The sequence below is a fragment of the Mauremys mutica genome, chromosome 18, assembly GCF_020497125.1.
Source record: "Mauremys mutica isolate MM-2020 ecotype Southern chromosome 18, ASM2049712v1, whole genome shotgun sequence".
NCBI classification, from domain to species: domain Eukaryota; kingdom Metazoa; phylum Chordata; order Testudines; family Geoemydidae; genus Mauremys; species Mauremys mutica.
In genome coordinates this window covers 12,295,996-12,365,329 of record NC_059089.1, presented here as the reverse complement: position 1 = coordinate 12,365,329, position 69,334 = coordinate 12,295,996, and the positions used below count along the sequence as shown (strand labels likewise).

The 69,334-nt window shown below is 44.2% G+C and overlaps 1 protein-coding gene across 1 annotated transcript; it reads left to right on the top strand.

Annotated features, from left to right (window-relative positions):
* Nucleotides 1-25,099: 25,099 nt before the first annotated feature.
* TNFSF8 (TNF superfamily member 8) lies at nt 25,100-46,500 on the top strand. The gene is made up of 4 exons (XM_044993047.1): nt 25,100-25,549; nt 33,498-33,543; nt 44,658-44,729; nt 45,266-46,500. The coding sequence occupies exons 1-4, from the start codon at nt 25,355-25,357 to the stop codon at nt 45,700-45,702; spliced, it is 750 nt and encodes a 249-aa protein (XP_044848982.1). The 5' UTR covers nt 25,100-25,354; the 3' UTR covers nt 45,703-46,500.
* The last annotated feature ends 22,834 nt before the right edge of the window (nt 46,501-69,334 follow it).

Sequence of the window (69,334 nt, the reverse complement as noted above, 5' to 3'; positions counted from 1 at the left end):
GCCCAATCCTCTAATTTGTCTAGGTCCCTCTGTATCCTATCCCTACCCTCCAGCATATCAACCACTCCTCCCAGTTTAGTGTCATCTGCAAACTTGCTAAGGGTGCAGTCCACACCATCCTCCAGATCGTTAATGAAGATATTGAATAAAACCGGCCCCAGCACCGACCCTTGGGGCACTCCACTTGATACCGGCTGCCAACTAGACATGGAACCATTGATCACTACCCGTTGAGCCTGACCATCTAGCCAGTTTTCTATCCACCTTACCGTCCATTCATCCAGCCCAGACTTCTTTAACTTGCTGGCAAGAATACTGTGGGAGACTGTATCAAAAGCTTTGCTAAAGTCCAGAAATAGTACATCCACTGCTTTCCCCTCATCCACAGAGCCGGTTATCTCGTCATAGAAGGCAATTAGGTTAGTCAGGCATGACTTGCCCTTGGTGAATCCATGCTGACTGTTCCTGATCACCTTCCCCTCCTTTAAGTGGTTCAGGATTGATTCCTTGAGGACCTGTTCCATGATTTTTCCAGGGACTGAGGTGAGACTGACTGGCCTGTAGTTCCCTGGATCTTCCTTCTTCCCTTTTTTAAAGATGGGCACTACATTAGCTTTTCTCCAGTCATCCGGGACCTCCCCCGATCGCCATGATTTTTCAAAGATAATGGCCAATGGCTCTGCAATCTCATCGGCCAACTCCTTTAGCACCCTCGGATGCAGCGCATCCGGCCCCATGGACTTGTGCTCGTCCAGCTTTCCTAAATAGCCCCGAACTACTTCTTTCCCCACAGAGAGCTGGTCACCTCCTACCCATACCGTGCTGCAGAGTGCAGCTGTCTGGGAGCTGACCTTGTCTGTGAAGACAGAGGCAAAAAAAGCATTGAGTACACTAGCTTTCTCCACATCCTCTGTCACTAGGTTCCCTCCCTCATTCAGCAAGGGGCCCACACTTTCCTTGACTTTCTTCCTGTTGCTAACATACCTAAAGAAACCCTTACTCATTCTGATGTTATCTGATTAAAACATGGCCATGTAGATCATTGTTGCAACCACTGTGATATATTTGCAACAAATCTTGTACATGTGGCATGTAAGATGTCTCTGAAAAGTTATGATTTGCTGAATATGTTTATGCTATTTGCATGCATGTATCATTTTTGTATTTGAAGTCATGAGTATTGGCTCTATATCTGCATTTCAAATGTTTGCTCCTGGGGTAACGCCCACAAGGTAGTTACCCAGCACATCTTGAAGGGTCTAGTCGAAGTAAGTGGCTCATCAAGTGACACTTAACTCACAATGGATCATGGGAGACGCCCATCTACATTGAATGGACTTTCCTGTGGACATTCCATATGAAGTATAGGTAATGGCCCGGCGGTGATGGGAGGTGGGGAAGCCCAGGGTGCCCGTAGGAGGCAGGGTTAATGCGGGGAGGTAACCAAAATACAAGTTCACCCAGGGCATCATTTTCACTAAGGCCGGCCCTGTTCCCTGGTGAGTCTCTCGTCCATGGTTATTGATCTGCATTGTGCATGTTAGTACAATTCTTACAGCTATATATCCTAGGTGTTTGTACAGCCATCCATCACCATATGATCTGACAAAATCCCTCCATGTAAAATCAATAGCAATAATGAAGTCCTTAGTCTCCTTCATGGAGTCTCTGGGTCTTCTCAGTTAAAAGAAAGCTCAGGCTGGAATCGAGAGAGACCCAAACTAGGACCCTCATGGGATCTTCATCCTGTCCAAACTGAAAAGAGCATATCTGGGCCTTTCACAGTTGGAAGCCACTACAGCCTAAATTTTGAAAAGTGGCCACTGGTTTGGGGTGCTTAGTTTTTGGGTGGTCAATGTAAGATGTCAGTTTTCAGAGGTGCTGAGCAGCTCCATTGACTTCATATGGAGTTGCAGGTGCTCAGCTCTTTTGAAAATCAGTCCAAATCTGTCTCAGGATGGGCTCCCAAAACCTGAGGAACCCAAAACTATTATTCAGTTTTGAAAAATCTGGCCAGTGTTCACATCTTACAGATTCAACTTCTCCTTTAACTTACATTGGTCCCATTTTGGTATCACTTAATTAATGTCAATGGGGCTAGTCCTGATTCCTAGTGTACCAAGAGAGAGGAGAAATGAGCTCTCTGTATAAGCCGTGAGATTTCTTTTGTATCTTTTTCTCCTCTCCAGAAACACTGTGGATACACCACAGGGTCATAGACGATACTGTCCTGTTGGTATTTCCCTGTCGACCAGAAATGAGGCAGACCAGAAAATGCACAACAGAGCCTGCCCTGGTGAGAGTCCCAGCCCCTTTTTGCAGACTCAGGGGTGATCCTTTTCTCAGGAAGAAAGTCCACTCCTCAGAACAATGAGATTGAAGATACAGTTGGAGGATGTCCAATAGTGAGGCTTCAGAGGAAGGTAAAAAAACCTCCTAGCTAACTGTGTAGTGCTGCGGATCGGGGGAGAGGGGATATGAACAGAGAAGCCTCTCTGCCTTGGCAGGCAGAGGGGCAGGATGATCTAACGTCTCTGATTCTCTCCAGCCCCAGTCCCACCCCATCCCCTGGTGATCAGCTTATAAAAGAGGCTTAACCCTACATTTTACTTGCATAGCTCCATATATACTGCTCATAGATTTATTCAGGGCTAAAAAAATCCACAGGCACAGTATTTCACTTACTGAGGCAGCGAATCTTTGAGTCGCTCTTGGTTTACGTGGTCTAGGAAAGAATATGAGGGAGGGATTGCTGAGCTTTCACTACAGCCTTCATAGCATTGCTTATCATAATCAGGTCCCCTTAAATCTTCGCCTTTCCAGATTAAAATAATCCCAGTCTTTACAATCTCTTCTCTTACAGAAATCCCATTTATAACACTTTCCACTGGAACATCTCAAAGGCATTTACAAACAGTAGTAAATTAAGCCTCATGAGATAGGTAAGCTATGCATCCATATTTTATCAATGTAAGAACTGAAGCGCGGAGAGGTTAAATGATGTGCCAAGTCCACACCGCAAATCAGTGTCAGAGCCAGGAATCTAGCCTGCCTCTCTTGACTGCCAGCCCTGCTAACCGTGAAACTGCCTTTAAGATTTCATCCCTCTGTTCGGGCTCTTTTCAATTACTGCTTTGTCCTGCTTGAGACCAAAATGAACTCTGCACTCCAGTCTCCCATTGATCTCATATAACGTTGCTGTAATAATTTCCATACTATTTTCTGTCCCCTTTAAAAAATAATCTATCTAATGTTTTTTAAAAATAAAACAGCCAGCCCCAGGGGAACATATGACACCACTGTCCTCCCCCCTTTTCTTTTATCACTATCTCGTACAGAATGTGTTGGCTGTGGGAGGACCTCTGAGAGGAATTTGCCACAAGTGCTAGTAAAAACTAACCACATTTTTCCTGCAGCTTCATAACCTCCTCGGTACATTGAAATCATTCAGTATAGCATGTTCGGCACATCCACGAATTACCTCCAAGCAGCTTCAGGGGCACTGGAGAGAGGCCAGGAGACTATTCTGCCCTCTTTCCCCCTCTCTAACCTTTCACAACACCTACCTGTTTATTAGGTCTTCATTGTACTTCAGTACATATGTGGGTTTATGTAACATTGAAAAACAACCCACTGCCCACTGATTCTCAGGAAATCTTACCAAACCACAGTTGAAATATGTTAGCTCTTGTGCAATGTGTTCTGACGCTGCTGGCCTAAGCGAGCAGTGGTGGAACTAGAGCAGGCCAGAATAAGAACTGACCTGAAACGTTGCCCAACCCTCCAAAGGAACTGAACATAAACCTTGGCTTAGCTCTGAAAAACTCAACGGATTGTGTTTTTCTTCACGTTGGAGGTGGAACTCTCAAAACGAGGCAAGAGGAGCTCGATGTTTCACGTACTACATGGTGGGTATAACGCGAGAGGACTCCGTGTGCCCAAAGGTGAACTGATGGAATCGTTCCATTCCAAGAAGCACAGCCAGTAACGCCTTTCCACTCGGCACATATCTTTCTGTGTGTCACGGATGTATTAGCAAGTGGTATGGGCTGCTGGCTTTGCAGCTGTGTTCCTTCTGACTCTTTCTGAGGCATCACACTGCAGCTCTAGCTGCTTTTCAGGGTTTTGTGGTACTTTAGGCCTGGTGCCTCATTTCTGAGTCTCTTAATCTTTCAAATGCCTGTTCTTAGGTCTATGACCATTCCCACGCTGTGTCATTGTGTGTTAACTGTTCAAGGGTTCCCAGGCTTCTGATAGGTAGGTACAGTAACAGGAAAAGTTAGTCGGCCGTCTTTATGAATTGCTAGACTCCCTTCACATCCTTTGGTCCGGGACTGGCCAGACTCCCTCGGAAGTCACCAGATGTCCAGTATAGGTGTATCCTTGTCGATAGCTTGCATTTGCCTAATGGCCTCAGAACGGTTTTATTGTTTGTCACAGCATTTGGACATAGTTGTCCGGTCTTGTATCGCTGCTTATCAGGGTTACAGGGATAGTATTGCGTTGGGTGACCGTATTTCCCTATGCTGAATACGGGACACCTGGTAAAATGACTCATGTTCAAGCGAGTTCAACGGCAATCAGTCATGCAAACGTTCAAATTAACATCAAGCCCCTGTTAAAAAGAAAGACTGCATCATTGGATTCTTTTTATTTACCTTCTTATCTTTAAGGCTTTAGGGTTCACATGGGGAGGGATGACACATACACCCCTACTCCCCCCGCCACACACACATACACGGGGAGGGGTGAGAGACAGACACTCCCAGACACCTCTCTCACACAGGGAGAGTGACTGACTGACCCAACCCTTCCTGCCCGGTGCTCCCTGCCTGTCTGGGTCCCCTGGACGGACCCGCCTCTCCTGGTATCTGGCATCACATCTTCCCGAGGCAACACGTGGGAGGGAGGGGGCAGGGTCACTTGCCTCTCCCCAGATTTCTGCCACAGTTCACTTCAGAATGTGGCCAGCAGAGCCTTTTGGCTCTATGCGAGAGGGAAGGGACACAAGGAAGAAGGAGGAGGGGAAGGAATGACCTGGCCGGTGTCTTTGCAGAGCTCATCTCTTCCCATCCCCCACCCCCACCACTCCTGTGTGGCTGGAAGCAGCTTGTCCCTTCCTCCAGCAGAGTGTCGAAAGGCAGCTAACACCTCCAGGCTGCTGCTGGCCACCAACATAACCCAGCTGCCTCCTGTCGCCAGACTACCGCATAGGCAGAACGGGAGGAAGCCCTAAAGATGCATTGTGCACCAGGGCCCAGGGACCTGACGCCAGGCCAGGGGTGGGCAAACTACGGCCCGCGGGCTGGATCTGGCCCATTAGGGCTTTGAATCTGGCCCGCGGGACTGCCCCCTCTGTGGTGCCGCGGGCCCCACGCCACTCTGAGAAGTGGCCCATGGGCAGGGGGCAGAGGGCTCTGTGCATTGCCCTGGCCTCCAGGCACCATCCCCTGCAGCTCCCACTGGCTGGGGTTGGGGCCGGCCCCGTGCACTCTATCTTCGCTCCGCCACCAGCCTGGCACACTCACCCCCATCGTCGCTGGTGGGGAAGTGACTGGAGAGCAGGGATTCGGCCAGTTGCAGGACCTGCCAGTACTGATGGGAAGGGAGATGGAAAATACGGGACAATTTGCCTGTGTTTAAGAAAAAGTTGGGACATCTGCAGGATGGCTTAAATACGGGACTGTCTCTTTAAAAACAGGAATCCCACAAACAATCCTGCCTCTAACTAGGGAATCTTTTCTGTCTCCAAAATTACATGTGGATGTCAGATTTCTCAGCTCTGGAATGTAATGTATCTACCACTACTTCTTAGTTCTGAGGTAGAGAAACAGAGTCTCTCTCTACACATTCTTTCTGTCTAGGGTCACAGACCTCGTCAAACACTTTAATCAGCAACTGTTCCAACGTTTCAGGCATTACTCCTGGCAACAGTGTCTCACTGATGTATCATCCTTTTCCTCCCAACGAGATAGTAAAAAACCGTTACTTATGTTTTCTCACCTTTATCCCCCACCGTCAGCTCTGGATGCTGACTTCGTTCTTGTTTGCACTGCTTCCATGTTTGGGCGAGGGTTTTTTGCCTGGAAATCCTGCATTCCCAATGGCTTGAGTGCCTCCATGATACCTGTTTGCTCTGTACCTAGGTGCTTCCTTATTTGCCTGTTACTCAAAGTCTCTTCCTTGCTGTGGGTCTCAGTAGCACAACCATGTTTCATGTACCAAATGCTGGGTAATAACATGAGAGGACTCCACCTTTGTAAAACTGAAGTGGCTCTTTATTAATAGAACTATTTACAGGGGTGCTGCAACGGCAGCTCGCATTCCAACCATGTGCACACCGCATGATTGCCTGGTGCTTCCTCCAAACTCTTCCCTCCTGCAATCTGTGCTCCGTGCTCCATGCAGGTTGCTACACTTAGGGCTGGTCTACACTACAGCTGTAAGTTGACCTAAGTTATGTCAACTTCAGTTACGTAACTTCCAGTCCAGCAGATACTGGAAATCCCATGTAATGTTCTACATCAGAGATCGTCAGCCTTTGGCGTGTGGCCTGTCAGGGAAATCCTCTGATGGGCCGGGACGGTTTGTTTACCTGCAGCATCTGCAGGTTCAGCCGATCACAGTTCCTGCTGGCTGTGGTTCACCATTCCAGGCCAATGGGGGCTGCGGGAAATGGCGGCCAGCACATCCCTCAGCCTGCACTGCTTCCCGCAGCCCCCATTGGCCGGGAATGGTGAACTGCGGCCAGCAGGAGCTGTGATTGCCTGAACCTGCAAATGCTGCAGGTAAACAAACTGTCCCAGCCCGCCAGCGGATTTCCCTGACGGGCCACGGGCCAAAGGTTGCTGATTCCTTTTCTACATGCTCTCAATATTCTCAAAGCAGTGTCTAGTGAAAGGTTGAGGTAGCATTGCATATGTTTAAAAACATTTCACTGTCTGATGAATTTCAAAGCCTTGAAACTAGATGACTCACTGGATATCCCTCAGGAACCAAGTGGGTTTGCGTCTTTATATCTTCATAATCACCACAACATCTGTGGATATTCATAATCACCATATGTCAGACAGACAATAGCTAGTCAAACTTTCTCTCAGCCATTCTATTTTACCTGGAGGAGCTGCCTTTAATGGTGAGAGAGTATTTCTGTATCAACAGCCCATTCATTCCTCAGCCTCTGCTGAGGCTGCCAACAATGTGACCAATTAGGGTATTTCTATGCTGCAATTAAAAACCTGCAATTGGCCTGTGCCAGTTGACTCAGGCTCACTGGGCTTGGGCTAAGGGGCTGTTTAATTGCAGGGTAGATGTTCAGGCTTGGGCTGGAGCCTGGGTTGTAGGACCCTGTGAGGTGAGAGGGTCCCAGAACTGGATTGCCAATCCTCAAGGATTGTCCTGGAGTCTCCAGATATTAAAGCTTAATCTTTAATTAAAGATGATATCATATGATGAAAGCTCCAGGAATACATCCAACTAAAATTGGCAACGCTAGCCCAACCATCTCCACTGCAGTTAAATAGCCCCTTAGCCCAAGCCCACATCAGTGGGCATGGGCCAGCTATTGATGTCTAATTGCAGTGTAGACAGACCCTTACTGGCAATGAGGCCTTTTGTGGTGTAGCCATTTTGTTGTGAGAGAACTGGATTTGGCATAACTCTCAGCCATCTTTCGACTTAGCCCTCATAAACTGGAAACGAGGACACAGCATAGGAATAATTTGGCCTTGCTTCGGCAGACAGAACAAAAACAGCTGCAAACCGCAGTTTTACTGACTGGGATAGAGAAAGGTAAAGGACAGATTCATGAGAAAGGAGGAATTGTGGATAATTGACTTGATTTTGGTTGTCTGTGGCTGTAAGTGTGACACCCTGGCACCCCAATATTCACCACTGTCATGTAATTAGGATATGTTTTGTACAAGTATGCCCTGTGAGGTATCAATCTAAATGTATTGATCTGCTGGACATACAATCCAACGAGATATTAATGTGCTATCATCATATGTGAAATTATGAAGTTTGGCTAGGTATATGTTACTGAAACATGTTGTGAGGTTGAAAACACCCACAAGCAGCCTTTCCAGTACAACCGTAAAAAGGCCAAACAATGTTAATGGATTATTGAGGAAGTGCACACAAGCACAAAGATTACCCCAGGAACTGTGTACAATAGAAACCTGTTAGATAGCACTACACAGTGGTAAGTGTTTGACCCAGATCACAGCACAGGAGCTTTCCAGCAAGTGGGGAGAAGATATAAAAGGGGGAAAATGACATCCTGGGGGGACCTCACTCTCCCTACAACAACACACCTGGAAACACCTGAGGAACAAAGACTGAACCAGGGGGAGGGGGGGGGGGAAATTGATGGTCCCAGGCTAAAAGGGATTTCTAGCCTGTGTAAAACCTGAGAAACCCAAGCTGCAAAGTCAAGGCAGCTTGTGCCTTAAGAATCTGACAGCCTGTTTATCACTCAGGGTGAGAATTGACTAATTCATATCCTAGCTATCTAATATGTTCAGATCAGTTTGCGGTTTTATTTACTAGGTAATTTGCTTTGATCAGTTTGCTATCACTTATAATCACTTAAAATCTATCCTTTTGTAGTTAATAAACGTATTTTATGTTTTAATCCAAACCAGTGTGCATTTGACTAAGGTGTCTGGGGAAAATCTCCGTTTGGTTACCACAAGTGTGCATGGTCCTCTTCACACTGAGGGAAAGGCAGACTGGGTGTTAAACCATATCCTGGCCAGATTTGACCAGGGCAGGACAGTACTGCTCTGGGGTCCTTATCTGGGAGACTGGCGGTTAGGGAGCCTGCATGTGACCACAGCTGGGTGTGTCCCTACCCACGTGAATGCTGGTGAAAGTGCAAGTTTGGAGGGCTTTGCAACTTGTCATAGCAGCACTGTGTGAGAGGGAGCCCAGGCTGGTGGGTCAGAGGGCTCAGTGGTACCCCAGTGCCAGGTGGCATCTCGGGGAGAACCCATCATAGTAAGGTTGTGGGGTTTTTTTTGCTGAAGCTGCTTTGCTGATAAGGAGAATAATGAATTGTTATTGGCTGTTGTTATGGAAATTGTTAACCTATTAGGGGCTATTATGAATTATCTGCTTTGTTGGGAGAAAATCTAAAAAGAGTTTAGTTAAAAAATATGCTTTGGAACAGTCAGAGGAAGTGTCTCTTTGGGCAAGGATCTGACACCAAAACTCCCCAGCAGCTGAACGGAAGGAGGGCCCAGGGAAGGCTGGCTGCTTATTCCTTGAAACCATCTTAGACTTTGGTAAATATAAAGGTTTAGGATGCTCTGAACCTGCTGTTATAGCATGTGTGTGTGTCCATGTGTGCAGACGGGTGCTTGAGACCGAAATAAAGAGTAGTTTTAAAGGTAAAAGCACTCTTGTTTGTATCAGTCATTTTATCAGATGGAGGAGCTGTGTCCCCATTGATTTATTCTTGCAACTCCTGGAGACAAACGGTTAAGTTACCACTGCTTTGGAGTTTGAAAACTCTGGGCAACAATTTGTCCACTAGAAACTGGGCTGAGGCACCCCCTACTGAATAGACTCTTGTGCTGGTACATCAGCATGTGCTCCTGTAATCTCACCAAAGATTTGATCCAGCCAGGTACTGCAAATCCCCAGCCCCATTCAATGGTTCGACCCTGCACCTTTGATGATAGTGGACTGTGAATGAGACCACGGTGCAAGCTGAGGATTCTCAGCACTTGGCATCTCATTCTTTGTGCACAGAGGTAGACGACTATCAAAACTTGTTCCACTGGAGGCGTGTAGAAAGCCTGCAATGTGGGTTACTACAGTCTAGAACATCTCTTTCATGGCCATAGTGTTCATTTTTGGCACCTACTTCTCCTCCCTTTGATTTAAATTACAGGTGTATTGCCCTAGCATTTATTACTCGGATGCATCTAAACTAGGGCTGTCAAGCGATTAAAAAAATTAATTGCGATTAATCGTGCAAATAAAAAAATGAATCTTGGTTAATCACACTGTTAAACAATACTAGAATACCATTTATTTAAATTGTTTTGAATATTTCCTGTATTTTCACTTATATTGATTTCAATTACAGCACAGAATACAACGTGTACAGTGCTCACTTTATATTATTATTGTTATTACAAATATTTGTAATAAAAACAAAAGAAATAGTATTTTTCAATTCACCTAATACAATTACTGTAGTGCAATCTCTTGATCATGAAAGTGCAACTTACAAATGTAGAATTATGTACAGAAAAATAACTGCACTCAAAAATAAAACAATGTAACATTTTAGAGCCTACAAGTCCACTCAGTCCTATTTCCTGTTCAGCCAATCGCTCAGACAAGTTTGTTTACATGAGTTAATGCTGCCCGCTTCTTTTTTACAATGTCACTTGAATGTAAGAACAGGCATTCTCATGGCACTGTTGTAGCCGGCGTCACGAGATATTTATGTGCCAGATGCACTAAAGATTCAGATGTCCCTTCATGCTTCAACCACCATTCTAGAGGACATGTGTCCATGCTGATGATAGGCTCTTCACGATAACAATCCAAAGCAGAGCAGACCGATGCATGTTCATTTTCATGATCTGAGTCAGATGCCACCAGCAGAAGGTTGGTTTTCTTTTTTGGTGGTTCAGGTTCTGTAATTTCTGCATTGGAGTGTTGCTCTTCTAACTCTTCTGAAAGCATTTTCCACACCTCCTCCTTCTCAGGTTTTGGAAGGCACTTCAGATTCTTAAATCTTGGGTTGAGTGCTGTAGTTATCTTTAGACATCTCACATTGATACCTTCTTTGTGTTTTGTCAAATCTGCCATAAAAGTGTTAGTAAAATGAGCAATAATGTGCTGGGTCAGCATCCAAGACTGACATAACATGAAGTATATGGCAGAATGTGGGTAAAACAGAGCAAGAGACATGCAATTCTCCCCCAAGGAGTCCAGTCACAAATTTAATTAGTGCATTTTTTTTTAATGAGCATCAGCAGCATGAAGGGGCATTCAAATGTTCAGCATATCTGGCATGTAAATACTTTGCAACGCTGGCTACAAAAGTGCCATGCAAACACCCATTCTCACTTTCAGGTGACATTGTAAATAATAAGCAGACAGCAGTATCTCCTGTAAATGTAAACAAACTTGTTCGTCTGAGTAATTGGTTGACCAAGAAGTAGGACTGAGTGGACTTGTAGGCTCTAAAGTTTTATGTTGTTTTATTTTTAGTTCAATTATGTAACAAACAAAAAAATCTACATTTATAAGTTACACTTTCATGATTAACAGATTGCACGACAATATTTGTATAAGGTGAAATTAAAAATACTATTTCTTTTGTTTATCATTTTACAGCACAAATATTTGTAATAAAAAATAATATAAAGTGAGCACTGTACACTTTGTATTCTGTGTTGTAATTGAAATCAATATATTTGAAAATGTAGAAAAACAGCCACAAACATTTAATAAATTTCAATTGGCATTCTATTGTTTAACAGTGCGATTAAATGTGTGATTAATATTTTTAACTGCGATTAATTTTTTTGAGTTAACCATGTAAGTTAACTGCAATTAATCGACAGCCCTAATCTAAACCTATTAGATATTGATTTTCATGATGCATTAATGAGTTGATTTAAGGCTATTTACTGCCAGATTTATTTATTCATTTTCCTCTTGGTTTGTTGTATCTGCCGCAGGTCACAGTGCTCTGAATCAGGACAAAGATTTAGAATGGAAAAGAACATAAGTCATAGCAATCTCCCAGGGCCTAATGGGCCTTCTCCCCTTCATAGAGAAGAACCAGTTGTCCCAAATGTTGCTTCTGTTTAGGACAATGGTTCTTGAAAGATTTATTTCCATAGACCACTTAATGTGAGAGATGAGTTCATGCAGAATTTCCCTCCCCAACCTGATGGTGTGTCCCCCACACCCCTTATCTCTTATTACAGTCACTCACTTCCCTTCTAGCCCTGACCACCTTTATACCAAACCCCATCTTGCACTTCCTGTCCCAGCCTCCTACTCCCCACCTCCTCTCAGCCTTCCTCAAGTACTTTAATTCAGTTCTCTTTACACAGAATTGAAACTTTCATAAACCACCTCCACCCCTTTCATTTACCTATCTCAAAACATAGCAGAGATCCCGGGGGAGTGTCAGTAGGAGACATTTTTCCATAATTCAGAATGAAAATATTGTTGAGGTTTTGAGCCACTGATGGCCAGAGATTTTACATAGCGCTGGGCGGGAGCCAGATTTTCAGTATCACAAGATTTTTTTTTCCCCATTCAGAAATGGAACAAAATAAAAGAAATCAAATTTTCCCATAAAACAAAATTTTAAAAATAGGTCTATTGAAACATTTAATTTTGGCAAAATCAAAGCTGCCTTTCATTTCAATTTTTTTTCTATTTATGTTCTATTTATGTTTATATATATATATATAAAATGGAAGGAATTTCTAAATGACAAGTTGTTTAAAAATGAAACCATTCCATTCCAAAAATGTTGCAATGGAACATTTTGACCTTAGCAAAATGCTTCCCTTCCCCCCCCCCCACACCCCCGGAAGATAAAATTCCCATAACATGTTTTGCTTTTGACAAATTAGCATTTTCTGGTGAAAAAATGTTCCATCAGAAAAATTTCCAGCATTGGACTGGGACTCAGGAATCCTTGATTCTGTCCCAGGATCTACTATGGATCTTCTGCATGACTTTGGGCAAGTCACTTCTCTGGGGCCTATGTTTCCCCTTCCACCTTTTGTCTTTGTTAACGGGAAGGAAGAATCGGGAAGGCAAACGCTGCATCTGGAAGATCAAAAACATCTGGCAACTCAAAAACATCTCCCTCAAGAAAAAAACTGAATGTGTACAAAGCAATTGTTACTACCATCACAACATATAGCAGTGAGACATGGCAACTTACCAAGAAAGATATGGAAAAGCTGGATGCATTTCAGCACAAATGTCTGAGAAGAATATTGGGAATAAACTAGAGAGATAGAAAAAACGAATGAAGAAGTCAGAAAAATGACTGGACAGGGTACCCTCTCACAAATAATCTACAAAAGAAGGCATCAGTGGCTGGGACATGTGCTGAGAATGGAAAAAGAACGATTAACAAATACCGCCCTTGAATGGAAGCCAGCAAACGCAAGATGAAAGAGAGGAAGTCCGCGAATAACATGGAAACCATTGGTTCTGGATGACATCAAGCACCTCAACATGAAATGGGGAGATTTGGAGAGAAGGTCAGTTGACAGGCCAGGATGGCAAATGTGGGTAGCCCAATGTGCAGCAAAGCGTTGGATGGACTGATGTCAAAGGGAACTGTCTCTTACTATGTGTTTTTACAGCATGTAGCACAATGGGGCTTGAGTCTCAGTTGAAGCCACCAGGTGCTGCTGCGATGATAATAACGTGTAAATGCATTGTTATAGAGGTCTGAACGAGGCGCCCAGGCAGCATGCTGATTATCTATCATCTATTCTATAATACTGCTTTTACAAATTATGTGTAGATAGATAGACACCTGGCTAGCTGACTGATACTGACAAGACTGAGGTGTAATTGGGAGTAGTTTACATTGCCTAGATTTTTTTTTTTAAAAAGACATTGTGTTAGCAAACCAAGATCACCACTTTGACAACTCTTGTTATATGTTGTATCCCTTTGCCCTGTCCTCTGCCTGTTTGTCTGCTGTTAGATTATGAGCACTTTGGGGTTGGGCCTGTCCTTTCTTTTCTGCGTGGCAAATGCCTTGAGACGCGCATACATTACAGTAAACAAACACTAATCACACCTACGGACTTGGTGGCAGTTCAGCTGTGCTGTGCTTCCTTTAGCATTTAGTTCTTCAGGGACAGGGACTGTTTTAGTACGTGATTGTACAGTGCCTTGCACATCAGAACCCTGGGGGCCATTTTTCATGTTGACTAATAATAACTCATTTGCAAGCTCTTTAATCCCCACTACCACGCATTTGTACCCCCCAAAAACCCCGGAGGAAATAACATGAGGTAAAAAGTTGCTCCTATTTATAGCCAGAAAAGGAGGAGTCCCAGCAGTACATCAGATAGATGTTTATCTACTGCCACAGAAATGTTGAGTCGATTTTTTAAATTACAAACTTGAAGTTTCCTTTGCTTATGTCAGAGCTTTTTTCGTTTGCTTTCACAACCTACACCACCACCTCCTCTTTCTCATTGTCTTCATCCCACTCCTCTTCCTTATTCCTTAGCTTGTCTGGTTGATTTTAAAGATATGAATTTTCAGATCCATAGAGCCCAAATGAAGTTAGAGAAGCACCATCTGCCCTGACAGACCCAGGAGTGACTTCCTGTGGAAATTTCTGTCAGTGATTACACGGCTGCGTACAAACCCAGTAGGCAGTTGGGAATGAAAATCTATCACACCTTCATGGGGAGAGCTGGTTTCTATTCCTGGCTGTGACCTTGGCCAAGTTACTTTGCCTCAGTTGCCCCATCTGTAAAATGGAGATAATAATGCTTCCTTTGTGAAGTGCTAATGTTATTTATATTACAGTAGTATCTAGTGGCCCGAGTGGACATTGAGACCCCATTGTGCTAGGTCCTGTACAAATACATAGTAAACCGACAGTCCCTGCGCCCAGAGAGTTTTCAGTGTACAATGATAGACAAATGATGGAGTAAAGAATATATTTTTCTCTCTCCTATGCAGATGGAGAAACCAAGACTCAGACAGGTTAAGTGACATGGTTAAAGTCACACAAGAAGTCTATGGCAGAATACCCAGATCTCCTGACTTTCAGTCCTGTGGGTAACCACCTATCTTCTCACTAGAGATAAACAGACAAACAAACCAAAACAGGAAGTGAGTAGGATGTGTCCTCCAACTAGCTAATTAAATTACATTGGCCACAGGGCCAGGGTTAGGTTTGTGTGTGTGACCCATATTTTCAATTCTGTTGGTCTTTCCTTTAGCATATCTTTAACTTGCAATTTACAGGGTTTCTAGCATTCGTGTTCTCTGGGGAAATGTTCTGTTCTTCCCCTCTCAGAAATTACAGTGGCAAGATGTGATACAATAATTTGAGGTCTGGAAAGCACACTTCACAGTGGGAGAGTTAAGGAACTTAATCTATTTTGCTGATCAAAGAGAAATTGAAGAGGCAATTTCACCACAGTCTATAGGAACCTACCTAGGGAGAAGGGATCTGACATTAAGGGACACTTTGATCGATCAAGGAAGGACTTAACAAGATCCAATGGCTGGAAGCTGAAATTAGAAAAATATAAATTGAAAATTTGATGAAGTTTCTTAACAGTGAGGGCAGTTAATCAGGGGGCAGCTTTTCAAGGGTATGTGGTAAGTGCATCATCACTTGAAGTCTTTTAAATGAAGACTAGATCAATTTCTAAAAGATATCCTCCAGTTCCGTCACAGGTTCATGGGTTCATTAGTACTTAATGGGGTGATTCCTATAGAATTCCATGAGAACCGCTGCTGTTCATTGGCAGGCAACATTGGCTCCATTTCAATATCTGAGACCTTGTCTTCATAAATACTGTCACTGCCAAAAGGCATGTATTCACTTCCGTGCCCATTTATCTTACACTCACAATTACATAGTAATTTTGGCCAAACCGTCTACACTTAAAAAAATCCTTTTCTATCCACCAGCCGTATAGATACAGTCAACTTTTACGTTAATGGTTCTCATTAATGATGGATCCCTCTTTCCCACCTTGTGCTCAATCCCCAACTGCGCCATGGGTTATCTGGGGCCGAAGTGGCCCTTGGCCAGGCGTGCTGGAACAGTTTTTATAGGGCGGGTGCTGAAGGCGGAAACCATGTATTTGGGATGTTATTCTTCAAGCCAGGGGGTGCAGTAGCACCCCCAGTTCTAGCACCTATGCCTTTGGCATAACCGAGAGCAGTTACAAAGCTACTTGCTTTCCCCCACCCCTCCATGTCCTGAGCTGCGCCCTGCATCAAGGGGGCAGAGGATTTAGAGCTGGCTACGTCACCTTAACACCGCTCGTGGATTCCCCGGTGAATCCTTCATTTCCTTCCGCTGCTGAGGCTGTGCAAAGCAGCCAGAGCTGAGCCCCAGGATTGAGCCTATTGTGTGATGTTCATCCCTGGCCTAAGGGCCCATTCGAGACCTATCAGGCACGCTATTCCCATTTAGCATGTGTTTGTGAGGCGTAAACGGTGCCTAGTGCTAGCTGGATGCATTCGTACTGGCCCTCCGGCAGAAGGATGAATTCTCACCCATTGCGTTACAAGAAGACAAAAGTGTATTTATAGCATTTCAACTTGCTTTGGCACCTGTACTTCATGTGTTCTATTTCAGGAGCTATGCAATTATCATAGCGAAACCCCAAACTAGGTAAAATGTATGGTTTGGTCTGGAAACCATGAGCAATTCTGTGGTTTTTGCTTTGGGTTTGTACTGAAACTAGGCAAAAGTAGGTAGTTTTGGTTGAGTTTTGCTCAGAGGTGTTTGAATTCATTCATACCTGAAACCGAGAGCAAACTTCAGGGGGCATGAACCCATGCAATCTAAAGAACAAAAAAGGGTTCGTCTGAAACCGCAGGCCAGGTTTGCAAATTGAATTTCACACCACTGTGAGCCATGCTGCTGGTTGCTGAGCCTCTGAGCCCCTCTCCTCTAAACTCTGCACCCATTTCTGACTTCCTGCGCCCTTTTGATCTGAGCTCTTCGTGGACTGCTGTGGCCTTCTGTTGTGAACGTGGTGTTTGAGGCTGTGCTCCCGTTGTAAAAGTAGCCCCTTCTGTTGTGCTGCTGAGTGTAGACTCTTGCAGCATGCCTTCTGCTTTTTTCCAAGCCGCTGGACATTCCCATTTTAGCCGGCATGCCTCAAAGATAGTGAAAGACTTTGGAGAAAATAGGGTACTAAGTAACCCTGCTAGAAACACCTTGGCTGTCTGGAGCAGATGTGACTGCGGGGAGGAGACTCTCGATGGTGTTCCCCTTGACTTGACTCTGCATTCTCCTTGTGCCTTTGCCTCCAACTTTGCTGGGAACAGTGATTTTCCCCATCAGAAGTGTCCTCACCCCTCTTCTCTGCCCAAGGAAGGAAGAGCTGATGCAAATCCTGAGACATTGGTCTAAAGGTGTCTAATTTAGAGCAGAATTTGGGAAAAGAAATCCCAGAATCCTCAAAACATTGAAATCGACATTATTAAGGCGCCTAAGGTTTCATTAACTCAGGAAAAGGCTAAAGTAGAAAATATCTGAAGATCAATGGAAAAGTGAAAGTCTTTGTACCCTGTGCTGGGCATCAAAGAAAGAAACAAAAAATTAGTCTCGTTAGAGTTGGTATGGCAACACCCATTTTTTCATGTCCTCTGTGTATATCTATCTGCCTACTGGATTTTCCACTGCATGCATTCGATGAAGTGGGTTTTAGCCCACGAAAGCTTATGCCCAAATAAATGTGTTAGTCTCTAAGGTGCCACAAATACTCCTCGTTCCTTTCACAGAATTAAAAATAACTCATGGAAGGTTAGATTTAGTATGATTCATGTTGGATAGCTGCTTCTGGTGGATAAAGTATATGGCATCGATAAAAGCTCTGGGTGTTTCTAGAGCAGCAGTTCAAGTGAAAAATCGTGGTGAGTCAATTCAAGGTAGTGTATTGTCTGTCTTTTACCCATGCGGGCACATAGGGCTTGTCTACACTGCAAAGTTGTTGACAAAACTTTTGTCTTTCACGGGTACTTTAAAAAGCCCCCCCGCAAAAGACAAAAGTTTTGCCGACGCAAGTGGCAGTGTGAACTCGGCTTTGTCGCTCTCCTGCTAACAAAGCTAATGTCACTAGTGGGGGCTGGAAATATTTTGTCAGAAAAAGTGCCAACAAAGTACTGAAAAAGAGCATTTACACATGCTGACTTTTAGTGACAAGGCTGTGTGGATACAGCCTTGTTGCTAAAAGCTGCATGGTGGAGACAAGCCCCAAGAAAGAACACGTCCAAGACAAGAATTTTTTTTTTAATCTCAAACACAAGGTTCATGTGCATGGAAGGTGAGATTGCTCAATGCTGGCTTACCTCTGCTCCCTTTGGTTGTGATTTTTCAAAGATGCCTATGTGACGTAAGGACCCAAGTCTCATTGACCTGTAATGGAACTTGTGCACCTAAGTCACATAGTTGCTTTTGAAACTAGTTGCTTGTATTAAAGTGAATCCAAGTTTTATTACTGACTGAGTTAGGCCAGCGCTGAACATCTTTGCAAACCCAGCGCGGAATTGCTTGTGTGGCATTATAGACTGGACATATAGGAATCTGAGTAGCCCCACACAGGAGCTCAGGCAATGGAGTTCAGTGCTGCCAACCAGTAGATTAACCCGGCTGACTTGTCGGTATCTCCCAGTGGCTAATTTAGGTGCCTCCCACCTCTGCTTGGTGGCTTCTGTGAACACCATTCATAGGCACCTAACTCTCCCCATGCATTGCATAGAGAGCCTGGGCTGTGAATTCCACTGGATGGCAGAGTGCTTAAAAGCTGGGCACTGCGGCATTGTAGCACCGACGTCCCTTTGTGAATCTAACCTTTAGGCCCTTTGTGCCTCAGTTCCCCAACTGTACAATGGGGATAATAGCAGTGCCCAGCCTCTCAGGGGTGTTGTGAGGATTAAAAATTGAGAGTTGCTCAGCACCCACAGTAACAGGGCCTCGATAAGTAACTTAGCTCACGATCCAGGTTTTGCAGGGTCTTTTCTTCCCCGGCTGACAGTGATGCAAGAAATAAAACAAAACAAAACAACAAAAACGTCACAATCTAAAATGAAATGTCTCCTCCCTCCAAAAACTTTGATTGATTTCGATCGTTTTCTGAGGGTAAAACCATTCCTGCTTGCCAGATTTGCACACAGGGATTTGTCCTGTGTCCTTTCTCCTCCCTTGAGGCATAGTTTGCCTTTCACGTTAGATGTGACTTTGTCTTTTCCCTGTCTTGTATTATTTCCCAATTAAGTTTAATATATTAATCCCACAGTCAGCAGATTGAGTATTTGGTTTCCCTTCTTATAAGATATTCAGAGCTTTATTACCAGTCTGTGCTGGAATGTAATTTTTTCCTGTGACCCTTTATTATAATGTGGATGCTTTACTGCATCCAGAGCCCAATTCATGTCTGCAGTAACTCTGTTGCTTTGGTAAGATTAAAACAGGGCTAATTTTGGCCCTCTGTATGTTTCATTATTTGCTTTTTATGTTTACAATCTCCAATCCGATTACATTTCTCTAACAAGTCTTTTAACAGCATTTTTAACCCAATTTGCTTGTATGTGGAACACAGAAAAGGCCATACTAGAGCAGACTAATGAGTCCTCTAGCCCAGTATGCTGCCTTCTGCAGTGACCAATACTGGATATTTCATAGGAAGGTTCACGGAAACATAATATGATGGAATAAACTACCCAGAGGGATGTTCCTTCCTGACTCCAGGCCATTAGGCATTAACTGAAATCTGACAGTTTGAATCCCTCATCAGTATTAAGCTATCTCACTTAACTCTGATTTACCTGCCACGTCCGCAGGTTCAGCCGATCGTGGCTCCCACTGGCCACGGTTCGCCATTCCAGGCCAATGGGGGCTGTGGGAAGTGGCGGCCAGTACATCCCTCGGCCCGTGCTGCTTCCCACAGCCCCCATATGCCTGGGACGGCGAACCGCAGCCAGCGGGAGCTGTGATCAGCCGAACCTGCGGACGCAGCAGGTAAACAAACCAGCCCAGCCTGCCAGGGGGCTTATTCTGGCGAGCCGTGTGCCAAAGGTTGCCTATTGCTGGTCTATATAATCCCTTTTCATATCCAGCTAAGCTCTATCTGTAAATGTTATGGCAATGAGTTACACAGGTTAATAATGTATTGTGCAAAACACATGGTTTCTTTCTTCCTCTCCTCCTTCTTATTCTTATTCTTCAAATTGTATTGAGCACTTTCTGTTATGAAAGTGAAGGGGTAAACAAAGGTTATCCCATTCTTTCTTTCTTTGGTGATTGATTTATTTGCCTCAAGTCATATTTTGTCATGCATGTGACTTGCTTCAGTCAAACACAAGTTATTGGCATACTATAAGGATAACAGGATGAAATGCTAGGGGCTGTATTATACAGGAGATCACACTAGATGATCTAATGGTCTTTAAAATCTGTGGTTGTGTCTTGCACTGTGAGCCCAAGATCTTTCTCTGTAAGTGGTTTGAGCATTGGTCTGCTAAACCCAGGGTTGTGAGTTCAATCCCTGAGGGGGCCATTTGGGGCAAAAATCTGTCTGGGGATTGGTCCTCCTTTGAGCAGGGGGTTGCACTAGATGACCTCCTGAGGTCCCTTCCAGCCCTGATATTCTATGAGGATTCTAATCATTGACCAAGCAAATATTCCTTTAATCAGCAAGTTCTGGGACTGCATAATACCCCTGATTTCAATGCAAGCTCGCCTCGTGTCAAGATCATGCTCTCTGTGGGGCACTTCCAAAGCCCAGTGTGGTCAATGGGAACTTTCTCCATTCACTTCAATGGGTTTGGGATGAGGGCCTTTTTTTTGTTTGTGCATTTGATTATTCCTCCCGATCAGCTGAGTCAATTTATTGTTGCCTGTATTTGACCCTCGTTCAGTGACTTGAAACCATTCCACTGACCTTCCCAGGCCAAGCTTTGCCGAAGTGTCCTGAGAGCTTGGGTGACTCCAATCTTGGGTACCCAGCTGTGGAGACCCTGAAGAGGCCATTTGCAGAAAGCGTTCAGCAGCTGCCCTCTGAAAATTAGCCTTCTTTCAGGTGTCTCAGATTAGGCACTCAGAAATTGAAACGCCCCAAATCACTACTAGACGTCTGAAAAATCTGGTCTTGGGCTCATGCTGTATGTTAATCTTAACCTTCCCTTTTCTCTCAGCTTCATAGTTTCCCTCTCACCCTCTCCTTTCCATCCTCCAGGTCACTGATGAGACTATCAAATGGTATCGGACCCAGAAAAGAAAATTTCCATCTTTATTAAATCTTACCTAATGTGTCCTGCTGTGAGATACCAAAGACTGTCAAACAGCCCAGACGCGTCCCCTCTTTGGAGAGGATGCTATGCAGACAGAACTACTACAGTCCATGGCAGACAATAACTCCAACTGAGGGAATGCATTACCTGAAAAATCGATGTGAGTTATTGCACTATCATCACCATTCCGTTTGTATTGGCTTATTATTGCATTTTATTATCTGCCTTAATGCCACTAGTTTCAATAGGTACTGTACTTTGAGAACGATGGATGATGCACATCACCTACTGTTATAAAAAGATTTTTGTTCCCTACAGGCAATTTACAGCTAATTCGATATACCTGCTCTGCTATTGCCTTGAAAGGCTGACTGATGTGTTGCCTTTGAACAAGAGAGCTGGCTGCACAGCAAGAATAAACACTGTGCAGTTTCCCGGGGAGAGAATCCCGCACAAATTGCTGATTTAACCTCTATTTTTTTCTCCCTGTCTTATGTCTAGTTTGGTTCAGTAATTTTGATTGTTTTTTTCCTCCCATCTATCCCAAAGGAGGAAGTCTTGGAAGGGAGCTCCATTGCACTCTCTGAAAAAGAATAGTGTATTGTAACAGCCCCAAATATTGTCGTACCAGTAATAGGTGTGTAACACACACAATATTATTAACGTTATTGATTTGCCCCAGTCACCAGCCAGGATCAGAACCACATGATACATGGGCCAGTTTCCAATTATGTCAACGGTTATTGTTACAGTAACACTTACATTCCTATGTCCCACTGATTTTTCAACTTTGTCTCAGTTGGAATAATTGACTTTCAGTGGGACTTAGGCTCCTAAGTCACTTAGTCAGATCCTTAAAGGTATTTAGGTGTCAAACTTCCATTGATTTCCATGAGCTTTAGGTGCCACAATACCTTGGAGGATCTGGGCCTTAGGTATTTTTAAACTTGTATTCAGTGTTTCCTAGCCTTTTCCATAAGGACACACCCATTTCTGTACTGGAAACTCGCAGCTCTGGGACTCCTCTCCCATCAAGCTGGATCAACCTGCTGCCATTTGTCAATCTGGGAAGGGTAGGGTGGATGCAACCTATTCAGCTCCCAGGGCTGAAAACCTAAGTTTTAAAGCAGCAGTGCAGAATATGGTAGTATCCGTTGAGTGATGCATCAGAGCACTCATGGTGGAAAGGTCCCTCGCAACGGCATCCGTGTCCCAGAAAGTTCTGAATGCATCAGTCAACCCACCCAGGCCCTGAGCTAGAATATAATGTAGGCCAAAGAGAGATGTGAAGAAATGATTCACTGTGGGAATTTTAAAAGGTGTGACTCATCTTGAGCATACATATTTTCAATAACCTCAGTTTTCTGATTCTGCATTTCCGGTTTCCAATGCTTTACCAGTGTAATCGTAAGGACGTGTGGGACAGAGGTGCAGCTGAGTCTAAAATGATGGGCACTGCTTGTTGGAGGGGGCTGTCTGAGTGGTTCAATGTAGAGATGAGTCAGAGGCCCCCTCTACTAATACCAAATATTTGCGGTGTAAGACCTTTTATTCATTTTTCATCTACATTCCAGGCACCATCCTGACTCATCAAATGTATGTTATGGTTCATGACAAAAATCTGCCTAGAGATAAGTTAGTTGTTCATAAACTATGGGCCAGATTCTGGCAGGAGAGCTACAAGGGCATAAATGCAAAAGAAGAGGAAGATTTTGACAGCACCTGGACCTCTTTCAGAGAGAGGGTACGTGCCTCATGAGAGGTACTGAGGAGCCTCAGTTCACAGTGACTTTTACATAAGCCATGTTGGCTAGCTTGAGTCCATTCAAGTTTGATATTTTTCCTTTCCACTTGAAACTAGTGCAGTGAAGTTAAGTTGGGGCTAGAGTTTTTTTTGCTGTTTCCCTGTCAGAGGAGTCACTTGTGTACTCTGCAAAGAAATAATTAGCATTGCTGGTTTTGTGGTTCACTTGTTTTCTCCCTTCTTGTCCTTTCACACAAAGGCAGAGAAAAGATCTGTGCTGCAGTGTGCCACATTCCGTGTATCAAAGAGTCAACGCAAAGACCTGGCTACACTCTGCTTTTAAGGCTCTACAGCCGCAGTGTGGGAGAATACGCTCATATGAAGCTCCTTGAAGCCGTCTGCAGCACGCTGGCCTGCAGCTCTGCATTCCAGCCCGTCACTAGATAACCAGGGAGATGATAGGGGAAGGACTCCAGGACTGATGACAGAATCCACGGAGTGATGGAACATCACCATGGAGATGTGTTTGAAAAAGTTTTAGTTGTACCCAGGCCAGTGTTTATGGGACACATAAGCCTGTTTTCAACTGTAATGAAACCGCTCCCAGCTCTCTACACAGAGCATTTGCCACTCACACCACAGGCTCACCTTGATTTGATTGGCTAATGAGGTGCAGTGTCTACTACTCAGTTATGGGGGAATTTATGAAGCGTCTGTTCACCCTACAATGGAGACCATTAGAAAGTTGCTAATGGCTCTAAGATAAATGTCTATCAGACAGTATTTGGTCCGGCCATGAGGGCAGGGGACTGGACTTGAACCTCTCAAGGTCCCTTCCAGTCCTAGAGTCTATGAATCTATGAATAACCACACAGCTTAAGTTACCTCTGTAATGCAAGACATTTCCTACAGTCCATATGGGGATGTAGGCAGGGCTCTGCAGACACTTCAGACAAATGGAGAGTGCTGCCTAACACAGGTATGTACTTTTCATATGAAAGGGGAAGCTGTGTTTGTGCCGATGTTTACATTGTTGTGTTTGCTGTCTTTAAGTAACAGTCTGCACTCATGAGTGACACTTCTACAAGCAGTGGCCTGGGGTTGAATGGGTACCAGGAAAAGGAACGTTCATAGAGGAAGCTGTTTCTCTTTTATTTTATTGAACAACTGCTGAGAACATCTTGGAGACGGAACGGCTTGGCCAAATAATGCAGTTGTTTAATGCCAATGTAAGGAGTGGTTGAAAAGCCAATGTTCACCTTAGCGCAGAAAACGGTGGAGAAACAATTAAATGAGCATTGTGCTTCTTTACACCAGGGCTGAATTTGACCTAAGATGTCCAGCCATTTTCCCCACCAAACTTCATTAATCTATCTACTTATACAAGCGTCACCAGCATCGGATCTGCGTGCCCGCCTATTACAATGATTATATGTACTACAGTACAGCTGTTTTACTCTTACTCACGTTTATTACAGTGGTGCCTAAGGGCCAACCAAGACTGGGGCTTCATTGTGCCAGGTCCTGTACACAGTAATAGCAAGTCTCAGTGCAAACACCGTGTAGTCTAAATAGACAGGCTAGCAAAAACGCATTATTGTCCCCATTTTATAGCTGTATAACTGAGGCACAGATGGACTGTGTGGTGTGCCACAGCTCACTGGAATCAAAACTGGTTTTGCTGAAACACAGTCTACTTCATTCACCACGAAACTACCCTTCTTTTCTAGGCAGCCATCTTCCACCCTGAGCTATTTCTTTGGATTCCATCATGAAAGGAGTCCATCCAACAGTCCCTCCACGCTTCTGTCAGGCCATTGCAAGGTCTTTTCAGCTCTGAATCTGCTGTGCCACCATGCTGCAAATGCCACACTGCTATTTTTAGCATGCTAGCTCAGGCAGAGCCAGTGTGAGTGTCTCTCCAGGCTGGGAGGCCCGCTTCCAACTGCAGTGTAGACATGCCCAAAGTGATTGAGGAGCCGGGATCTCACTGATTTTAATGGGGCTTGTGTTCCTAAGTCATGTAGGCACTTATAAGAATCCCTCCCAATGTTTCCAATGTCAGGACTGATGTTCACCAAGCTCGTGTTGGCTCAATCACACCGGGACCCAGATTTCCAGAAGAGAAAAGGAGATCACAGTCCTACATGGCTTGACTAAGAACGAGAAGGAACTACACTGTGAAACAGGAAGATACCAGCCCGGGTGATTTACTGTACTGAACTGTCCCTGTAGTTGAGTAGGAAGTGAAACAGCATTTGCCTTGCACTCAGTTTCACAGAAAGAGGGTGGAAGGGGAGGGGGGACCAACCTTGGTTACCATTCACCTTCTGACATCAGAAACCTCCGGTGCAGCATGAGAGGCTGCCTTCACGAAATCCCTGAACAAGAACATGAAGCTCCTTCCCCTCTTCACGGCTGCATCCTGCCTCACGCCCCCAGGTCCCTTTTTCTTCGTACGACAAATGATGAAGCTTTTTTTCCAGATCACATGAGCCCAGGATGAAGGGGGAAAATCCTGCTAGGAGTGGAGATGGGCTGCGAATGAGAATCTGATCAAGGGGAGATACGGAGTGATACACCGAGGGCTATATAAGAATGTGCTCCTCACCAGAGAAAACATTTTTCCAGGTGAATGATTCTCATGAAGCAGCCATGACCATGACTGAAGCCGGTGTTTCAAGGAGGCTCAGTGCCGGTAACAAAACATACTTCTATTTCACCACAGCTTCCCTCACGGTGTGTCTCGTCTTTGCTCTAGCAACCATCATGGTCTTAATCGTTCAGAGGAAGGTAAGTCACTGCCAGCTTTTCTCCTTCAATCTCTTTTTTCCTCCTGCTCTCTAAAAGGGGTTCTTGCAACTGGAGATTCAGTCACCACCCCACAAAAAATGTAGATTAGGAAGATAAAGGCAAAACAGACGAAGAGAGAGAGAGCAACGTTATAAGGAAATTATTTATGTTCTCTAAGTAAAATACTAGTTTCTTGTGCACAATATCTTCCACACAAGAGAAACAGAAAACCTCATGCTCCAGGACATAATCCATCAGGAGTGCCTAGAATGAGGTTTTTACTGTGTGGTTCTCATACTTTCCTCTAATCTATCTGGTTCTGGCCACCATCAGAGGCAGGACACTGGGCTCGGTGGACCTGTGGTCTGATCCACCATAGCAGTTCTTATAGTACTGTGATGCTTTGCCAAAGTTCTTTATTGATTGATGTGATGGAAGGAACCACTGTCTATGACACCATGTATTTGCAAGTAATGGTAGTTTGCGAAGTGTGTGGGGTGGGGAGAAGCAATGCTTCAAAAGCATTGCATGGTACATTCCTGCACGCATTCAGATTTCAAGCTCATTAACGGACGGAGAGAGACATAAGGGGACGTAAGGGAGGGAGGAAGACAGATGTTTTCAGATTGGCTTTGAAAAACAATGGAGAGGACGCTGAGGTAGAGGGATGCAGAGAAGCCGTTCTAAACTAGCACAAGCTGCAGAGGATAAGGCTCTTGAACCTAGTGTCAAGTTTGGCGGAAGGAACAAGAAAGCAGGTCAGTGCTAAATGCAGATAAGGAGCAAGAAAAATGAGGAACTCTGAGGTAGGTTGTCGACAAGCCTGTGGAGTATTTGAAAATAAAAGAGGACAGCTCTGAGCTGGATCTTGGAATGAATGGGGAGCCAATGGTGTATTTCAGGATGGGGCGATGGGGTTATATTTCTCTGTACAGCTGGACATAGTGAATAAAATCTTGAAGCTATTGAAATCAGCGAGAGTTTTGCCATTGTCTTCAGTGGAGCCAGGCTTTCACGCAGTGGGGTTACAAATCTTATTATAAATCCAAGTTCTGAAGATGCCCCACTGCACCTGTTAGAAGGGAAGCTACAGTAAGTAGCTAAAGACCCAGATTTATGGGAGAAAGTTGGACTGAAAAATGCTACCCATCATGTTCTTGTCTCTTGAGTTACTAAATTGAGCGTGTGTGGAACGATCTGGAATTTACCTAAAAATGAAACCTCAGGGTCTGTTACATCAGTGTACATAAGAAGTCACCTAATTGAAATCAAGGTTGTTACACTATGTAAAACCAGTGTAAGTGTGGTCAGAATGAGACTCCGGTATTTTAACATAATAATCAACTAATGGGACACTAAGGAAACACCTAAAATCATGGATTAGTTAATTAGCTGCAGAGATCCCAAATGGCAGAGGAATGATAATGAAGGATTCAGGTTGTTCATTTTGGAAACAGAGCTTGCAAAAGGAGAAAGCAGCAAGCTGATAGCTCAGGCGTGATGCAGAGAATCATGATGCAATTTTGTTCTGCATGGGGGAATTAGGGAGTAAGGAATGTGTCTCCTGGTCTTGCTTTCAAGACACTGAAGAACTCACATGCCTAAATCATCTCCCTGTGGTCCCTTTACTCTCCCTCAATGGGGAAGTGACTAACCTTCAAGCCCAAATGATGAACTGTGCCACCCCATGAGCAGTTCCTCAGTGGGATGCGTTTCTCATTTGGAACATGCTTCCTCCCTCGTGCTCACGCTCAGTGTAAGATGGGGCAGGAACTCCTCTGAGAACTAAGTTTGTTGCTGTTGAGTTAGGCGATCCTCTAGTCTAGGTGCTTTCTTTAATGCACCCCCACAATGCAAGTGTTTTTCGGAAGTTCTCATCATTGGACCCACATGGCTCACAGGGCTCAGTCCTGTGACACACTGCACCCAACCGTGCTGCTGGATCAGACCCATGGGCTGTTTTGATTTTCTCTAAAGTCTTTTTCAGCTGGATTGATGGGTGATTGCCAAAGGCACACAGGGCAGTTAGGTAGCCAATGCCTGTTGACAGTCAATGGAAGTTGGCTGCCTATCCCTCATTTATGCTGTTGAAAATCTCCCTCTTAACAAATTTCCACTAAAAAATTAAGACTTAAGGCTCTTACATAAGGTGAAATTCAATAAAAAAGCACAGGAGCTCTGCAGACCTGAAAGCAAGATGCCCTGAACATTGATTATACAACATGGAAGATCACAATAAACAAACACCCATAAATCCAATCATCTCTCTGGAGCCAATACAAATATCGTTAAATAATAATCCATCCTAGTGCATTTCATAGCGCACCAAAAAATATCTTCGTCACACCCACTTCTCTAGAGGCAATGGCTTAGCAGTGTAAGTTTAGACTCCATGGAACTATGTATTGGGACAGAGTCAACTCAGTTCTTCATGCTTCTGCTAGAGATACATTGACCATCTTCCAGTTTACTGTATCTCGCTCTTTTAGGTGAGATCTTGTTTTCCATAAAAGTGGAAGGGTTTGCCAAGGCGGGGCCATGGATAAAATTTCCCTTTCTGATTGCAGCTGTGAAAGACTGATGCCCTGCACCTCAGAGGTGTCTCCGTTTCATTGCGGCTGTAGGTATATATTCATTGACGCACACCGGGACAGAAGGTGTGATGTAAACAATAATTATTCTGGAACGCCAGCCTTAAATTACCCGGTTGTAGCACAATGTTGCCATGAGCATGGCAATAGTAGACTCCATTCATCCCCACGCTTGTATTTTATCAGCCATCGTAACTACACACAGGGACAGGACATTTCAGGGGTTTCTAAATGCTCAGGTTTCTAACCTGATAGGATTTGGTTTGGTTTTTCCCCCAGAGCTGTTCAGCCCTATTACAGCAATGATGTAAAGTTTTATACGTATATGCCCAGTAATTATACGGAATGATCTAGTTTTGAAACCTGTTATAGTTAAAATTTGAGAATAATTTCACCAGCTGGAATCCAGCCAGGCTCAGTACAGACCAAAAGTCATTCCTATCCGATGGCTATTTAGTACACTGTCCAACATGATTTCTAAAAATGTCACTCTATTTCCTACGCGGACATGTTGCAATTTGCATTAAAGAATGCCCCCTGGTGGGCAAACTTGGCAAGAACTGAATACCATGGAAAATGAGCCCCAGACTCCTAAAATAGAACCCTGCAAAACAGGACTAAGGCATCCTGACGGGAGCAAGACCCCTCTGCTCAAACCCATGCCGTAACCTTTCTATGGTTAAACAGTATCCTTCACTGTCCTAGGCTGGCAGCCTGGTACCGTTCACCAGCACTAAAATCATTCCCTCATAGTCACGCCTGCATTTGTAATGATGCCCCGTCTCAGGTCAAGTGTGAGGCTTGAGCCAGGAGATGCAGGTCATTATTCCCAGTTCTGCCATTGACTATGTGAGAGGTTGGGCAAGCTGCTTAAATTGTCCCTGCCTCAGTTTCCACATCTGTAAAATGAGAGTAATGATGCTCACCCACTGTGAGGTCCTCAGATGATAAGTATGAAGAATTACAATGCTGGTGCACGCAGGATGCAGATTTTACCGCCCCTACTGTAACAAGTATATCCAAAGATTAAGAATTAGGTAGCTGTTTATAGGCCCTGTGGGAATATAGGGGCTAGCTGGAATGGCTGGGACTCATTCATTAATTTTCCTGTCTTTGTATTCTTGCACCTCTTAAAAGGCAGAAAAATGGGGAACTGTCGTTGTTTTAATAATAGATAGTTTAAGTAGGGTGACATCCTAGGGCAAAACTCTCACTGATGTTGATAGGCCCAAGATTTCCCCCCTGGAGCCTGGTTTTCAGAGCTGCTGAGTGTGCATGACTCCGCTGGCATAGGCTCAGCACCCCAAACCTCCTGAACTAATGATGCTGCCCTGATGTCTCTGTATAGCACTATGTTAGTTAAGTGCCTTTACATGGATTTTATAAGACCAATCCCACACTTCAGTGAATGCAGGTAAAATGGACTTTCAATCCTAAGGGGGCTAAAGATACTCAGCCTGTATTCTCACAATTCAAGGGTGAATCTCAAATGGTTGGGGCTTCAACGCAATCAATAGCAAACGATCCCACTAAGGTCGAATGCTCAGGATTTCACCCTGGGGAATTTGGAGTCAGGGTGAATACCACACCTGTAAATAGGGATGCTTAGCTGAATCTTAGCCCAAATACTGAATTCAAACCACTTGGGTCTGCAAATGTAGGCCAAATTGCTTATAACAATAGATTTTCTCTCCATGTGTGGGCCCAGATGGGAGATTTTGGTGACAGTTCAGTGTGGTAGGTTCTGGTTGGAGTCTGGATGTTGAGATATTCACAAGTGGCTGCAAAAAGTTATCTGAACAGAAAGAAAGAAAGAAAGAAAGAAAGAAAGAAAGAAAGAGAAAGAAAGAAAGAAAATTTCAGAACAGGCTCATGGCAGTGCAAGTGCACTGAAGTCAACAAAGTGGCACCTACTTATACTAGCTGAATTTGGCCCTGCATTCAAATTCAGTTTTAAAAAGAGGCATAGAATCTGGTAAAAGCGTGCTTCTTTTTCCAAGCTCATTCATCCATCCCTACTTATATCTTCTTCAGAGCATGTTCTGGAATCTGATGCAACAGTAAACCTCACACCTCATTGTTTGTTATTATGTGGTTGTTTAATTAATATGGGTATCGTTCCTTTCCAGTCAGGGGATATGTGACCTTTGCAGGTTTTCTCCCAGGGAGAGGGGTCTGCAAAAAGCCATTTATCAAGATGATTTTGATTAGATGACAAATGAGACACCAAGCTGATTTGGTTTGGGAAGGTTATTTTTTTATAAAAGCGCTTTTTAAAAGCTGATTTTCCCTGGTACATGATTATCATTTTCTCTAATGAAGTGAACGCAGATCAGTCTGCTTGTGATGACTGAGACCATTCATCACCCGCACGCACAGCCATTGCAGATTTATAATGAATTTTTCCCAAGCCTGTACAGTACAATTTCATCTCTTTGAGCACCTAGAGGGGAATGCTTTACATTTCAAATTAGAGCATTAAACTGAATCTTCTTGCTGTGGGAAAGGAAAAAAACCCGTACCCAATAACGTTTAGAAGCAAGCACTAAAGTTTTATTTGAGTGTCTACTCAATTATTCTTGAAATAAAATGCATTAGTATCTGTTATTTTCCATCCATTCTGACTGTGCAAGAGGGAATGCAATACATTAGTGCATTTTAATTTCCCTCAAGTCACCCCATCTGCACAGCAAACTACGAGTTGCCAGATTTATATATTTTTTCCCCTAACCTCTATTTCAGAGGAAGGTTTGAAAGGTGAATGGCTCGCTCTAATGCTAATGGTTCAATTGCTTTGCAAAACATTCCTTTATAAACAGCTGTGGAACCGTTCCCTGATTCCATTTAGTGAAAAGGAGGGTTGTCAAGCGATTTAAAAAATTAATTGTGATTAATCGCGCAATTAAAAAAATTAATAGCGATTAATCACACTGTTAAACAATAATAGAATACCATTTATTTAAATATTTTGGATGTTTTCTACATTTATATATTAATTTCAGTTACAACATAGAATACAAAGTGTACAGTGCTCACTTTATATTTATTTTTATTACAAATATTTGCACTATAAAAAACAAAAGAAATAGTATATTTCAATTCACCTCGTAGAAGTATTGTAGTGCAATTTCTTTATAATGGAAGTTGAACTTACAAATGTAGAATTATGTACAAAAAATAACTGCATTCAAAAATAAAACAATGTAAAACTTTAGAGCCTAGAAGTCCACTCAGTCCTACTTCAGCCAATTGCTCAGACAAAGGAGTTTCATTACAATGTACAGGAGATAATGCTGCCCACGTCTTGTTTACAATGTCACCTGAAAGTGAGAACAGGCATTCGCATGGCACTGTTGTAGCCGGCATCACAAGATATTGTTGTGCCAGATGCATTAAAGAATCATATGTCCCTTCATGCATCAACCACCATTCCAGGGGACATGCGTCCGTGCTGATGACGGATTCTGCTTGATAATGATCTAAAGCAGAGCAGACCGACGCGTGTTCATTTTCATCATCTGAGTCAGCTGCCACCAGCAGAAGGTAGATTTTCTTTTTTGATAGTTTTGGTTCTGTAATTTCTGCATCGGAGTGTTGCTTTTTTAAGACCTCCGAAAGCATTCTCCACACCTTGTCACTCTCAGATTTTGTAAAGCACTTCAGATTCTTAAATCTTGGGTTGAGTGCTGTATCTATCCTTAGAAATCTCACCTTGGTACCTTCTTTGCATTTTGTCAAATCTGCTGTGAAAGTGTTCTTAAAATGAACATGTGCTGGGTCATCATCCGGGACTGCTATATGGCAGAATGCAAGTAAAACAGAACAGGAGACATACAATTCTCTCCTGAGTGATTGGCTGAAGTAGGACTGAGTGGACTTGTAGGCTTTAAAGTTTTACCTTGTTTTGTTTTTGAGTGCAGTTATGTAACAAAAATAATCTACATTTGTAAGTTACACTTTCACGGTAAAGAGATTGCACTACAGTACTTGCATAAGGTGAAGTGAAAAATACTATTTCTTTTGTTTATCATTTTTACAGTGCAAATATTTGTAATAAAAATAATATTAAGTGAGCACTGTACACTTTGTATTCTGTGTTGTAATAGAAATCAATATATTTGAAAATGTAGAAAAAACATCCAAAAATATTTAATAAATTTCAATTGGTTTTCTATTATTTAACAGTGTGATTAATCGTGATTAATTTTTTTAATCTCAGTTAATCTTTTTGAGTTAATCGCATGAGTTAGCTGCAATTAATCGACAGCCCATGTGAAATGTAATTGTAGATGCAAAGTTTCCTTCTTCACGTGGCAAAATGCGCCCACCTCTTCTTAGAACCAAGTATATTGCACTAAGATTTAATGCTCTGACTCCTTGGTTGTGGGGTCCCATAGTGGGAAAGACGGTTTAATGGCTAGGGCCCTGGATTGAAGCACAGGAGACTTGCATTTAATTCCCAGCTCAGCCTCCCTCAGTGATCTTGGCCGAGTCACCCATTCTACCTCATGCCTCTGTTCTCCCGCTGTAAAACGGAGATAGCATTTTTCCCCGTCACACGAGCCTCCTTAGAAGGTAAAATCCATTAATGGCTGTGAGTCACTCAGGCTAAGATCGTCAGAGGCAGTTAGGCACCTAACTCCCACCGGTTTCCTTTGGGAATTAGGCACCTAACTACCTTTGAGGATCTGGCCCTCAGATATTACAGTATGAAGGGTCATAGAAGTACCTAAATAGAGCTCTAGCTGCATAGTACAAACTTCTACCATTTGGACTAAGTGCCTTAGATGAGAGCAGTAGCAGCGGATCTGTGGGTCAGTCACAGAAGGGGGTGACAGGCACCGTTGGCCAGGGTGTTATATTAAAAACATTCATAGACATTTCAGACTAGCACCCCAGGACTTGGAGGAATGGAAGGGATCACAAGGCTGATCCTTGTGCTTCAGATTTACAGAATCAGACCAAGTAATGCCACTTACTCTTGACCTTTCTGCCTTCTCCCCAGCTAACCATTGCAGGACTCACCAGACTTTAGCCCACTGTCAAGTATGTTCCCTTGACATTTTCAGGTATTTCCGCCTTGTGGCCACTGAGCGAAGAGCCTTTTGCCTTTCATTTCAGCACTTCTGGTTCTAGTCGCAGCCAGAATTGGAGGACAGACCAATTAAAATTAGAAATAAACCACCTCTTGCTTGTAGGACATAAGTGAGGGATAAGGCCTTGCGCCGGTCTGCTGCTCAGGTTGAATTTCACTCTTCAGGGACCGAATGTGATAGAACATAACTTGAAACCACTCTATACCTTGAACACAAATATTCAGAGGCCCTAGAATAAATATCGGCTCCCTTTTCTTTCAGGGTCTGGCTCCCCCCGAGGACGGAAGTACAAGTACACTCATAAGAGGTAAGACCTGTAACTATCAGTATAATTTGCCTGGTTTATAATGCAAATGCCACCCAGGGTGACAAAAAGCTGTTTGCGCCACTCTTAATCACTTACCCAAACTCTCCTCTTGTTGTAAAAGCCGAGCCAGTGGAAAAAGTTTACAAGTTACTCGGTGCCTCCGGAAACCAGTGCACAGCTAAGCAAATAACAAGCACGTCTTGTCTTTGGTATATTTTTTTGCCAGAGGATGTGAACATTAATCTGATTATAAGGTAGCACGTGGATGGCTCAGTCCTGCATTCCTGCATGCAGAGACACATTCTACCCTGTTTTTATTAGGGATGGGTCATTGGCACTCATGTCAAAACCACTGGGACACCATGGGTTCACAGGACTGATCTGACTTCAAACAGTACTGGGTTCACATTCTCCTTTGGAGAGGACGCAAGAAAGAAGGAGAGTTGAGGCGGAGGTAGGTGGGAGAATGGAGAAAAATGGGGCATCAAGAGAGGCAGAGGGAGAAATACATGGGGAAAAACAGAGCACAGGGGGGAGACAATTCTAATGAGAATAATGTATACAGTGGTCCAAGAGTCTGCTTTCACTCAAACCATCATAAAACTGGAGTAATTGTTGGTTTCACTGCAATTATCCATCTGCTTAGATGGGCCCCCATCACCAAGTGTTTCAGCATTTCACAAATATTAATGAATTTATCTCCATCTCCAAGGAGAAGGAAAGCGTCATTACCTTTATCATTTTACACATGGGGAAACTGAGGCACAACAATTTATACTGGCTAGCTCAAGGTCACACAGAAAGCATGTGGCAAAGTCAAGAGTTTAACCAGGAACACCTGGGTGCTAGTCCAGTGCCTTAATTAAAAGATCATCCTTTCTCTTACTCAGCATTTACACAGAGATAACTCAGAGCAGTGTCTGGCCAAGTACATACACTATTCAGCATACCAAACTGCCGTCCTGTGCCAACTATGCCATCACAAGCTTCCTGGCATCATAAATGTCTCATTGCTTCTTACTATTTTCAAATTGAATTTCTCTGGAAATAACCCAAGGTTTTAATTTACACAACCAGGTTTGGGTAAAGAGAAGATTAGATCCTTGAAGTCCAGATTCTGCTCTCAGTCACCCCAGTACCAATTCAGAGTAATGGCTTCAGGCAGGGGCGGCTCTAGGAATTGCACCGCCCCAAGCAGGGCGGCACGCTGCGGGGGGTGCTCTGGCGCTCGCCGGTCCCGCTGGTCCCACGGCTTTGGTGGACCTCCTGCAGGCATGCCTGTGGATGCTCCACCGGAGCCGCGGGACCAGCGGACCGTCCGCAGGCATGTCTGCAGGAGGTCCACCGGAGCTGCCTGCTGCCCTCCTGCTGCACGCCGCCCCAAGCGCGCGCTTGGCGCGCTGGGGTCTGGAGCTGGCCCTGGCTTCAGGGGAGCTACCCTGGCTTCACACCAGAGTAACTGAGGTTGATATCAGAACCTGAGTAAGCTTTACAAATGCCCTCAGAAGCTTTGCAAAACATCATCAGCCAAGGCTGGACCATTTCTAATCTTTAGACCAAGAGAAGGAAAGGCAAGCCCTGGCAAGGTGAATATAGGGACTAAAAGAGACACTCAGAGGACCAGAGCCTTGGCAATTGTAAGTTGACATGGCCTCACTGACGCCATTGGAGTGATGCTGATTTACAGCCATCTGAGGCTTAGTAAGAGGCAGAGGGAGCTGCAGTAGTGGATGCTTACCATAGACAGAGGAATTGATGAAAATCAGGTGCAAAAAAACGGGCGACCAATTAATCCAAAGCTAATGGTACAATACAATTCTCTGTGGCGCAAGGTAGATTTCTCACTTATTCTTGTATTAGCAGGAGTGTTGTATGCAAGAGACAAGAAGTAATTCTTCTGCTGTACTCCATGTTGATTAGCCTTAGCCTCAACCGGTCTTTTGTGTCCAGTTCTGGGCACCACATTTCAGGAAGGATGTGGACAAATTGGAGAAAGTCCAGAGAAGAGCAACAAAAATGATTGAAGGTCTAGAAAACATGACCTGTGAGGGAAGATTGAAAAAATTGGGTTTGTTTAGTCTGGAGAAGAGAAAACTGAGAGGGGGCATGATAACAGTTTTCAAGTACATAAATGGTTGTTACAAGGCAGAAACAGATACATTGTTCTTGTAAATCTCTGAGGATAGGACAAGAAGCAATGGGCTTAAATTGCAGCAAGAGTAGTTTAGGTTCCACATTAGGAAAAACTTCCTGTCAGGGTGGTTAAGCACTGGAATAAATTGCCTAGGGAGTCTCCATCATTGGAGATTTTTAAGAGCAGGTTAGACAAACACCTGTCAGGTAGATAATACTTAGTCCTGCCACGAGTGCAGGGGACTGGGCTAGATGACCTCTCGAGGTCCCTTCCAGTTCTATGAATCCATGACTCTAAATAAACACATTGAAACCTTGATTCCTTCCCAGCCAGCTCCTGCCAATTGCTCTCTCTCAGCATGAATAACAGGAGGACTGTCAGACAGAAGGAACATGCACTCTCAGGGAGCTTACAAGCTGTCACTCCCATTCACTCCTTAGACATACTCAAAGTGGGAGTTGTGTGCTCTCTAAGGCCCCTTTCCATGACTCAATTGGAATAAAGTGGCCTTAGTGTAAATATACATTCTATAGAGGGGGTGAAATGCCACCTATATGTTTTACATACAAAAAGCTACATTCAGAGACAGTTAGTTAGGTTGTAAAGTCAAGCATTCAACACTTAGGAAATGCCAGATTTATGGTTGTCGGTGCAACCTTAATTCTACTCCTCTGTGTCCCGAAGGAGGCAGGAGTGCAGTGGAAAAAATAGCAGATCAAGTAATTAAAAAATGTATCATCAGGCAACTTCACAATGGGCTAGACATATGCTACTTTCCAGAGTTGATTGAATGATACTAAAAACATGCATTACATTTTCATCTCATGTTTCATTTAGAGTTTACATCCTATTGCATATTATTAACTAAATACCAATGGGTACTTAACAGCAAATTTATTCAGGTGTACATATTCCTTACTCAGCTGTCAATCCTCCAGGGATAGGTTTGAAATCATCTAATGGCATCTAATTGAGAGGGATGCTTTGCCAGCTAATTAAATGTTTATTTGAAAAAGTGCCACGGAAGCATCACTAAATCTCTTTTCAATATTCGGTGGAATGGCACAAGCAACAGAGGGAAAAATTTAAGACCACCATAAAATAAATCTTTCCTGAAATGTAGTCTCTGCAGTTGTGAAATCGGTTCTTGGCATGCATTTACCATTTTGCTTAACAAGTGATTTCTGCCTGTCAGAAGCTGTTTGGTGAGAGTCAGATATCGGGGCTCCACAAACCTTTCCATCTATCATTCCCCTTCAAGTTCTGTGTCTCCAGCTTGCTGATTCCTCTTGTCTTTTCTGGATCATGAAGACACGGCACCAAACTCTGCTCTCATTGACCCTGGGGTATACCAGGAGACACTTCATTGTTTGCCTGGAAGTAAGATGTTGAAATTCATTAGCAGCTGAGTGATTAGACACCAGAGGAGATATTTTGATCTCTGTTATGCCAGAGTAAATCAGAATAAACTTGAAGTCAGTGGAATAATTCCAGATTTATACCAATAGAACTAAGAGCACAATTTGGTCTTATGGCTTTGAATCTGGTCTCTCTTACGCCAGAGTAAATCCGGTGCAACTTCACTGAAGACTCTGGAGTTACACTGGGGCAAAAACAATGTAAGAGAAAGCAGAATCCAGTCTTATGATGGTAGTCAGTTACTAAGGAGTCTGTCTAGACTGAGAGAGATGGAGAGACTGCAACTTTACTGATCTATCTTTGCAAGTCACAGAAGGCTACCTTGCCAGGACTTTAGTATGGAATTTGACAGACAGGTTTGGTATTGCCCTCTGATAGCTTCCTAGTCCCCAGTTATAGGTTTTGTTTGTTCCTCTGTTTGCTTTTAGGAGAAAAAATTGGGTGGTGGCAAGTCTGGGCTTGCAAATGCTAATCAGGTCCTTCAGTTTACCTCCAAACCAGGCATCCCTACGTGACCACCAATGCAATATGTCTGGCATAACATGAACAAGTGGCTGGAAGTTAAAGCCAGACAAATTAAAATTAGAAACAAACCACCTCTTAATTGTAGTGAGGGTGATTAACTATTGGAACAAACTACCAAGGGAAGTGATGGATTCTCCATCTCCTGATATCTTGAAATCAAGACTTGCAGAAGAGATGTTTTAGTCTAAACCAAGCTACTCGGCTCAATATTTTAATAGCCTGTGATATACAAGAGGTCCCACCCGCTGTGATTCTGAGGAACCTGGGGAGCTGGGCAAGGAGCTCAGATAGCAGGAAACCAGGCAAACAGACTGCCTCAGCCAGTTTAGTTTCTGGTGAAAGTTTTGACAGAATCAAAGTGTTCCTGTGGAACGTATCAGTTTCACCAAGTCAGCATTTTCCAGCAAAAAATTGCTACACTGGAAATTTTGCCACCATCTCTCATTCGTCATGATTATTTGTATTACAAGAAAGCCTAGAGATCAGAGCCCCCTCGTGCTAGGTACCGTGCAGGCACATAATGAAAGGCAGGTCCTGCCCTAAAGACAGGACAGAGAAAAAGGTAGGAGGGGAAAGAGAGGCTGATTGAAGCAATGAGGACACCCAGCAGGTCATTATATATAGATCTTCCTACTGTATTTTCCACTGCATGCATCTGATGAAGTGGGCTTTAGCCCACAAAAGCTTATGCTCAAATAAATTTGTTAGTCTCTATGGCCTGGTCTACACTTGGGGGGGGGGTCGAACTAAGGTACGCAAGTTCAGCTACGCGAATAGCGTAGCTGAACTCGAACTACCTTAGTTCGAACTACTCACCCATCCAGATGCCGCGGGATCGAAGTCCGCGGCTCCCCCGTCGACTCCGCCACCGCCGTTTGTGGTGGTGGAGTTCCGGAGTCGACGGGAGCGCGTTCGGAGTTCGATATATCGCGTCTAGATGAGACGCGATATATCGAACTCCGAGAAGTCGAACGCTACCCGCCGACTCGGGCGGGTAGTATAGACATAGCCTAAGGTGCCACAAGTCCTCCTAGTTCTTTTTGCTGATACAGACTGACACGACTACCACTCTGATACCTAATCAGGGTAAACTTCATCTGCCAAGACATCCTATTTAAGTGTCTTCTCCTGTTTACTTCTTGATCCTGTTGCCAGAGGGCTCCATCTGGTGGCTGGATTCACCATGATCTCTGTGTGTGAGACAGAGAGACTGGATGCATGTGTATGGCCTTCAGATTCTTCCTGTCCTGAAGCTACAGTCCACTGAATAACATTGGGTACCTGTTATAGGCACCTTCCTTCTTGCATGACTGGTGGAATCTGAGTCACGTTCTCAATGTGACTGCAGATGAGGCTGTAACCCAGCTGAGACACATGTTCCATAGACATAGCAGCTCTATTGGTCTCGTCAAACAGGGAGCCTCCTTTGAGCTTGACCCCAAGGAGCTACGCTAGGCTTGTGTGAGCTGTTACTCTCTCCATGGCTTTCAGCATGCAGACACCACATCCCTCAGGAGAGGTTCCTTTGGGAGCCACATGTAACTTACTCCAAGCAGCCGTGGCAATGGCATACAAATATTGAGATGCTCATGATATAAGTAGCATCTTCAGGACAGAATAGTCCGCGCACCTTCCTTCTAGGGATTCTTTCCCACTGTCAGATGCTCCTCAAGTTCGCAGCATATTTGACCTTCAGGTACCACACAACTCAGGGGACAAGAATGCAGCCAGCAAAGATTCCCTTACCCTGGTTTCCAGACTCTGGCCCTGGTTTTCCTCGTACTTACTGTGGTTTAAAACTGATGGAACCCAACTGACTTCAGTGGTGTTACTCCTGATTTACACCATTGTATGTAAGCGAATTAAGCTCTGCACACACCGATCTTCCCGTGTTTCTGATCACACACACACACACTAGTTTTACACTCGTGGAACTCCTCTGATTTGCACTGGGCCAGTTGCGCTCAGAATAACTAACTAGAGAAGCAAAACTGAAAAATGGTGATAAGCAGCCCTAGTGGCAGCTTGAGCTCAGGAAATGCTTCTCTACAACCAGACTTTTTTTATTTTTTCCGTGCTTGGTTTTCTCAGAAAGACAGCTGATGTCACCAAATAAATGCTATTTAAACTCGCTGACGTCAATGAAAGCTAGTTCAGGCTCACAAAGGCCAGGTACACTCACGTCAGCTCAGAGCTGATCGTGGGAGATGCCTTGAATGTCCTGAGATCGTCTAGTGAGGTACTCAGCTCTTTGCATGATCATGTTCTTTATCTCAACGCACCATTCTTGGCTTGATCAATAGAGCCTGCAGTGCTGGAGCTTTAAATGCTACAGGGGCTTTTCTGATGTGAAGGGTGAATTCCACTCCATAACACTGAGTTTCCATTAAAAAAAAAACCAAAACAGACTGTACCTTCCGGCAGGACAGATGAAGTTTTAAGGGGCCAGGGGTATGAATGCATCTTACCAAATCCTATTTTTCATCATGATTCAGATTTTAAGTACCTAGGATAGGTTGTAAAGCTTTCTCTTCTCTTCTCTTCTCATCACTGTAGTGTCTGGTTAATTTCCAGTAGTGCATGAAGCAATGTGATTAAATCTGTGCTTTGCTCTTTCTTTGACTGGGATGTTCAGCAATAGAGGAGTTGGGTGCCCCACTCTCACGGACCTTCTGTGTGCAACTGTCCCCTACCTTTGGCCCTTTGGAAAATCTCAGCCTCAGTCCTACGTTTCGTGTTATTCATTCCTGTGTTCGTCACCTGCCTGACCAATGGTGGTATGAGTACAAAGATTGCAACATTACAAATGGCCAGCCAAAAGGATTAGCTATAGCGGCTCAACGGCTCCCCTGTTTGCCCACCCCAATGACAGGCTGCCTCCACCTTCTTACTTAAAAGTCAGGCTGTTCTTGTAAGCAGATGTTCGGAGACCTAGACATGAGGATCTCTTGTCTTACTCTTTTATACGAAACTTTATCTGAAAATCTTAACTAGTCTTAGACAGAGGCCACATTTTGCTCTCATTTACACTGTGAAAATGAGTAACTCTATTGATCTCAGTGGAGTTACCCCAGATTTAATACTGGTGTAACTGACAGCAGAAGCAGGCCCTATCATTAACAAGGCCTCATAAGAACCCTGTGAGGTAGATAAGTATTATGCCAGTTTAACAGAAAGAGAAACTTTGGCACAGAAAGGTGGAAGTAACTTGCATATGGCTGCATATCTTGGGCCAAATTCTTTGCTGGTATAAACTGATACAGCTCCATTAAAGCCCATTTACACCTGGAAAATTTGGCTCTGTAGTGTCAGATCCAGGTACAGAACGCAGGAATCCTGACTTCCATTCCCCTGTTTTAGCCACTAGACAACACTCCCTCCGCATCTGGATTAAAGGTCAGAGGTTTGACTTACGCCCTGTGTAATTCTGTGTGACAGTCAATGGGGCTTTCATGTACATTGTGAAAGTAGCATTCACCCATCTGGAGGAAGTGATTAGTGGTGCATTGAAATATATTTCCTGGCCTGTGTGCTCTAGTTTATAACACCCAGTTTATAAACCAAAACAGTCAGAGAAACTATGGCAGGGGGGCGACGGGACAAGGGATGCAAGATCTTTCTGTCTTAATCACAAAGTAATGGTTATTATTACTATTTATTATTTGTGTTACCGTAGTGCAAGGGAGACCCGGTCACGGAGCAAGATCCCACTGTGCTAGGGGTTATACAAACACAAAACAAAAGACAGTCCCTTCCCTGAGAGTTTACAATCCCAGTATAAAACAAGAGACAAGAAACAGTCATAGACAGAGGGGATGAGTGCAGGGAAACAATGAGACAGCAGCGGCAGTGGTTCCAGCACCCCAGCTGCTGAACTGTGTCAAGGTTTTTTTGTCGGTATCACAGCAAAGGAGATTTTTGAGGAGAGATTTGAAGGGGGCTAAATGACGTAGCTTTGTAGATGTTAATGGGGAGCAATGCCCAAGCGCGAGGGGTGGCACGGGAGAAAGCCTGAAGGGGCTTGTTTGAAAATTGAACCAGTCCAGTGGAGGGTTCAGCATGGGTAGACTGGAGGCAATCATCCACAGTGAAGGAGAGCTGATAGGTAGGGTGGAGCAAGGCTTTGGAAGTGAAGAAAAGTACCTTTTATTTGACGTGATAAAGAAGAGGGAGCCAGTCGAGTGATTCAAAGACAGTGGCGGCTCCAGGCACCAGCGCTCCAAGCGCATGCTTGGGGCGGCAAGCCGCGGGGGGGCGCCCTGCCAGTCCCTGAGAGGGTGGCAGTCAGGCTGCCTTCAGCGACACACCTGCGGGAGGTCCGCCGGTCCCGCGGATCCAGTGGCAATTCGGCGGCGGGCACGCCAAAGCCGCGGGACCGGCGGAACTCCCGCAGGTGTGTCGCCGAATCTGCGGGACCAGGGACCTCCCACAGGCGCACCACCGAAGCAGCCTGCCTGCCGTGCTTGGGACAGCAAAAAAGCTCGAGCCGTCCCTATTCAAAGAGAAGTGTGACATGCTCAAAGCGACGGGCTAGGGAAATGGTCTTTGCAGCAGCATTCTGAATGGATAGCAGTGGGGTAAGATTGCCTTTGTCAAGCCTAAGGAGAAGGCTGTTGCAGTAATCGATAAAAGAAGGAGAATTGGGGAACAGGTGAGCAAGAGGCTAAGAGCTGACAGGATCGTTGGTTAAGAAGGGTGGAGGTTCGGCTTACAAACATCTGTATCCAAACTGTGGTAGAATGTGGAATTCACTCCCTGCTGTATTGACAGAATTCAGCTACGCTGCACTATTTTTGCCCAGTAGAGGGACCTGTTCTCCTGCTTTTGAGCACCGGCAAAGCAGCTACAGAAATAGAGTGCCCTACTCACTGCAGCATATGGTTCACACGCAGCATGCATGAGATCACCTCTCCATTGCATAATTTGAGTCGCTCGGCTTCACGATTGCAAATCAGCCATTTCTCATTGCCTCATCATCAGAGAAAAGGATGTGGGGGAAATGCCTTGTGCATAATGGAAATAAAACCTCCGGAAGGGCATATAAAAGGAGCAATTGTTTCATAACGTTCAGGGAACTATTGCAAGAATTCATGAACCACTAAAAAAGTCTAAAATCCTCTTTCTACAGTCCTTCTGTCCTCTGGCTACAGCTTGATTGTGCTGATAGGCCAGTGAGTAAGGATGTGACAGTGAGCAAATGGTAGTTCCAGGCTTAAGGATGGCAAAGGAGTCTGAGGAGCTAATGGTAAAAGTCTCAAGTATCTTTCGTTGGGTTTTGCTGACTTTCCCTGTGCCCCATTCCTCCCCAGCTTCAGTTCCTGGATTGATTGAAAGTGCTTGCATTGTGCCTACCAATTCCTCTTTCACTATTGTTATGCAGGAAGGAACATATGCAACAATCAACTTGTTTTGTATGAAGTAACCAGCAGCCTTCAGGTCTAGAAGGTCATCAGACTCCCCTGAACATCTTTGAGCCCATCTTAATGTTTCTCTAATTATAAAGAAATAGGGTAAAATTGTCAAAAGTGCCTGGGTGAGCCTAAATCCCCTTTTCAAAAGCAAGGCCTTATCTTCCCTAGAAAGCTGTCCTGCTTTAACTACATGGGCTTAGTTAAAGCAGTGCAACTCGCTAGGGTGGTTAAATGTGCTTATACTGTTATAATGTATCCCCATGTGGGAGGGGAAAGAAGGGATACCAGTGTATGTCACCTTTATACCAGCGTACCCGGGTCCTAAGGCTTGCACCCATATAACTATATCAGTAAAAAAAACAAACCATACCCCTAAATGAAATAGTTATACTGATAGGAAATCGGTGCGTGGATCAGGTGTTATTTAGAAAGTTAATGAGACTTAGGCTATGTCTACATTTGCAGAGCTTTTGCACTGTCTGTTTCACTGGTGATTGGGACCCAGTGAAAGAAAAGCACTGGTTTGTGTTCTCACTTCCACAGGCGTCAGAGAGCGTTCACATTTGCAGCACTGATGAGAGCAGCGCACGGAGGGCAGCTCTCCCACAGTGCAGCTCTCTTCATTTTGAGGATAGGTCTCGTGGGAAGTGGGGGCGTGATCGCGGGGCATCCTGGGTCCCTGCACAGCCCCCTCTCCCCAAACACTGATCAGCTCCCGTAGCTCAGCACTGCTCCAAGCCGGGGATCCTTTGCTCCCTGGAGCAGGTATTGTCACCTGGCCAGATGATAAGTGAACACTTGCCAAGAAAACAGGAAAGGGAGTTTCTAAGTTCCTGGGGCTCTACAGGGGGAGGGGTGGGCATCTGTTTACCTGGTGTCAGAGCAGCAGAGATGCTGGCCAGAGTGGTCACCTAGGCACTGTGGGATATCCTCTGGAGGCTAAACAGGAAGAACATGTCTTCACTTGCACGTCACCACAAAAGCATCATCGGTAAGAGCTGTACGGCTCTTGTGGAAGTGGTTTTCTTTTTGCGGTGAAACTTCTGAGTTTCACCGCAAAAAGTCATTGGCAAGTGTAGTCGCTCCCACAGTTTTTCCACAAAAAAAGGGACTTTTTGCACTTTAAATGGCAAGTGTAGACATGCCCGTAGAGGCCGAGTCTCTTCTGAAAATGGTGCTTCAGCTAAGTCACTTGCAGTACAATAGGGACAATTACTGCAAAATGTATTACAATAGGAACAATTATGTTTCCAGAACTTTGAGTTATTAACTCCCAGTAAATGAATTTCTGGGATAATATTTCGTTTATTTTCCAGTTCTATCTCTGTTGTCTTTTACTGACATACTCAGCTGACAAGTATTCCATCTGGGTATCAGCGGAATGAGTTTAAAGCAATACTGAGCTAAAGTCATCCCTGACTTCAGTAAAGTTAAACCAGGAATGAATTTTCTCCATTCATTAAAAAGTGAAATGAAGCTAGAATAGTATTATGCTGCACTGAGGACCATGGGACTTGGACTTTTTACTTGGGACAGGGAACGGTTCATGATGGTTTGGGTTGGAGGTAGCAAACGCTCTAACGGAAATGAAACTGCAATGGCTGTTTATCTTTTGTTTCCTCCAGAGAATGAATTAAAAGCTGTTATTACAACCCTACAGAATGCTTCATTTATGAAAGTGGCTGCATACATGACAGGTCAGTGAATGAGTCCAGCTAATTCAAGTTTACGCGAGCCTATATCTCAAACTGGCTGAAGATTTTCCGTCAAAAAAAAAATTGGTGGAAAATGGCCTTTTGACTAAATTGACATTTCCATGAAAATAGTGCTTGTTTTGTGGGGAAAATGAAATAATTTTTTTAAAGTTTTCAGCAACCAAATGTTTTGTTTTTAAATGATGAAAACAAAACTTGAATGAACGTATGTCTTTGTCCTACTATTTCCCACCACATGTTCCTGACAACATTTTGACTACATCTGCTTGTGCTGGGGGGGTTTCTGCCTACCTGTAGATAGCAGCCAAGTGGCTTAAGTTGAGAAGGGAGGTGTTCAAAATTCTCAGCCTCAAGCCTAGTGGGCCTAGGACAGTGGTTGGTGTCTCCTATGGAAGAATGACAGAATACTTGGCTACCATTTGCCAGCAAATAAGTCCAGCAAGCTCTCACTAGTGTTTTTAAATAGACTATACACCACATTGGTATATTGTATTAACTCATTCTCCTTTTCTTTCTAGTGTCAAAGCCAATAAATAGTCCAAAACTGAAGTGGACAAACAATCGTATTCTCCAAAACATCACGTACAACAGCAAAGGAGACCCAGTGATCCACACGCCAGGCTTGTACTTGGTCTACTGCAACTTGCACTTTCATCTAACCAACTTCTCAAGCAACACAATCCACCTAAAGATGGAACTGCTTGTGAATAACATCACCAACAGGCAAACGTTACTCACACCCTGTTCCAGCACCAACAGGCAAACAATATTCAAGCAGTGTGCATCAGTTACAGACAATGACAGGATATTTCAGGAGCTCTCCATTCTCCATCTGGTGAACCTAGATGCAGATGACTGGCTATCAGTAAAAACTGAGCATTACGAATATTTGGATTTAGATTTCTTGCCCAATGACAATGTTCTTGCAGTCCTCAGATACAGTGATAAAAGTTAGGAGTGCACTGACTGCTTCCTGTAGCTCAATGTAACCTACCTTCAGTGACAATGCCTCTGCTGGACAATACCTGGTCTTAGTTGACATACCTTACCTCATCCTTAGGGGAAAATAAGGAACTTTCCAAGCGTCCAAAAGTGAAATCTAAAACACAGTAAAACATGCACCCAACAGACACAGGAGAACACTCTGCTTTGGCTGAGAGTGGGATTGCCATGATGCCAGAAGACTGTCCACCAGGAACGGGGCCAGCAAGTGATTCGCAGACCTGACAATGGCGCCTCAAAACAAAAACAAAACCAACCAAATTAGGAGAAGAACTTTCCATTCTGAGAATGATCATTTATCTGATATTTTCCACTTACACAAGAAGCTGGGCAAGCGTGACTAGCCTGGGGGGAATGGGACCTCTTGTCATCTGAGGATTTTGGAATTATACACGATAGTACTTTGAGCTAGTTTTTCCCAAAACTAGCAGTCAAAGCTGATACCTGATGCTTTCGTTACGACTAGAGCAAGCAACTGTAAATCTGCGAGAGAGCCTGTGGGCAGCATCATTGAAAGCAGAGATGGGAGGAAGTTCGGTCATGGGAGGCAATGTGGCCCAGCGGTTAGGGCACTGGACTGAGACTTGGGTTCTGTTCCCTATTCTGCTACTGATCTGCAGGGTGGCTTTGCACAAGGTCTTTCACTGTTGGTCCATCTTTCGTATTTAAATTGTAAACTCTCTGGGACAGGGACTATGTATTTGTACAGTGCCCAGCACAATGGGATGCCGATCTCAATTGGGACCTTGAGGTACATGCATAATACAAATATTAAAAGTAGTAATAATAATCTAGTCCGTGTGCCATGTAACAGGGTTGCCCCTTACAGTATATTTTCAAGTGCCTTGTAAAGTCAAGTTTTAAATGTAATCTGAATGTCACCACAGCATACATGCCGATAAACATTGCTTTTAGGGAGCTCGGAGGAGGAAGGAATGGCCCACACTGCACTAAACACCTGCAATTTTGTGACATTTTCTATTGAACTCTGGAGTTTGAGCACCCATATTCGGGAATGTTTGCATCCGGAGTTTTGATGTGGCCCACTATCGAGCTCTGGCATTTCGCTCAGTGTCTGCACTGTACTTTTGGTTTGACCTTGCGTCTGTTACTTCTGAGTGTAGGGGGTGGAGGATATGACAGGAGAGGACCATCCTCTAACGTGAAGAAGTTATTTATCTATAGTACAGTAAATCAGAGCATTACCTGAAATTCCAGCTTCCCAAACATGTTTAATTAAAACATAATTCCTGTAATACTGGTGACAGCAGAAAATGTAAAATTAAGAAAGCAAGCACTAGATCATACTCTCTTTTCACCATCAAGAGCCTACTGATATAGTTTTTTTTCATGAGTACCTATATTTTGTTTTAGCCACATGGGGCACGGGTCGCTTGCTGGAGGATTCTCTGCAGCTTGAGGTCTTCAAACTACAATTTGAGGACTTCAATAACTCTGACATAGGCTAAGGGTTTGCTACAGGAGTGGATGGGCGAGATTCTGTGGCCTGCGTTGTGCAGGAGGTCAGACTAGATGATCATAATGGTCCCTTCTGACTTTAAAGTCTATGCATCTATGACTAGAGCTGGGCGAACTGTACACAATGGATTTTTTTTTAGTGGATTTAGCTCCCATTTGTCTTTGTGAATTACCCCTAAACAGACTACAGTTTTTACTAGAGGTTTTGCTATTCAGGTTTTTCTGATTAATGGTTTCTGTGAGCACATTCAGAATATTTGTAATATTCATAATTCATTATTTGTGACATGTGACTGGCCACCTAAGTCACATGCCATGGTTTCTGCTTCCTGGTCAGATGACTTCAACATGCACAAAGAGCTTTCAAAACACATCCACTTCATCTGTGCCAATACATAGTCACACAAAAATATGTGCGTAGAAACATAATTACATAAGTCATAGGTTTGCAGGTCAGAAGGGACCAGTGTGATCACCTAGTCTTGCAGGCTATAGAACTCCTCCAAAATAATTTCTGTTTGAACTAGAGAGTATCTTTTAGATCAGAGGTTCTCAAACTGTAGCCCGTGGACCACCAGTGGTCCACAAGCTCCAGTCAGGTGGTCCGCAAGTAGTTCCCTCTAAGGTGCGCATCTGGGCGGCCTCACATGAGAGAATGAAGGGCCACCCACCTAATTAGTGGAGCTGTGCAGGCGTGGCTCCACTAATTAGGTGCCTGGACCCTGAAGAAGACGCACATGTAAGGTGAGGTGGTGGCCATGGGGGGAATAAGGGGTAGGTGGGAGGGGGCAGTGGGGTGATCAGAGGGGGTGGGGGGAATTTGGGATGTGCAAGGCTGTGGTGGCCAGAGAAAGAGGTGACTTTCCCCAGCTCCAGGGCTGTGGCTGCCAGGGAGAAACCCTTCTCCTTCCCAGCCCCAGCTCAGGGGCTGCTGCAGTGGGGAAAAGTCTGCATCTTTTCCTAGATGCAGACCCCCCACTGTGAAGGAGGGGGGTCTGCATCTAGGTCCACTGCAGACCCCCCTCCTTCACAGTCCCACCTCGGGAGCTGCCGCGGCGGGGAACAGAGGGCACATCCATCACATTAGAAAAGTAAGACTACTGGGATTAAAATATGAGTTGTGTGCTTTTATTTGTAGCACAAAAAACATTAATTATTAGTAAGGGTTTTTTTTTATACAGCGCTTTTATCCAAAGCACTTTACAATAGTTAGCTAATGCTATAAACAACATTTGGAAAGATCATTAAGTGGTCCACCGAGACCCTCAGCAATTTTTGAGTGGTCCACAGAAAAAAAGTTTTCAAACCACTGTTTTAGATCATTCACAACATTTCCTGTTTTGATGACCATTCATGTGAAAAATGTTTCACACACATATACACACTTGCAAAAAAAATGAGTGAAAGGGATCATAGATCCCATGGGAACAAAACCAGTATTTTTTATTTAAAGGAATATATTTTTTTGCAGCATTCACCTAACGCTATCCATTCAGATCCTCAATAGGGTCAAATCATCTCTCTGCTCTTAAAAATCTATAATGGTCTATGAATGGCTTTCTATCCAACATCAACCTGCACTTGCGTGTCATATAGAACCCAACAAAGGTTAAAGAGGTTCATCCCTCTTAGGAACCTTTAACAAGGGCTGATTTCTCAGCGAATATGAATGCAGGAGCAGCATTGACACAAAAAAAGGCTTTGAATTTGAAGGGCAACATAGCTTTTTTTTTTATAAAAAAAAAAATCGCCCTGCATACAAGGCCGGCTCCAGGGTTTTTGCCACCCCAAGCAGCAAAAAGAAAAAGAAAAAGAAAAAAAGCCGAGATCGCCAGCAGTACCGCCGCCACTTCAGTCTTTGGCGGCAATTCAGCAGCTGGTCCTTCGCTCCAAGAGGGAGTGAGGGAACTGCCCCCGAAGACCCGGACATGCTGCTCCTCTCTGTTGGCCGCCCCAAGCACCTGCTTTCTGGGCTGGTGCCTGGAGCTGGCTCTGCCTGCATAGGATGATATGTCTCTATTCTTTCAGCAAATGGAAGAAATAGAGTGGAACTTGACCAATCAGCCCCTGGCTTTGCATGACAGCACAATCTGGCCCTTACCATGCCACATCCAAGAAATAAGCAAATTACAGCCAGAAAGGTGGATCATTCAGAGGGCGCACTTTTGCCGCTCAGCTAGATGTGTGTCAAATGGCGTTCATTAAAACAAAGCCCTGGGCCAGGCACCAGACTCCACACTTTATTGCAGAGTCCAAACCACTTTACTATTTCATCTTCCCCCAGCCTCCTCTCTTCTCCTTGTTTTTGGCCATGTTTATAGAATAATAAAAGCCCATTCCAGTCCTTTGCACTACATCATGCCATTTCAGCAAGGTCAATGGTGACAGCCTTTGGAGGACGCATCATTCCATGAGCCTAGATGTCACGTGTTGCAGAAGACCAAATTCTCAATGAAGGCCACTTTTCAGAAGGTTGTTGTTCTCCTGTATTAAATCTGCCTCGCTTGGTCTTAGTCTCAGGGCACACTATGCAAAATTCATTTAGTAAGGGTGGTAGACCAATCCACAAGTTCTGAATGTACCTTCTCTGAGATTCCCTCAAACGATAGAACAATCTTGGACCATTGAAAGATCCTATTTCACATAAACACTTTTGACTATCCCTCCCCATGTCCTTAGATGTGGCAGTCCTGTGGTTGTCTGTGTGTACGCTACGTTCCTAACTTGACCAGAAATGGGAAGCAGCAGAAACCTCATGTGGAAGTCTGATCTTTCTGGGTTTCTGGTCCATTTTCAGAAACCAAAGAAACTAAATTCTCTGAATCTTTTTATGCTTTCTTGGCTGAGTCTACAGGTGTTGGAAGATTTGTCCATCACTGATAAATATAGGTGAGATTTTCAAAAGTGCTCAGCATTGGTCTAACTCTGTTCCTGTTGCTTTATTATTGATTTGAATAGGCGCAGAGATGAGTGCTTTTAATAATCTCACCCTCTGATAACTGAAAATCAGAGGGCTGAGCTGGAGTCATCGATTTCGGAAGTGGACCTGAACTTCCCCAAAGGAGGAAGGCTTGGGAGCCAGGCTTTTGACTCAGACCATTATAAAGCGTGGGGTCACCTGTACAGTTCTGTTCTTGATCCAAACTCTCCCAAAATTCAGAGGTGGCCAGATCAGGGGGATTTAGTTGTGTTCTAACTGCTACATATTCTCAACGTAGGCAATGGGTGGTTTCATCAGGTGACGTGAAGTTTCCATCTCCATTTATGTCCAGTCTGCAGATCTTCCTGGGCGGTGTTCTGGGGGCAAGACTGTAGACAATCTGGGTGAAATCTGAGGGCCGGCACAGGTATATGCACCATATAAATCCCACTGATGCCATATTGTGAGGATCCAAGTTGAACATAAATGTTACATAGGCCTTATTCTGGTCCTCCACAAAGGGGCTCCTACAGAGGAAACAATAATAAAGATACAACTTCCACCAAAGAGACTGAACTAAGCAGTTAGAATAAGGCTACGTTTACACTACAGCTTATGCTGGCATAATTTATGTCACTCAGGAATGTGAATATTCCACCCCCATGAGCAAGGTAAATTACGCTGGCATAAGCACGCGTGTGGGCAGTGCAATGTCAGCAGCAGAGCGTCTTCCGGTAACATAGTTTCTGCCACTTGTGGGTATTTTTATGCCACCAGGAGAGCTCTCTCCCATCAACATGTAGCATCTTCACCACACACACTGCAGCACTGTAAGTGTAGACGTGCCTTAAGGTAGTATGAGCTCTGGGGCCATAGAGACTTGGAGTATAATTTTCAACGGAACCTGAGAAATTTAGGTTCCTAGGCCCAGATCCTCAAAGGCATTTGGGTGCCTAACTCCCATTGAAATCAATGGGATTTGTGAGAATCTGGGCCAAAGTCCAATTTTCCAACAGGGGCTGTTTACATGGGTGCAATGCACACTGCAGGGTGTGAGTTCTAAAGTGCATTAATTGGTCCATGTAGGCCCTGCTGGTGTGCAAAAAAGGTTTGAAACAGCATTACGTTAAAGCACCCTAGGGAAACTTTAGTGCACACTGGCATGGTCTACACAGACCTATTAATGTGCAACACGTTAGTGAGCTTTAGACATCACACCCCCATAGTGCACATTGGCACACTGTGTAGACATGCTCTAAGTTTAATATAGAGTCAGTGGGACTTGGGTGCTTTTGGAAAATATTACCTGTAGAGACCCCCCACACATACAAAGAAATGTCATGAATAAATGTCCAGGGCTACATTTTCAGATGCAATTTATGATTTTGAGGGCCCAACTTGACACCTCCTTGAGGGTCCTGCTTTTCAGAGTATGGGAGTTTATCACGCTCTGAAATTCAGGTCTCTTTAAGGTGCTTTAATCTGGGTGCCCTTCAGAACACCTAGCACCACTGGTGACTTTTGAAAATGTATTATTATTTTGCCTAAGCCCGCTAGTCATGGACCAGAATCTCATTGTGCTAGGTACCATGCAAACACAAATGTAGACCCTGTTCTTTGATGGGACACTACTAAATCAAGACATGATCCTTCAAATGCTGAATAGTGGAAACAACTTTGGATTCCAAGAGGATTACTCATGCACATCTCACTTATGTGAGGATAAGCACATGTGTAAGTGGTTGTAGGATCAGGGCCCATGTGTTTGCAGGATTTGGCCCTTAACTAGTATCATGATAGTGTTCTACCCAACGATAGGCTCAGGTATCACTGCAGCATCATATTCCAGGGTCCTTGTCTTCTTCAGTCCTGTTTAATACAAGATTACTATGAAGTTATTTAGCCCTGACATGATCATTTCTTACAGTAGAAGTCCAACAGGAGGTTGCTTGGCATTAAGAACATAAGAATGGCCATACTAGGTCAGATCAAAGGTCCATCTAGCCCAGTATCCTGTCTTTCGACCATGGCCAATGCCAGGTGCCCCAGAGGGATTGAACAGAACAAATAATCATCTAGTGATCCATTCTCTGTCTCCCATATCCAGCTTCTGGCAAACAGAGGCTAGGGCACCATCCCTGTGCATCCTGGCTAATAGCCATTGATGGACCTGTCCTCCATGAGTTTATCTAGGGAAAGAATGACATTTCAGAGCAGCAGCCAGTCCCACATCTCCCCAATGGCATCCACTTGTGCAGCAAATCATTGATGCCAAGTGCAGTGCAGTGCTGGAGAATATTTAGGTAGCTGTGCTTGCGTTCCTGGTTAGGGCATGTTTAGACTTTATTTTTCCAGTGCATGGAGGGGAAAAAAGGAATGAGAGTGGATCCTATTGCAGTCAATGGCCTGAATCTGATTTCACTTTTACCAGTTTACACTCATTACCAATGGTCAAAAATGAGGGGTGCGGAGAGAGGGGTGGAGCCCAAAAATTTGAAAATGTTAATTCTCCAGGATTTGAAGAGGAATAATTTATTGTTTACTCTACATTTTCTTGACTGTTTTTTGTTTCTCCAAACACCCATTTTTGAAATATTTCACCTTTTCAGATTTTTCGTTTCTTTGTTTTCCCCCCTTCCTCCGCCCCCCCCCCCGCACCCATTTCCTCCCCATTTTTTCTTTTTTCCACTGAAAAATGGGTGGGGGAAAGGTGGAAGAGAGGGAGGGGAAAGGAAAAAATAACAACCCCCCCCCCACATGCAATAAAAACCCCCACTCAGAACAGCCTTTTTTTTTTGTTTTCCAATTTCTAAAAATACATTTTTAAAATGAAAACTTTGAAAGCCAATATTTTTTTTTCTTGAAAATGTTCAACAAAAAATGTTTTTGTTCAATTTCAGTTCTATTGCTGCTTCATCCCCATTGACTTTCACTGAAAATTAATCCCAGTTTAGGTCACTATCCTGAAAATAGGTGTCCCTGTGCTTGAACTTGATGGGACTATTCACATGTCTAGGGTTAAGTACATATGGAAATCCTTAAAGGATGAGAGTCTTGCACTGGGCTAACTCCACTGATTTCAAAGGAGTTCATCCAGATTGATGCTGATCAGACTCAGGCCCCATCGTGAGCAGGATTGGGCCGAGTGTGTCAAAGCCTTTACAGTTAAAGGCTATTTAAACAAAATATGTATAAACATGATTGTGTTCAGTGAGATAGTGTAGCCAGGGGCTTTAGCAATGAACACAGATATAGGACGTCTAAATAAATGTCATGTAAACAAACTAAAATGAAGCAGCCTTTTTGTAAATTGTTATTTTCATTTTAGAAATCTGAATAAATAGACCTGGTTTGTAACTCAGTGATGGCTTGTTTTTAATCTCAGTAAGTGTCATAGATAAAGACACATGCCCCCGGGTACAAGCAAGCATTAGACATTCTGGTTCAGACAGGGTTGTGGATCTGTATTCAGCTGACTTATGCTCAGTTATGGTTAACTCAATACATGTAAGTGGTTTGGGGGGAAAAAACCACATTTGTGTGCAAATGTAATTGTCATGGCATTGATCCTTGTGTTCTGCTGCCACTGATCAGAGGTCCAGAGTCAATGGAACTCATAAGAACAGAAGAACGGCCATACTGGGTCAGACCAAAGGTCCATCAAGCCCCATATCCTGTCCTCTGACAGTGGCCAACGGCAGGTGCCCCAAAGGGAATGAACAGACAGGTTATCATCAAAAACAACAAGGAGTCCGGTGGCACCTTAAAGACTACCCTATGTGTTTGGGCATAAGCTTTTGTGGGTAAAAAACCCACTTCTTCAGATGCATGGAGTGAAAGTTACAGATGCAGGCATTATTATACTGACACATGAAGAGAAGGGAGTTACCTCATGAGTGGAGAACCAGAGTTGACAAGGACAATTCGATCAGGGTGGATGTGGTCCGCTCCCAATAATAGATGAGGAGGTGTCAATTCCAGGAGAGGCAAAGCTGCTTTTGTAATGAGCCAGCCACTCCCAGTCCCTAGTCAAGCCCAAATTAATGGTGTTAAATTTGCAAATGAATTTTAGTTCTGCTGTTTCTCTTTGAAGTCTGTTTCTGAAGTTTTTTTGTCTTGAGGTTATCATGAAGTGATCCACGCCCTGTTACCCAATCCCAGCTTCTGGCAAACAGAGGCTAGGCACGCTATTCCTGCCCATCCTGGCTATTAGCCATTGATGGACCTATCCTCCATGAACTTATCTAGTTTCCTTTTGAACCCCGTTATAGTATTGGCCTTCACAACACCCTCTGGCAAGGAGTTCCAGAGGTTGACAGTGTGTGTTGCATGAAAATATACTTTCTTGTGTTTGTTTTAAACATGTTACCTCTTAATTTCATTTGGTGGCCCCTTGTTCTTGTATTATGAGGAGGAGTAAATAACACTTCCTTATTTACTTTCTCTATACCACTCATGATTTTATAGACCTCTATTATATCCCCCTTTAGTCGCTTCTTTTCCAAGCTGAAAAGTCCCAGTCTTATTAATCTCTCCTCATACAGAAGCCATTCTATACCCCTAATCATTTTTGTTGCCCTTTTCTGAACTTTTTCCAATTCCAATATATCTTTTTTGAGATGGGACGACCACATCTGCACGTGATATTCAAGATGTGGGCGTACCATGGATTTATATAGAGGCAATATGATATTTTCTGTCTTATTATCTATCCCTTTCTTGATGATTCCCAACATTCTGTTCACTTTTTTGACTGCCGCTGCACACTGAGTGGATGATTTCAGAGAACTATCCACAATGACTCCAAGATCTCTTTCTTGAATGGTAACAGCTAATTTAGACCCCATCATTGTATATGTATAGCTGGGATTATGTTTTCCAATGTGCATTACTTTGCATTCATCAACATTAAATTTCATCTGCCATTTTGTTGCCTAGTCACCCAGTTTTGTGAGATCCTTTTGTAGCTCTTTGCAGTCTGCCTGGGACTTAAGGAAGGATAGGCAGGGCAGAAAAGGTGGGGGAGCTGCGTTGTATGTAAGAGAGCAGTATGACTGCTCAGAGCTCCAGTATGAAACTGCAGAAAAACCTGAGTGTCTCTGGATTAAATTTAGAAGTATGAACAACAAGGGTAATGTCGTGGTGGGAGTCTGCTACAGACCACCGGACCAGGGGGATGAGGTGGACGAGGCTTTCTTCCAGCAACTAACAGAAGTTGCTAGATCACAGGCCCTGGTTCTCATGGGTGACTTTAATCACCCCGATATCTGCTGGGAGAGCAATACAGCAGTGCACAGACAATCTAGGAAGTTTCTGGAAAGTGTAGGGGACAATTTCCTGGTGCAAGTGCTGGAGGAACCAACTAGGGGAAAAGCTCTTCTTGACCTGCTGCTCACAAACAGGGAAGAAATAGTAGAGGAAGCAATAGTGGATGGGAACCTGGGGGGCAGTGACCATGAGATGGTCGAGTTCAGGATCCTGACACAAGGAAAAAGGGAAAGCAGTAGAACAGAGACCCTGGACTTCAGAAAAGCAGACTTTGACTCCCTCAGGGAACTGATGGGCAAGGTCCCCTGGGAGAATAACATGACGGGGAAAGGAGTCGAGGAAAGCTGGCTGTATTTCAAAGAAACCTTATTGAGGTTGCAGGAACAAACCATCCCGATGTGTAGGAAGAGAAGTAAATATGGCAGGCGACCAGCTTGGCTTAACAGTGAAATCCTTGCTCGTCTTAAACACAAAAGAACAGCTTACAAGAAGTGGAAGATTGGACAAATAACCAGGGAGGAGTATAAAAGTATTGTTCAGGCATGCAGGTGTGAAATCAGGAAGGCCAAATCACACTTGGAGTTGCAGCTAGCCGGAGATGTTAGGAGTAACAAGAAGGGTTTCTTTAGGTATGTTAGCAACAGGAAGAAAGTCAAGGAAAGTGTGGGCCCCTTGCTGAATGAGGGAGGGAACCTAGTGACAGAGGATGTGGAGAAAGCTAGTGTACTCAATGCTTTTTTTGCCTCTGTCTTCACAGACAAGGTCAGCTCCCAGACTGCTGCACTCTGCAGCACGGTATGGGGAGGAGGTGACCAGCTCTCTGTGGAGAAAGAAGTAGTTCGGGACTATTTAGGAAAGCTGGACGAGCACAAGTCCATGGGGCCGGATGCGCTGCATCCGAGGGTGCTAAAGGAGTTGGCCGATGAGATTGCAGAGCCATTGGCCATTATCTTTGAAAAATCATGGCGATCGGGGGAGGTCCCGGATGACTGGAAAAAAGCTAATGTAGTGCCCATCTTTAAAAAAGGGAAGAAGGAAGATCCAGGGAACTACAGGCCAGTCAGTCTCACCTCAGTCCCTGGAAAAATCATGGAACAGGTCCTCAAGGAATCAATCCTGAACCACTTAAAGGAGGGGAAAGTGATCAGGAACAGTCAGCATGGATTCACCAAGGGCAAGTCATGCCTGACTAACCTAATTGCCTTCTATGACGAGATAACCGGCTCTGTGGATGAGGGGAAAGCAGTGGATGTACTATTTCTGGATTTTAGCAAAGCTTTTGATACAGTCTCCCACAGTATTCTTGCCAGCAAGTTAAAGAAGTCTGGGCTGGATGAATGGACGGTAAGGTGGATAGAAAACTGGCTAGATGGTCGGGCTGAACGGGTAGTGATCAATGGTTCCATGTCTAGATGGCAGCCGGTATCAAGTGGAGTGCCCCAAGGGTCGGTGCTGGGGCCGGTTTTGTTCAATATCTTCATTAACGATCTGGAGGATGGTGTGGACTGCACCCTTAGCAAGTTTGCAGATGACACTAAACTGGGAGGAGTGGTTGATACGCTGGAGGGTAGGGATAGGATACAGAGGGACCTAGACAAATTAGAGGATTGGGCCAAAAGAAATATGATGAGGTTCAACAAGGACAAGTGCAGAGTCCTGCACTTAGGACGGAAGAATCCCATGCACTGCTACAGACTAGGGACCGAATGGCTGGGTAGCAGTTCTGCAGAAAAGGACCTAGGGGTTACGGTGGACGAAAAGCTGAATATGAGTCAACAGTGTGCCCTTGTTGCCAAGAAGGCTAATGGCATTTTGGGTTGTATAAGTAGGGGCATTTCCAGCAGATCAAGGGATGTGATCATCCCCCTCTACTCAGCACTGGTGAGGCCTCATTTGGAGTAGTGTGTCCAGTTTTGGGCCCCACACTACAAGAAGGATGTGGATAAATTGGAGAGAGTCCAGCGGAGGGCAACAAAAATGATTAGGGGGCTGGAGCACATGACTTATGAGGAGAGGCTGAGGGAACTGGGATTGTTTAGTCTGCAGAAGAGAAGAATGAGGGGGGATTTGATAGCTGCTTTCAACTACCTGAAAGGGGGTTCCAAAGAGGATGGATCTAGACTGTTCTCAGTGGTAGAAGATGACAGAACAAGGAGTAATGGTCTCAAGTTGCAGAGGGGGAGGTTTAGGTTGGATATTAGGAAAAACTTTTTCACTAGTAGGGTGGTGAAGCACTGGAATGGGTTACCTAGGGAGGTAGTGGAATCTCCTTCCTTAGAGGTTTTTAAGGTCAGGCTTGACAAAGCCCTGGCTGGGATGATTTAGTTGGGTTTGGTCCTGCTTTGAGCAGGGGGTTGGACTAGATGACCTCCTGAGGTCCCTTCCAACCCTGAGATTCTATGATTCTATGATTAACTATCTTGAATAGTTTTGTATCATCTGCACATTTTGCCACCTCGCTGTTTACCCCTTTTTCCACATCATTTATGAATATGTTAAATAGGACTGGGCCCAGTGCAGATCCCTGGGGGGGGGGGGCATCACTATTTACCTCTCTCCGTTCTGAAAACTGACCATTTATTCCTACCCCTTGTTTCCTATCTTTTAACCAGTTACCAATCCATGAGAGAACCTTCCCTCTTATCCCATGACAGCTTATTTTGCTTAAGAGCCTTTGGTCATTTGCTACAGAAGCTGATTTAAATGGTAGGTTACAGATGTCAGTTAGTAGTCCTGCAATTTCACATTTGAGTTCTGTCAGAACACTTGGGTGAATACCATCAGGTCCTGGAGACTTATTACTGTTTAGTTTATCAATTTGTTCCAAAACCTCCTCTAATGACACCACAATTTGGGACAGTTCCTCAGATCTGTCACCCAAAAAGAATGGCTCAGGTTTGAGAATCTTCCTCACATTCTCAACAGTGAAAACCGATGCAAAGAATTGATTTAGTTTCTCCGCAATGGCCTTATTGTCTTTGAGTGCTCTTTTAGCATCTTGATCGCCCAGTGGCCTCACTGGTTGTTTAGCAGGCTTCCTGCTTCATATGTATTTTAAAAATATATATTCTATTTTGGAGTGTTTAGCTAGCTGTTCTTCGAATTCTTTTTTGGTCTTTCTGATTATATTTTAACACTTCATTTGCCAGAGTTTATGCTCTTTTCTTTCCTCATTAGGATTTATCTTCCACTTTTTAAAGGATGCCTTTTTTCCTCTGACTGCTTCTTTTACTTTCTTGTTTAACCACAGTGGCTCTTTTCTGGTTCCCTTACTATGTTTTTTTAATTTGGGGTCTACATTTAAGTTGAGCCTCTACTATGGTGTCTTTAAAAAGTTTCCATGCGGCTTGCAGGGATTTTACTTTTGGTGCTGTACCTTTTAATTTCTGTTTCGCTAATCTCCTCATTTTTGTGTAGTTCCCCTTTCTGAAATTAAATGCTACAGTGTTGGGCTGCTGTGGTGTTTTCCCCACCACAAGGGTGTTAAATTTAATTATATTATGGTCACTATTTCCAAGTGGTCCAGCTATATTTACCTCTTGGACCTGATCCTGTGCTCAATTTAGGACTAAATCAAGAATTGCCTCTCCTCATCTGGGTTCCAGGACCAGCTGCTGCAAGAAGCAGTCATTTAAGGTGTCAAGAAACTTTATCTCAGCATCTCTTCCTGAGGTGATATGTACCCAGTCAATATGGGGATAGTTGAAATCTCCCATTATTATTATTATTGAGTTTTTTATTTTAATAGCCTCTCTCATCTCCCTGAGCATTTCAGAGTCACTAACACCATCTTGGTCAGGTGGTCGGTAATATAGCCCTACTGCTATAGTCTTATTTTTCAAGCATGGAATTACTATCCATAGAGATTCTATAGTACAATTTAGTTCATTTAAGATTTTTACTTCATTTGATACTATGCTTTCTTTGACATATAGTGCCACTCCCTCACCAGCACAACCTGCTCTGTCCTTCCGATATATATTGTACTCTGGTATTACTGTGATCCATTGATTATCCTCATTCCACCTGGTTTCTGTGATGCCTATTATATCAATAGCCTCATTTAATACTAGCCACTCTGGTTCACCGATCTTATTATTTAGACTTGGAGCATTGGTATATAAGCATTTTAAAAACTTGTCATTTTTTAGATGTCCTCTATTGCATGACATAATTGAATGGGACTTTTTTTCATTTGACTGTTTCTCATCAGATTCTCCCTGAATTTTTATCATTTTCCATCCTCTCCTCCTTATTAGGACATAGGGAATCTCCATGTATAGATCCTCCCCTAAGGGATGTCCAAATCACATGCTCATCCCCACCTGTCAGCTTTCCCCCAGCCCTTAGTTTAAAAACTGTTCTACGACCTTTTTAATTTTAAGCGCCAGCAATCTGGTTCCGTTTTGGTTTAGGTGGAGCCCATCCTTCCTGTATAGGCTCCCCCTCTCCCAAAAGCTTCCCCAGTTTCTAATAAATCTAAACCCCTCCTCCCTACACCATCGTCTCATCCAGGCATTGAGACCCTGCAGTTCTGCCTAACTGCCCCTGCACATGGAACTGGAAGTATTTCAGAGAATGCTACCATGGAGGTCCTGGATTTCAGTCTTTTACCTAGCAGCCTAACTTTGGCCTCCAGGACCTCTCTCCTATCCTTCCCCATGTCTTTGGTACCTACATGTACCACGACCACTGGCTCCTCCCCAGCACTACACATAAGCCTATTTAGATGTCTCAAGAGATCCACAACCTTTGCACCAGGCAGGCAAATCACCATCCGGTTCTCCCGGACATCACAAACCCAGCTATCTATGTTTCTAATGATCCAATCGCCCATTGCTAATAGCTGTCTTTTCCTAATAACTGGAGTTCCCTCTCCTGGAGAAGTATCCTCCGTGCAAGGGAAGAATGCCCTATAGAGACGCCCCCCCCCCATCCTGTATCCTGCAGTGCAGCACAGCGCCCCCTAGCAACACACTGGAGCAATGGAAACTCTTCAGTTAGCGTAAATCAAGAGTCAATTGAGTTAAACTGGTATAAGCGAAGGAAAAATCAGACCCCATGTTTCTAAAACACATAATTTGGTTCTATGGAAATGAAACAGGATTCAAAACAAATTACTCTAGTGACTCACAGGGCCTGACTTTGTGCTCGCTTACACCGGCAGAAATTTGGAGTAATATCATTGAAAGCAATGCAGTTCCCCAGCTGTTACACAGGTGCAAGTGAGAGGACAATTGGGCCCATAGACTTTAACTAGAATGAGATCCCTGCTAAGGAATTTTAAAGATTGGATTAACATTTCTGCAGAAAGGTTATACATCTCTGGGATGGTTGTAGGACATTTCTATCAGTAAAGGGGCGGTAGCAAGGGATAATGGCTTGCTCATGGTGTTTTAATATATTCATTGCCGCTTTTCCACTGGCTTGATCCAGCAAGGTGCTCAGTAACCTGGCCCCGATGCAGAGAAAAACTTAAGCGCTTGTTTAAGCACATGTTTACGTCTTATTGAAGTCAGTGGATCATAAGCACATGTTTAAAGTTAAGCATGTGTAAAGGACGCTGTCTTGAATGGGGCTGGACTTAAGTGCAGCTTGGGTGCTTTCCAGAGCCACTGCCATTTCAGCCTATAAGGTGATTCAATCTTGGTACATTTACCTTCTGCCAATACTTTAAACAATTGCTCAAGCACTTTGATTCCTCATTATCATATATATTAAATGTTTAAAAAAAAAAAGCCCTGAATAACTTTAATGCAATTTTAAGGTTGTGAAATCCAATAACTCAACAGTGACTTCAGTGTGAATTTTGTTTTACTATTCACTGAAGCCACGCAAAGGCTAATAAGAATTGAAGGTTGTGACGTTTCCCTAGGCAAAGAGCTCAGTAGCTTTCAGACTGGATAGTTTTTATTGCAGAGTAAGAGAAACCAAGAAAGAAAGAACAAATATAAAGTCTCCATGAGAGACAACAGTGCGAGTGATGCATTCTGTAAATGTACCCATCTTGAACTCCATGTTGTAGATAGGCTAGGAATGCCAACTTACTCTTAAAGGTTCAGTACTTAGGAAACAGCTTTCCAGATAGGAAACTAGAGCCTTTCGACCTGACTCAAACCCCTTGGGACCCAACTACAAGTGTCATGTTCAGGGCAGGCCTGAAAAAACCCAACCCACTCATGCTCTGGTTGGGTCGTCTCTGATCACCTCCTCCAGCCTGTGGGGTTGGCATGGCAAAGGATGAGAGCCCTGCTCCTGCTGGCCGCTGCCACCTTCCTGCTCTGGGTGTATGCCACCTAGTGAGTGTGTCAACAAGTCACAGTGCCTCTCGCTCCACAACACACAGAGCATTGAGGCAGCAGTGGCCATGAGGAGAGGGGCATGCAGCTGCTGCCACACCTATCCCATGGGCAGGAGGCAGCCAGAGATGGAACAAAGGCAGCGAGTGCTGGGAGGGAAGGGGTCCCTTTGGGAATGGAGGTCCTCCTCACCCTCAGAGATGAGGCTGACGACACGGGTTTGTTGGTGGGGAAATGTTAGGTCTAGGTTGGACTTTAAAATCTATAGTATACACCACAACCGTTAACCGCTAAGGTCTGTGGCTAGATGTGAGATTTCCCAGTAGTGTAACCTTACTATCATGAGGATTTACTAATGCTACTGGTTATATAAAGGGAAGATCTGCTAGGATTTCATTAATTGACAAGGCTATATTTCATTAGAAGTGCCAGCTAAAGAAATGCTATCAACTTAACAAAAAGCAAGTTAAAAGTAGTTTCGGGTACTTTTGCAGAAATCTAGGAATTTCCCAACTGAGTCAGACCCAATGACTATCTTGTCTCCAGTAGTGGCCAGTACCAACTGTTTCAGATAAGAAAGATTCTGGAAGTCAACAGATGTGGGATAATCTGCCAGGTGTTCCCCCTCCCCCATTAGAGTCTCATACCAACTATCGGTTATAGAGATCGGTTAAACCATGAAGCATGTTTATATCCATTCCAAAATGTTTGTTGGCATTAAGTAGAACACTGGATATCCTTGACATCCCTATAAATGACCAATTCCTTTTTTAACCTTGCTAAATTCTCGGCCTCATTTGATTTCCAGTCTAATTATACAGTTGTGTTCAAAAGTATTCCCTTTTATTGGGTTTTGAACTGGGTTGTTATTGAGGATTTACAATCACATAGCAACACGAGAGAGAAAAACATTTTTTGTAACGTGAAAGAACTCCACAGACAGCAAGGGATACTGACTATAGAGGGGAAAGAATGAAAGGGACTGATTAAGCAGAAGAAACAAATGCTACACAGAGGGCCAATTTATCAAAAATAGCACAGCTTGTTCAGCGCTGAGAACTTTCGGAAATCTGCCCATCAGTGTGAGTGGGAATTTCTGGTGGCTGAACTTTTATCAAAAACTGGCTTTACTCCACGCATTTGACTGGGAAAACGAAGTGTGAGAGAGGAGAGGGGATATGTCTTTGTCTCTAGTCTCTTTCGGTAGCAGGCCTCATAGGGGTTACTTGTATTGGCAGAGGTGACAATTTTAAATGATAGTGTGATTGTTAAGTTTATAGGCTCCCTTTCATTTCTAAAATGTAAGCGATGGTGTAGCCCAAGTGACACTTTAGGGCAGGGGTCGGCAACCTTTCAGAAGTGCTGTGCCAAGTCTTCATTTATTCACGCTGATGTAAGGTTTCGTGTGCCAGTCAAACATTTTAACATTTTTAGAAGGTCTCTCTCTCTAAGTCTATAATATATAACTAAACTATTGTTGTCTGTAAAGCAAATATTTTTTAAATGTTTAAGAATCGTCATTTAAAATTAAATTAAAATGCAGAGCCCCCCGGACCCGTAGCCAGGACCCGGGCAGCGTGAGTGCCACTGAAAATCAGCTCATGTGCCGCCTTCGGCACACATGCCATCAGGGGCGGCTCTAGGAATTTGGCCGCCCCAAGCATGGCGGCATGCCGCAGGGGGCGCGCTGCCGGTCCCGCGGCTCCGGGGGACCTCTTGCAGACGTGCCTGCGGAGGGTGCGCTGGGAAGGCGGCAGGCGGCTCCGGCGGACCTTCCGCAGTCATGCCTGCGGGAGGTCCACCGGAGCTGCGGGACCAGCGAACCCTCCGCAGTCATGCCTGCTGGAGGTCCGCTGGTCCCGCGGCTCCGGTCGACCTCCCACAGGCATGACTGCGGAAGGTCCGCCGGAGCCGCCTGCCGCCCTGCCGGCAAAATGCCGCTCCAAGCGCGCGCTTGGTGCGCTGGGGTCTGGAGCCGGCCCTGCATGCCATAGGTTGCCTACCCCTGCTTTACGGTCAGATCCATCCAAGTCAATTACACTAGTTTACACCACCTGAAGATCCAGATCTAGCTTTTTAAAGCAGTCCATACGGATTGGTCATAATTCCCAGGTTAGTCTGTAAGTTTGCCTTTGTTATATCCTTGGGGCAGCCGGTGTAGGAAGCAATCACTTGAGGCCAGAGAGCAGGCAGCTAACCAAAACCTCCATTTTATTTACATATATACAGAGAGCTCCTCAGCCGGTTGAAACCGGTTGAGCTAACCCATAATAATCTAACTCTGTTGCCATAGCAACAAAACCATGACAACCAAATACACAACAGCCTTTGCACTCCAGCACTGCATGGAATTGGAACGCTTAACTACATGCCAGAGGCCCTTTACTGATAGTGAGGATTCTCCTTTAGTTCAGATCAGAGGCAGCTGTGTTTTCAGAGCAGGAAGCTCTGAATTCTATCTTCATCGTCAATATGAAGTTCCAAGGGGGCAGCCAGGGTATGTAGCTGGCCCCAAGAGTCCCAGGAGGTGGTAGGCCACCTATGGCACGGGTGCCGAAGGCGGCACATGAGCTGATTTTCAGCGGCACTCACACTGCCCCAGTCCTGGCTACTGGTCAGGGGGGCTCTGCATTTTAATTTAATTTTAAAAGACGCTTCTTAAACATTTTGAAAACCTTATTTACTTTCCATACAACAATAGTTTAGTTATATATTATAGACTTAGAGAAAGAGACCTTCTAAAAACGTTAAAATGTATTACCGGCACGCGAAACCTTAAATTAGAGTGAATAAATGAAGACTCGGCACAGCACTTCCGAAAGGTTGCCGACCCCTGCTATAGATTGATTACAATAGGGCTAGCTAGAAAACAAGATTTCCATTTTGTAAAATACGTTGAGCTCTCAGAATTGGGTTTAATGCCATGTTGGATCCAAAACAAGACATTTCAATATTTTCAGGGGGGCGAAAGAGAGAGGCACACATCTACCCTAGCCATAGGCCCAGTGGTGAAGGCACTCACTTGGGATATGGGAGCCCCAGCTTCAAGACAGGGACTTGAACCTGGTACTCTCACAGCCCGGGTGATTACTCTAGCCACAGAGCCACTAACTACTCTGGAGCTCTACTCGTACTCTCTCCCCGTCTCTCAATTTCATCCTGGCGCTGCAAAAACCTTCTCAATGAATTGGTACTTTCCAACAAAAAACGTTTGCCATAAAATTCCCTGACGTTTCGAATTACAGACGCAGGTCCCAACACAACGCTTGAACATTCGGGGGTAAGCAGTTTACAGAGCAAATGTTTCCAGCCTGGCTTGAAAGTCCGGAAAATTAAGGGTTTATAACAGAAGCCGCAACCAAAGTGATAAAGAATGAAGATTTCCCTGCACCTACTGGTACCCACCGTCATATCTGGACACTGCTGAATAATATCTGCCTGGGATGGTGTTTAGCCCTGGCTCATAATAATAAAATCCTTCTGATTGGATTTCACGTAGTACCTAACATATCTAAAGAGCTCATGGCCAGGTTTCCAAGGGTTGAGCACCCACAACCAGGGCTGGATTTTCCAAAGAGCCGAGCGCCTATGTAGACACCTAAACAAAAGAACCAGATGTTCTCAGCAGCCAGAAGCTCCCCTTGTGATATTCAGGGACAGATTCTCAGAAGAACTCCCTGCCCAGCATACTGAGTTCTTTAGGAAAATCTGGTCACTTCTGTGGATGCTTAGAGGGGAGCTGAGCGCTTGCATTCCTGGCTGCCAAGCCCTTTTGAAACACTTTGATCCTCAGTGGCAAGATTGTTTTAAAGTTCCCCAGAGGAAGGAAGGCCCCAATTCCCTTCCAACGGCTTTGTCCCCATAATTCTTCAAATTATGCAGCGGGAACACTGCAAGGAATAGTTGACAAGAGTCCCAATACCAGTGGCAGGGAACATGACAACATGCAAGGGTAGGTTTTTAAACTCCAGTTCCTCTTCCCTTTCGAGAGCAGATTGCTAATGGTCACAGAGATCTTTGCTTTCCCAAGAAGGGTTTCCAAAGAGTGTCCCAGCACTGCAGCCCCCTATTTTCCTCAGCCAGGAAGGAGGGAGGAAGGTTTGAGCAATCTTTTTTGACCGTCACTTCCTCTTTCCATTTCCTTGATTGTTTTGTTCTCACCCTTTGCTCCGCTTATGCCAGCTGCTGAGTCTGCCACCTTCCACTCCCACATAGGAGATATTGCTCAGACCAGATGTTCTGTAGGTTGGAAAGTGAAAGAAGAAAGAAATGGAAGATTAATGGAATTCTTAAGCTGTAATGCAGCCTGTGCACGAGAGCATAGAACTTCTCAGTGCCTGTTTCCTGTTCTTATAACAGGCCAGTGCCGGTGTTACAGATAAAGGCAATGTTTGTTGTGGGTTACAGCAAGATACTGGAGATCAAGAGATCTGAATGTTGGCTGGGGTTTTGCAAGGAGCCCAAAAGGTAGTTAAGTGCTCAAGTCCCATTGAAATTCAGTAAGATTTGGGTTCCTAAACTCCTTAAACTCCTTTGAAACGCCCAGCCTCTCCTCCCAGCTCTACCACTGACTGACTTACCCAAGGTCATATAGTGAGAGTCAGGACCATGTTTTCAGAAGTGACTGATATTGGCTGTCTCAATTTTCAGGAGCACAGCACCCAGAAGCCAGGAACAACCAAAATCAGTGTCCTACCAGTGCCCTAGGTTCTCCTACCTAGAAAAAAAGGTCATAACAATATTTGCCAACCATACCTGTTGGTCATCTCAATCAGATATCACTGTAGTATCAGAGTGGCTGAACATTGTAGAAAAACCTAGCGAGTTAATGCAATTCCAGTGAAGTAAGACACTTTTTTCAAAGCCTGGTTTCTGGACCTGAGGGTTGTAAACAGGTGTCCAAAAAGAAATCAACCACTCTTCCCTACCTTTCCTATACTGCTAAACGGGGTCCTGGCATGGAAACCATTGACATCAGCCTTTGTAATGTGATTCATTGCTATCCATGTAGCAATGCATCTTTGTTTTTTTAGTTTGAGAGTTGCTTGAATTAAAAAAAAATCTGTGATCATAAAGAGATTTGAATGTACTAGAACTTGATAATGGAATATTGGCACCACACGCATTCCAAGATAAGGGATTGAATGCAGAGGATATCACTCTAGCAAGATGATAGGTGACCATTTAGAGACAAATTATTTAAGGATATGCATCTCTTTAAGAACGTTGGGCTCAGATCAATCTTCCCTACTTCCAATAATTCTTGGTTCTTAAACTCCCACTGAGAGTTCCCATTGTGTCTCTGATAATAATAGGAGATATATCTATCTCCTAGAACTGGAAGGGACCTTGAAAGGTCATTGAGTCCAGCCCCCTGCTTTCACTAGCAGGACCAAGTACTGCTTTTTTTTGCCCCAGCTCCCTAAGTGGCTCCCTCAAGGATTGAACTCACAACCCTGGGTTTAGCAAGCCAATGCTCAAACTACATAAGAACATCCGTACCAATCAGACCAAAGGTCCATCCAGCCCAGTATCCTGTTTACCGACAGTGGCCATGCCAGGTGCCCAGAGGGAGTGAACCTAACAGGCAATGATTAAGTGATCTCTCTCCTGCCATCCATCTCCATGTTCTGACAAACAGAGGCTAGGGACACCATTCCTTACCCATCCTGGCTAATAGCCATTTATGGACTTAACCACCATGAATTTATCCAGTTCTCTTTTTAAACGCTGTTAGACCACTGAGCTATCCCTCCCCCCATCAGCAACCCACATGCAAAGCTAAGAATTACCTAAGGGACAGATGAACCATCATGAGGCTGCTAGGTCTAAAATAGAAGGAAGATGACTAGAAGATCAACTTCATGTAAACCCACACACCCTATCCGTGAAACACTAGGTGAAACCCCTTTATCTGAGAGGTCTAATTATGAAAGTTAGGTTGTAGCCAACTTTCCTGCAACCCTTCAATTCCTGGCATCATTTGTTGTAACTTCCAGAACGGGAAATGTTTCGATCTCTTCCTTCCTTCCTGGAGATAATGGATTTTTCAAGTCAGTGACAAATAGATGACAGGAAAGACTTGGAAACAAGAGGGTTCACAAGGGATGCTTAAAACAAGTCAAGAGAGAGACAACTTGGTGTGGACAGTTAATGTCTCTATTATCTTATAGGAATGAAATCTTCCTCCTCTTGTCTGTTTCTGTAGGATACTAGGAAATAGGAATTAAGGGTCATTCCCAATCTGAATTAAAAAAGACTCCCATAGACTTTCTCAGACATCAGATCAGACCCTATGTCTTGTAATTCATATTTTATGCATTTATTTATAAGCTCGTTCAATAAAAAGGTGTGTTTACCTTTTGCTTAAGATACTCCTTTGTGCATTTCTAAATTATAACTCTATAGCCTCCTTCATTCACCCACTAAATAAAATAAATCATAGCAAAGCAGATCAAGGCCATAGTCTCAGTCTTTATGATCTCTCACCAGAGCCCTTCTAGCTCTCCTAGCTAGAGAAAGCAAATATGTTGTTAATAGGGCAATTTGGGACTTTGCTACCAATTTAGCAAGTTCCTGGGTTGTGCAGGGTGAGGATGCTGACCTGGTATATCAATGTTACAGCTGGAAGGGTGATTGTGTGGTTCAAGCATTGCACTGGGACTCAAAATGACATGGGTCAGGTTTGACTTCGCTACGGACTCAGTGTGACCCTGGGCAAGTCACTTAGGGCCTTATTTTCAGAGAGATAAGTACACTGAGTGTGAAGCGGGACTGAGACCATGGCCCTGTCTCTCCCTTTGGGATAGATTCTATCTCCAGCAGGTGCACAGTGGACTCCCCATTGCACACCGACTGCAATTGGCATGCTCCTTGCACCTTTTCTTCTTCCTTGCACCAGTGCTGCAGCCAGGAACAAACTGTCCATCAGATCAGATTGCAGAACCCTTACTAGCAGCACTTGTAATGCAAGAGGCAGAAGGGGCACAGGTGGGTTTTCAGATGTCAGGCGTAGGGCTTGTCTACACTACCAGCTGGATTCGCGGGCAGCGATCGATCCAGCGAGGGTCAATTTATCGCATCTAGTATAGCTGCTGAGCGTTCTCCCATTGACCCCGGTACTCCACCAGAATGAGGTTGATGGGAAAGCGTCAGGTGTCAACTCACCGCAGTGAAGACACCATGGTAAGTAGATCCAAGTACGTCAACTTCAGCTATGCTATTCACGTAGCTGAAGTTGCATATCTTAGATTGACCCCGCGTGGTAGTGTAGATACGTCCTGAGTTTATGACACTTGCACTTTGATAGGTAAAGGGAGAAACTGGACCTGGAAGGGAAGGAGGGAACAACTGCACAACTCAGTGCTGCTATTTCTACAGAGTTTGTGAGTTGCATGCTGGCAGCTGAAGCAAGGATTCAAGGTAATGAGCGGTCAAGAACTGTCTGTGCAAAAACAACTTTTATGTCCATGGGGAATATGAAGAATTATCAGAGAAGGGAATAGCACCAGTCATGCAGTTATGCAAGAATTGGGGGAAATGGAACCTCTTAGATTATGGTAGCCTGCCCAGGATTATTTGCTTTAAGTTATGGGTGAAAGGCTTCATAAACAGAAAAA

Coding starts and splice junctions, on each gene's coding strand:
- TNFSF8 (XM_044993047.1), top strand. CDS start 25,355: ATGTGCTCCTCACCAGAGAAAACATTTTTCCAGGTGAATGATTCTCAT. Junction 33,544..44,657: donor TACAAGTACACTCATAAGAG/GTAAGACCTGTA, acceptor TGTTTCCTCCAG/AGAATGAATTAAAAGCTGTT. Junction 44,730..45,265: donor AGTGGCTGCATACATGACAG/GTCAGTGAATGA, acceptor TTTTCTTTCTAG/TGTCAAAGCCAATAAATAGT.